Source organism: Rhipicephalus sanguineus, chromosome 2, assembly GCF_013339695.2.
Source record: "Rhipicephalus sanguineus isolate Rsan-2018 chromosome 2, BIME_Rsan_1.4, whole genome shotgun sequence".
Classification (NCBI taxonomy): domain Eukaryota; kingdom Metazoa; phylum Arthropoda; class Arachnida; order Ixodida; family Ixodidae; genus Rhipicephalus; species Rhipicephalus sanguineus.
Genome location: NC_051177.1, coordinates 120,574,949 through 120,647,037, shown reverse-complemented (window position 1 = coordinate 120,647,037; position 72,089 = coordinate 120,574,949). Strand labels below are relative to the sequence as shown.

Sequence of the window (72,089 nt, the reverse complement as noted above, 5' to 3'; positions counted from 1 at the left end):
TTTACTCCATTCCCATGTCCTGTGGGAAAATGTACATCGGTCAGTCCGAAAGATGCGCCAATGATCGACTTAGGGAGCAGGCACTAAGTGCAAAACGAAAAAGGACAAGTATGCGCATCTGGTCGCGCACATTTCTGCATGTGGGCGAGAATTTTCCGTGGTACTAGGATACTAGGCAGAAGCAAGAGCAGTTCATCTCGGCTCGTTTTAGAAGCGTTTTTTAGATGCGAAGCATCTTATGGCGGAGTTCAATCGGTGGTCGTGGTGTGCGGCGTGACCACCCTTACCGCGCATGCGCAGACCCTCTCCACACACCTCTCCACTCCCTCCCCCCTCTCGCGAGCCTCGTTCTCTCCTGCGCAACGCCGCGATGAGCGCCAGCGCATGCGCGTCCCCTCCCCCTTTCTGTCCTCTCCTACGCTCCCCCCTCTCGCGCGCCTGTCGACCGCGTTCCCCGCTCGCCCTGTGAGAATTAACGGCCAGGCTACGGGGAAGACAAGAAGCGCGTAGCGTTCCTCTTCGCGTTCCACGACGCGAGGGCGGTAGCATGCCCAACGAACGCCAACGGAACGCGATCGTGCAAGTGCTCCGGCTTCGCATCGCCTCATGGTCCCCTTTAGCGGGAGACGGTGTATTTGTTTATCAAAAAGAGCGTTGGGTCAACGCCTCCTCTAGAAAGATGCCTGCCGCGTGAGCCAAGAACCTCCTGCTCTACCCTTTCCCTCCTTTACCGATTATAATGAGGGCAGTAGCTGGCGATCCTTGCGGTGGCCGCTTGCAACACACATTTGCGCATGCGCGCATTACCCCCCTCGACGTCACACCACGCCAACCCCATTGAATAGAATAGGGGAGAACGTGGCGCCATCTCTCGACAATCTACCACAACTCAAGGCAGGACGGCTACAGTGGTACCTAACAATGGGATAGCCAGCGACTCCGCAGGCATCTTTCTAGAGGAGGCGTTGGTTGGGTGCATGTATAAATGAGGCTTCGGTATCCTTGCATGCTTCTGAATTTGAATTTCTGGAAGGCTCCTTTTGACGTGCGCAGCTGTCACGTGAGCTTGTTATACGGCAGGTGTCATCGCATATTCGTTTTCCGTATTATATTTGATTTTTTTTTCTTTGTGTTGCCAATGCAATGTTGCGCAGGCGCGACACCATGAATATATGTGCTTAAACTCGGTGGGTGTGACTAAAATAAACAGTTGTTGGTAGCGCCAGTCCATTGTCTGCTCTCCTTTGTGCTCGTCGATTTTTAGCGCTTATTCTATTGGTGTTAATACTCTCATATTGCAATAGTGTTGAAACAAGGAGGTTTAAAAAAAAAATTCTGGAGTGGAAGCTCTCGCAGCGCCTTACCAGAACAAGTGAAGCCAGCTTTTGCCCACCAAAGAACTCGGAAACATGCTCTTTTCTGGTGGTGCCTACTAAGAGATTAAATGGCTTTGATCTGTTAGTATAAGTACTACGTTAATTATAAAATAAAAGATAGTTGTTGCTGACAAAAGTAACCCGTCGAGTGGAGTATTGGCGACTGATCTTCAATAAAATTTGCCATGACTTTGAGGCTTACTGATGAAAACTAGTAACACAAAGACACGCTTGGAGCAGTATCTGACCCGTAAAAGTTGCTATATTAAACTCGTCTGGCGTGCGTGGAAAACGCTCGCTTTCCTTCGCCAAACGCCGATGACTTATCGTGCCCCTACTAAGATGGCGGCCGCAGCCGCCATTTTGTGGTGGGCACGGCTTCACTCTTGCGGAATAATCGCCGCTCCAGCAATTTTTTTTAACCTCCTTGTGTTGAAATACTATTATCAGAAGCTCCTCAATGTGCTTCAGAGAGTGGGGAGCAGCGATCCAGGCCAACTGCCGATGGAGTCGACTGAAACCTGGTATACCTAGCTGAAGTCCTACTGAAAAGCCCCCGTGCTCGATCCGGTTACATTGCATAGTTCGGCTGCCTATCCAAATAGCTTTACTTGTAACCTACAGAATAAGAAGTACTGCAAAAAGGCAATCAACTTTCCGTAGTATCCTTTAAGCAAACGACTACAAGATAAAGAAACTGCTTGGGATGGTGCCGTTTAAGTGTCTGCGACGAATTCCTAACCAAGAAAGGGGAACGTTCAATCAAAAGAAATACTGATTGCCACAGCAATGAATGAATGAATGAATGAATGAATGAATGAATGAATGGTGGCCGAACAATATGTTACGTGCGCCCCAGTGACACGGGCCGACCATTCGAGGCCAAAATATGCTGCGTCTCCATACAGTTCGGATAGCGCGTGAGTATGTAGCCTACATTATCCAACACTAGCCGACAATATACGTCATCCAGCCGACACAAGCCAATGTTAGTTATCATTTTGCAAACAGTAGCCAGGTTTAGCAATCATTTATGCTACACTTTAGCATCTATGCTATGGTTACTAGTAGCGGCAACTCTACAGACCTGCTTCTCTTCTCTAGTAATGTGTCATTGTTATATAATACCCAACGTTAGGACCCCATGCAGCCTGACGGCAGTGCGTTACCTTGCGGACGCACGGAGCACGCATCTGCAACGCCGCGAGCGCCTCCGCGCCATCTAGGGATCTTTCTGAGAACTAGAGGTGGCTACGACGGCGCCATCTAGTGAACACTCCAAGAACTAGAGGCGCCTACCTACTACTACATACTACAGAGGAGAGACAGACCCAGACCCTAAGGAGCTTCGCCCCTAAAAAAAATCCATGGGGCCGCAACATTCATATGGGGACGGATTACCAGCGAAGCCGTATTTGCGTTTCTGCTGTAGACGTCCGTCCGCTCGCTTCTCTGGCGTGGGCGACTGCGGATGGTAGCGTTCTTCCTCGGACTCAGGGTCTTTGGCCACGTTCTCCGCATGTGCACGGTCTCGCTTTCGCTGTCTGTATTCGCGTTGCTGCTGTCGACGCCTCCCCACTTGTTCCTCCGGCATGAGCGCGCTGTGCCATCTCGCTGTCTCCGGTTTCTCGCAGCGCTGTACGGATGGACGGATGGATGCTATGAGCGCCCCTTTTAGGGGCGAAGCTCCTTAGGGTGAGGGTCGTTCCCTCCTCTCTAGTAGTAGTAGTAGTAGTATGTAGCCACCTCTAGTTTATGAATTGCTCAATAGATGGCGCTGTGAGTATACTAGTTTATGAATGTTACATAGATGGCGCAGTGAGTATACGAGTAAAATTGCATATAACAACACTAGATGGCGGTATGGTTTTCTTGTAGTTGATGATGAAAGATGCGAGATGGCGCTGTCAGAAGCGCGTCTAAATATTGAAAAAAAAAGGACATTCTGCCGTAAAGGGCAGAGAACGGAGCTGAAAACTTCAGTTCTTTTTTTCTGGAGTAAGATAGTTTAATTGAAGTAATGACATTAGGCCAACACTAAGAAAAAGAAGAGCAAAGGTTGTTTTTTTTTTTGTCGAGCCTGGTGGCACACTTGTCACCGCCCCGTTATAAAGGGGACGCTCATCGCATCCATCCATCCATCCATCCATCCATCCATCCATCCATCCATCCATCCATCCTGAAGCTGCGCGACGCCGCCGCCAAGATCCTGCCGTACGAGAGCGTGAGGCCGAAGCGTGTCGTATGGCTGCGCGACGACGCCGCCAAGATCCCAGCGTTCGACAACGAGAGGCCCAAGGGGCACGGCAACGGCGCGAGGACCCTGCCGTACGAGAGCGCAAGGCCGAGGCGGCACGAGAACGGTGGCAAAAGGAATATGTACGTACTAGAGCACTGCACGGGCTCGGGCCTACCCGAAAACCCGAGCCCGGCCCGGCCCGTGGGCCGGGCCGGGCCGGGTAAAGTAGCTTTCACGGCGGGCCCGGGCCGGGCTCGGGCCTGAAGCTCCGGGCTTAGGGCCGGGCCCGGGTTTGAGGTGGCGGGCTCGTGTCGGGCCGGGCTTGGACTTTGCTCCGTTCTTAAAGGGTCACTAAAGTGAAACACTGAATTGGTTTAGACCGGTAAAGTGTACTCTGAGAACCCGAACGTCATTCATTTCACCATCAATGAGTTTATTAATAAAGGAGAAAATCAAGGTCAAAGTTCCATTTTTAAATTTCGCGCTGAAATCTCCGCACGTGACGTCACGGATTTCAAACTGTATTCGTCGTATTTTGGGGACACTGGCTCAACGAAATTTCCAGAAACTTGGTATGTTAAGTCTGTGACCCCCTCAGAGGTCAATGTACTTCATTTTTACCCATTATAAACTACGTAGGGCCCAGTAAATGCCGTCAGAATCTATGACGTTACGGAGTTTGCTGCGTTAATTTCAAGTTGGCGTCGTTACCTGCATTTTCATGCGAGTTTTGTCTCTTACCAAGAGTCTTGTTGCGGCGAGCGTGGTGCTTTTGGAATGGTAAAAGAGTAATTTACTGATAATAGAAAAATCGTTGTTCTCTTTAATATGCCTTCTTCCGCATACGCTGTGCATGCATATATGTCCCACATCTTATCTCGAAAAAAAAAACGCTTTTTTATGTGGGGTAAGCTATTTGGAGAAGTTTTATGAGGGATAAGTACTGAACTGATTTGCTTCTTGCATATGAGCTACTAGATTTACCTGAAACGGGCGAGCTAAAAGTAAATAGACCAGGCACGTATATGTAACATCTCGCTATTCCGTGCTTTATTTCCTTACGTTATCATTTTGTATCCCAAATGTTACTCTGTAATCGCAGTAATAAATGTAATGTGTAATGCACTGTGACCGCTGTTGCGATCACAGTGATAACCCAAAGCAGGCAAACGTTGCTGAAATTTAGAGCCCCCCTCTAAAACGGAAGGACTGCACGGAGTCTTGATACATAGAATCCCTATAAAGGCACATTCTTTTTCTGTGACTCTGTGACGGCTTCCAGTGGTCATGTGGCGCGAGATGGACATGCACAGCCTGCTTTGTATGCCCGCATTGTTAACGTCTGAGCTTTCGTCTTGCTCCGCCATACCAGGGGTCTCAAACTCACCTCAGCTAACGGGCCGCATTCACAAAAATTTACTCCCGCAAGGGCTAGGGCAATGACGAAGGTAGGAGCGTGGGACGGGCGAACAGGTTTTAAAACTACCGTTATTTCACAGCAGACCTTCCCCATATTTCATATACGGGATCATTTCTGAGGGGGATTTGGCGGCAGGATTCCAACAACATATCGTTGCAAAATAGTGCGAAACGGAGCAACTTGGAGCGCGCCAGGGGTGTTCTCTGGCCAGACTCTATCGAAGAACAGGAAACCGATGGTCATCGAGGGCACGTGCACATGCACGTGGCCGGCGCAGCAGTTCGCCTTTAGTATTGCCATTAACGGACGTCTCTCTTTCACGTCTGGGTAACCAGTCATTTCGTATCACCCATAGTGACTGAAATCTGGACGCCGATTCTGAAATATAGCTTTTGTTTCACGGTTATGTATCAACATACGGTGACCGCAGGGGGTGCCTCAAGAAAAATATGTTTTCGATCTGTCATGCCTGTGTATCTCAAGAACATACTTATAAAAAAATGGGATGAAGACAGTCATGTGCGGGCGGGGAGCCGCTAGCGAGAGGTCCGCGAGCCGCGTGTTTGAGGCCAGTGCGCTATATAGTGCGAGAGCTACATGATACTGCTACAGCAGCGTTGGAATGTGCAGGAATAGAACAGGTCCATTAAACAAGGCGTAGGGTGAAGTATATTCACTTGACGAAATATCTGGCTTGAAAAAGGATAATGACAGATTCCGTGCCGGGTGATATCCCCTTACCTCGAACCGTATGCATCCAGTTAGTAAGCTTCGAGAAGCTTATAATCGCGCATTTATTACCAAACTCGAACGAACCCCGAAAATATATCGAAATTGCTTCGTCCTACTCCTGCCAGTCCTAACCGCGTAGTCCAATGGCCACCTTCTACCGATACAACATCGCTGGGAAGGCATAAACCATTATAATATGAATAAAACGAGCACGGTGGAAACCGTGCATAACATACACTGCTGAGAACTACAAGAAGCCCTCAAAGAGCAGTTTTATAGACGACATTGAAGAGTGGCACGACGTTCGGGAACGAGAGAAGTGAAGGGATGAGCTGGACAGCTATGGTCATTCTGCAGAGGTCCACAAAGACATCCTAGATTTGCTCCAGTGGTGGAAGCTAAGAGCAACGACTGCCGACGCCTTCGCAATTGGCAAGGCAGATGTGGTGCGCCCGTCCGGCCAGCGCGAGCAGTGCAAGAAGCTTTAGTGCGGCAGGATATGTGATGCAACAGCGCATGGCGTGCTTAAATCGGGAATCTCTTGATACTTTGATTTTTCGCTCAATAACATGTGAATAAGTAAACTTACAGTCTGTGAAGACAGACTGTAACATGCGAAGAAGAAATTACAGTCTGTATATACAAGCAGTGGTATGGTGTATGAAAATAGTGCTATGACAAATAGTTTTTTTCTTCCTTTCGGCTGATGATACGCATACACGTGGTGCACGCGGTTCCATACCTTTATCTAGATTAGTGTGTTTACAACAAAGGTCACAAATTTGTTTTTTCCCCTGTTTCTCTTGCTCTGGCAAGGTGCTACAATGGTGAAGACGGGTACTACATATCGAGAAGGGTGCATGGTTGGCTTTGTGGTTAGAGCATGCTATAAATTTTAATAGGTTATAAAGTGCAATAAAAACAAAGTGAAGTGAGCGTTTTGTTCTCTGCCAAGCCAATCTAGAACACATGCTCTGGTGGTGCTCCGTGTTACGCGGCGGTGAAGCGATCACGCTGTCCAAATGGGAGGCTGCTATTATAGCTCCGCGCTAGAGGAACAGCTATATGGACAGGCCAACGGGCCCGCGAAGCAGCAGAGAGACTTGGTCTTTCTGTTCCGATGTCGGAGCGGCCCGCAACGTGCTAGAGTGCGTTCCGATGGGCCATAATAAAGTTTATCTGTCCATCAATCCATCCTTTGTTGTTATTGCGCTCCCTATCGAAACTGAACTCGTGCTGCAAATCACTTTTCTTGCTACAATGTCTGCTACAAATTACCCTTCATGATCCTCAGTGTATTTGCAGAAAAAATAGGTACACTATACCACTGCCGAACAAACATTCATTGTATTCGGTATGTCCGCTCAACTGTTTGCACCGTGAGCCCCTTTTTACAAGACATTACCGTAACTATGTTAAAGTATAATTGTTAGCAAAACATGCGCCCACAAAGCGTAGATATTTGCCACTTAAAACACCCTGCTGTCGATTCCATGTTCGGGCATCACCACCTAAATTACTGGGTCGGGCCTCAGTCGGGCCTGATCTGTGGTCGGGCCGGGCCGGGCCGGGTAGGCGAAATTTTTTCTCGGGTTCGGGCCGGGCCCGGGTCTCATTTTGAGTCACCGGGCCGGGTTCGGGCGGGTAAATTTAAACGAGGTCCGGGCCCGGGCCGGGCCCGGGACGAAAATTACGGCCCGTGCAGTGCTCTAGTACGTACACGCTTTATGTGCAGTAAACGCCGTGCATTGTTCGCGAAGCCGGAGCACTTGCACGATCGCGTTCCGTAGGCTTTTGTTGGGCATGCTACCGACCTCGCGTCGTGGAGCGCGACGAGGAGCGCTAGCGCGTCGTGTCTTTCCTCTAGCCTTGCCGTTAATTCTCACAGGGCGAGCGGGGAACGCGGTCGCTCTTGGCGCGCTTTCTGTTTCGCTCGGAGTCGCGCTCGCTCTTGGCGCGCTTTCTCTTTCGCTCGGGGAGCGGACACTTTCCCTGCGTTTAACCGATCACAGAGCGGTGATAATGAAGGGACCACGTAAACCAACAATACAATAAACGTTTGATGTTTAATATATACACGGTGTTTCACACTCCTTATATAATGTACTGGGCGAATTTCACGGAAGAGTTTCACGGTTTGCCGATGATTCCCTCCGGAGCTTCGCCCAACTCGTCATCATTCACACACCGTGGATATGCTGTGATTGTTTTTTAAAGTCGACCTAATGCCTTGTTTACTGCAGTTAAATCGACCTTACTACGGGAAAAAAAAATTAAAGCCAGTTCTACGCCTGTGAAATCTGAGAAAGCAGCGGAGCTGGCAAACAAGCGCCACCTCCTCGGCGAACGCAGATATAGTTTTGTCTTTCTTTATCTCTTTCTACATCTTCTTCTTTCTTGCACCGTTCTATGGTCGCATTTCGATGGAGGCAAAATGGCAGAAGCCCGTGTACTATGCGATGTGAGTGCACGTCAAAGAACACCAGATGGTCAAAATTTCCGAAGCCCTCTACTACGGCGTCCCTCATAATCACATTGTGGTTTTGGGACGCAAACTCCCACATATTTATATTATCATCTTTCTATATCGCCCTCTCTCCTCATTTGCCTCCTCTTAGCTCTCACATCACTCCTCCTCATCCTCACTTCGCATTCCCATCCCCTTGCTAACTTACACTATAGGCTTCCAACGCAACGTCGAGCGGTGCCACTGCTCTTATCGCAATTGGGGGCATCCACGGCCACAACACTGCTGCCCCCGCATCCCCGCATGCGCACAGCTCCCGGATTGCATCCGTGGTGCGTCACAATATAACTATTGCTGAGTAGCAGTGCTCTGGGCCGAATGAGGAGCGCATGCACGCACGTGTTTTTGCCGCCGCCGCTGGCAAATCCGGCGACAAAACGCATTCGCGGGCAGCACCTGACATAGCTCAGCCGCGCGAGCGTCGCTCTCAAACTTGAGCTTTACCCTCTCCCTTCCTGTCATTGTCAATAAAATTCAGTTGGAAGTCAGCGCGTGTCCTTTGTGTCTGCTTTTCGTTGCCGTGCTTTTAAATGCGAAGCATTTCTTAGCGAATTAGCGAAACCAAGTTACTTTGATTGTCGTTATCAACGTGTCTATCTATCTATCTATCTATCTATCTATCTATCTATCTATCTATCTATCTATCTATCTATCTATCTATCTATCTATCTATCTATCTATCTATCTATCTATCTATCTATCTATCTATCTATCTATCTATCTATCTATCTATCTATCTATCTATCTATCTATCTATCTATCTACACCGCGGGCCGCACGTTTCACTTTCGTGCGTTAACCATCTGTACGAAGCGCTTGAGCGGTGATTTTTTAAATGCGAAGCATTTCTTAGCGAACCTCAGGCACTTTGGCCGTATCTATCTATCTATCTATCTATCTATCTATCTATCTATCTATCTATCTATCTATCTATCTATCTATCTATCTATCTATCTATCTATCTATCTATCTATCTATCTATCTATCTATCTATCTATCTATCTATCTATCTATCTATCCATCCATCCATACATCCATCCATACATCCATCCATCCATCCATCCATCTATCTATCTATCTATCTATCTATCTATCTATCTATCTATCTATCTATCTATCTATATCTATCTATCTATCTATCTATCTATCTATCTATCTATCTATCTATCTATCTATCTATCTATCTATCTATCTATCTATCTATCTATCTATCTATCTAGCCGCCTACGTCTGGGTGATCAACTCCTTAGCTTGGTGTAGACCAAAATTGTCAGGAGAGGGTAAGAGGGTTTGACGAATATGACTGTCTGGTGATGGCATGAATAACGTGAAAATCCTGTCGCGCACGTCGCCAAACCCTTTCCTCCAGAGGCGTGAGGCACATACCCGTATACCACGGGCCGTGGTTTTTTTTTTTTATTGATATGATATATAAGGAGATGTTGGCGCACAATTATGGCGCCGGCTACTCCTTAGCCCTTGAGTGAAACTTGAACACATATCTTCAAGTAAAACATACAAGGCAGTTCATGTAAAATAGAACACTCGGGCACACATATGCAAAAACTCACTTATAGGCACATATCACAACAAAATGATAAAGAAATGTTCCAAAGACAGCGAATGAAGTCTCTGATAATGTCCGTCGTTAATATTGGGTCCGACCAGCACAAAACAGCAGAGCACACGTGTGGTCTTTAAGAGGATGTATTCGCTCGTGAGTACATAACAGTCGATACGTTATTCACTTCAGCACACACCTATGATGGGTGTCATATGAGACTGCGCATAATAAGTACGACATGTGTTATACAAATGAAAGTTCGGTATTTATTAGTACTTGTTAGCAATGCCGCTGTCTTGTAAGAAACGTGTTAACGCTTTTAAAGCTTGCGCCTGTAAAACTCTAGTTGGCCACGGGCCCAGAAGTTTCCTCAAGCTAAACGGTCTGCGGTCTAATGCCAACAGTTCCGATTTAAGACGGCGTCGCGGCGTGTCATGATGTGGACAGTCTATGAGAAGGTGACATACGTCTTCATCTATAAATCCACATTCGCATTCGGGAGTTTCAGCTCTACCAATTCTGTGCAAAAAATGTTTTGTGTATGCGGTGCCTAGCCTCAATCGGTGAATAAGAGTTTCCATACTTCTATCTAATGCTATCGTAATTTTGAATTCAATGAATGGATCGATGTGATATAAATCAGAGCTCTTTGTACTTTGGTCAAACCAAGCAGTTTTGCTCATTCTGAAAGTTGTAGCCTTTATAAAACCACGCAATTCATTTTTCGAAATTGGTAAAGGAATAATAACATCTTTACGATGTGCTTGTCGTGCCGCTTCATCGGCAGCTGTGTTTCCAGGAATGTTGCAATGGCCAGGTATCCATTGGAATTTGATTTCATGTTGTGCCTTGCTTGCTTTGGTGAGCTCTTTCAGCGTTTCGTATGTCATGCTATCACTAATTACTGTCGTGTTTGTACTCGAGAGTGATCTTAATGCGGCCTGTGAGTCGCTGAAAAGTACCCATTTTCTCGCGTCTGCTGCCGAGTTTATAAACCTTATAGCATACAGAATAGCGAAAAGCTCTGCTGTAGTAGATGACGTCGTAAGACATAATTTAAATGATTCCTGAATATTGAGCTGTGGTATGATAAATGCCGATGTTGAAGACGTTGTGATACTTGAGCCATCTGTGTAAACCTGTATGTACCCTGGATACCGCATGTGTATCTGATAAAGCGCTAGTTGTTGAGCAGCTTGGATGAACATGTCTCTCTTTCTGATAATGCCATCTACTGAGAATTCAATACTTGGTATTGCAAGTAGCCATGGAGGATAGTCCATTTCAGAGCTCCAAATTTCATTTCTTGGTAATATATGTACATTACTCTGTATTTCTGCATGAGCATTGCTTTTATCCCTTCGTAAAATCTCCAGTGCCAATGGGTGGTCCTTGTGTTGCGTCTGTAAGCGAAAAAAATGGCGGCATGTTTCGATTGTTCTCATGACTGGAAAGGGTGCTTGTCGAGTCTCAGCTATGACAAGGCTGCTGGAAGTCGCTCGCGGAACACCTAGGCAGACGCGCAGTCCCCTAGCTAATAGTCATTGAAGTCGCTCCTCTGAAGTGCGGGAAAGGCCGTGTAAGACTGCTGCAGAATATGCAACTTTTTGTCGTATTAACGCATTGTGAACAGCGAGCATGGATGATACAGATCCGCCCCATGATGTCCCAGCAATTCTGCGGAGTATATTCACTAGCATATTCACCTCGTTTTCGAGTTTCTTTATGTGAGGTGCCCATGATAGCTGCCTATCAAGTACTACTCCAAGAAATCGATGCTGTGTCACAGTCATTAGTGGTTCGCCTTCTAAATTGAGATTGAAGTTTTTTAACTTCTTACGGGTGAAGGGCAATACAGCTGTCTTTGCGTGCGACAGAACCATTCCTCTTTCTTTTAAAAAGTTGTTAACAATATTTATGCCGTCTTGCAATGCAATCTGAATCAACCGTACATCCGTGCCAGATGCCCAAATGCACACATCATCTGCATATAAAGAGTATTTCAACCTAGAAGGCAGTCTTTTAGCTAAGTCAGCCATAACACAGTTGAAAAGAAAAGGGCTGAGTACGCTTCCTTGTGGCACTCCCTGTCTGACATCGTGTTCTGCACTCTTTCCTTCGCTCGTCTGAATGAATATTTTGCGACCTGATAAAAATTTAGATATCCACCGCAAAGACCTGCCGGACAGTCCGAGTTCTATGGGTATGTGTCACAGGTTGATTGACTATAGTCGGTGACAAGCTAAGAATAAAAAGTAAACTCTACCGCTGTCCATTTGTGTTATGCGCGTCCAACTACGGCCGCTCTTTACCATGACGCAACGGTTAAGACGAGCCAATGAAAAATGCAACATGGCGCCGTTCGCGACGAGAGGCGAGGTACCGCTGCACCGATACCGAGAACTGTCAATTCGAATTTCCTGAGGTGTTTGTTTCTTCCAGAAGAAGCTGTTTCCTACTGTTATTCGTACGTACCCAGCATCATCCTCGCCGGTCGTCATCCGATGCAGTAGAAGCTTGTGACTGCCGCGTTTGGAGATCACCGAAGCGGCAGCAGCTCGGAGTGTTTTACAACGCTTTAGCGCGTTCCGTCGTTTCGGCAGCTTCAAGTTGCAACACGGCGTGCGTTCCCTCCATCGCTCGGATACACCAAGCATATCACCAGAGGGTCACCACATCGACGATTGTCGTCGCGTTCATTCGTGTGCAGTGAGGTGAAAGTGAAGTCGGAATGTGCGCGTCTGTGTACGATTTACCGCCCGCAAAAGCCATGGCGTTAGCGTTGCCACAAGTGCGTGTGCGTGTGTGTGTGTATTACTTGGAGCTCGCAACGTTGAAATCTTGGTGATCTATTGTGATATGCGCCGTGCCGTGCTCCTATATAAACGACGTATGTACGGACGAAGCGTGAGAGAAAGAAAGCCACCAACGTAGCCCGTTAGCGCAACACATTGCGAAAGTAAACAAACCAGGTGTGGAGAATATGCAGTGGTGTGTGCATTATAAGAAGAGAATTGTGGTCATCTGGTGCGTGTGTGATTTTGTGACGTGTGCCTATTGGCGCAGTTGCGTCGTCTTAACGGAATTCAGTTCCACCGGCTCAGAATGATGTGCTAGGTTGAAGTGCGCGTCGCGCAAGTCTCACGCTCGATGCACGAAGGCCTTGCAATGAGAAACGCCGTGCGAGGTAATCGTTGTCTGCAAACCGTGAAATAATGCGCTTGCTGTGGCACATCGATTGCATGGATCGTGATCGTAACTGAAGTAACGCCGCTAAAACTATTATTGAGTGAAAAAAAAAAAAGCTTTTGTTTTTAATGGCGTTGCATCATACTTCACGATATCATATTTGGAATTCTTGTTTTTGTCTAACGTGAGTTTTTTTTTTGCATTTCGCGTGTATTGTGTGCATTTATCACGCAGAGATAATTTGTTTATATTAAACTCGTGAAGCTCATAGTGCATAGACCCTTTTGTTTAAGCGCTTATCCCTTCTTCTGAAGCCTCACTCCCTCACTATGCTTCACGAACAAATGAAGAGGGGGGAGCCGGAGAGGTGGGGCTTGACAATGCACGAAACGAATGTACTTACTGATTGTGTCCACCGATATTATCTATATAGACATCTATATGTTTTCCTTTTTTTTCTTCGAAGATGCGCGTGTTTTCTCTATGTCCGAGTGTGTATGTGTGGTCTTTTGGCTACTGATTTTTTTCATTTCTACATTTTTTATTGTTTATTTTTTTCCTCGCTCTACCTGCACGGAGGACGATGCTATAAAAGCGCATCGAAGCCTCGTAAATTTTGCCTTGATATCAAAACGTTGACAAATAAACTGTCTTTTGAGAAGCGTATATACTTTTCCTATTTGTCGTATGGCAACCGATCGCAGCCTCAGTGTATATATATATATATATATATATATATATATATATATATATATATATATATATATATATATATGGCAGGGGGGGGGGGCTCTTCCAGTAAACGTGTGCCCCTCTGCTGTCTGGGGCGACAACTGGTATGTAATAAATAAATAGTATAAATAGTGAATTCATTAAAAACTTGAACGTTCAAAGTCTTAAGGGGTAATGGCAGTGCCAGTGCAAGTTGTCGAGGCGAGAAACAATCCCACGTAAAGCTTTTAGTCAACTCCAATTTAGCCGCGTACATCTCCTTGGCGTGAAAGTAACGGTAACGCATGCAATGACCCCCACAATTAAACGCGATGTGTGCTACACGCTTTTATTTCGTTGAAACAAGACGTCAAATGAAGCCTTGGCGTTTAGCTCAAACACGATGACAAGCACGGCGACTAGAGACGCAAATGCGGTATTAACGGCAACACAAGAGTCGTAATTCACGAAGGCAATCTCAGATCACTCCGCCATACTTCCCTTTGAGTCACAGTTGCCATAGTTACAGCAGACAGTGAAGAAAACTGGCGGCGAAAGTTTCGCAAAAAAAAAAATTAGAAACGACCTTGTTAAATGCGATTAATGTCTGTGTTTCTTTCTTTGAAACCATAAAATAACGATTCCTTTATTTTAAGTTTTATGTTAAATCTGGCATTTTTTGTTTTAATACCAAAATAGGTGCTGCTCAGAAACATCACCTTTGAGATGTACGTTACTTCTTCGTATAGACTCCGAGATGACCGTGGCGGGGGGTGCGATTTAAATAACAGCTATATTGTTATGCTGACGCTGAACTCCGTGCCTTCACAGTTTATTTTATCTAGCTTTGCTTTCTTTATTTCAGTATCAGTGCAGTATTGCAAAATAAGGTTTATATGCGTGAAAATTATTGCCATTGTTTAGGAACTACTTCGTTTGTAGCGCGGAGGCATGCAAAATATGAGCAATGCGGCCTCGTGGGCGGAGCTTATATTTATTCTTAGGCTGTCACCGACTATAGTTGGGTCGCATATGCATGTATGTCGTGATCGAGTCTAGCTACACGGATACGAAGCCTGCGGTTGTGACGGTGTCTTTTCCAGCGTTTTAATAGCGATTCCTTCGCTTCCCACATGTGGAATAGTTTGGCATCAACTGTTCGGAACGGGGTATCAAATGGCATAGTTCTTGTGTGTTTGTCAACGTCTGCTTGGAGTTGGAAGTTTTGTTCTGTCAGGCGAGCGGACCTTAACCACATTATGTGGCAATGCAAATGTCACTCCCCTCCCCAGAGCCTTCGTAAACAATTAAGTAGTCAGGAGCTGTGGGAGGCTGCCATGCGCAGCTACAACCCCGCATTTCAGGAGGCTATCCTGAGGTGGGCTGAGGTGGTAGAGGAGGCCTACCGCGAGTAGGATCCCTCGCCTTCATCTCGCAGCCCCTTTCCCTTAAGATGGGATAAATAAAGTTATTTCTCTCTCTCTCACAGGTGATTGAAAGTTGTTATCTTCCCAGGAACGGCAAGAACAGACATTGGTAATGTAAAAGCGATAGCGTAAAAAAAAAAAAAAAACCGACATCGGCAGCGTTGACCCGACGAATGCAAAGAATAAAAATTAGAATCCCAGCAGGAGTCGAACCAAGTATTCTGCTTGGCAGTCAGGTATTCTACCACAGAGCCACGCCACGTCTTGAAAATGCTTAAGAAAAAGACCCTATGCAGGTGTAATGTCGGTGCAGCGTCAATTGTGGTTGAGGCGCTGGCTATCTAATTTTATAACAAAGCAATTAACATTACATATATACTCCCATGATACAGGCGTAATGCCGGGTTAACGTCAATTGTGGTTCCAGTCTTGGTTGCGCTTTCGTAGAAGTCTAATAAACATTACATTTGAATTCCTATGATTGAGAATGTTACGTATGATATTCACATCACCGCACCGTAAAGTGTATTTCGTTTCGATAATAGCCACGTCTGTGCTCTAAAGTTAGTGCCTACGCTACGTGAGGCCACAAGTTACCCTTTCAACGACGTGCCTGGTAAGGTCACCATGTGCTCACAACTACTACGCTTACAAAAACACGTCGATCCACCTCGTAATGATTGGATCAAAGCCAAAAAAAAAAAACGCAGCATAGACAATCACAGAAATGCAGCATAGCTGATTGCTTTGCATGAAACCGACTTCCCACAAAAGCGTGGTATCTGCCGAATTTTTTGCGCTGTGTACCTTCAGTATGAATAACCAACTAACCCAGTCAGCTACTTTAACAAACTATACAAGGCCATGCCATTCTTTATCGTCTCCCCTCCGCCTTTCCTTCCTCCTCATTCTCACCTCCCTGTGCCAGCCCCTAGCTATACTATACCCTGCATGGCTAAGCTATGCTAGGAGCTGCTTCTCACATACCCGCCTTTTGTGGAGCATACCCGCCAAGTTTTGCGCGGACGACACACGGCGCTACTCCAAGAGCTCCGCTGTTCACAACTCAACTCTCTGCCCTTACGGCACAGAAACCTTTTCTTTGCCACTATTTATTTTTGTTCTTTCTCTCTGCTATTCCGCCACCAATCTTCTAAACCGTCGCTTTCTACTATCGAGGACGTGTTTACCTTTCAATTGTTTTTCCTAAAACCCAAGCCTGCAGGTAGGCTCGTGCCAAAACATACACCCGGGTGGATGTCTCCACATCATAGATCGACAGAAAAAGTGGAGTCCGACTCACTCAAGTAGATCTCGCGCTTAGGGCTCGCTCAGACTCAGATTCACTAAAATTTTGCACAACCGGAACCAGACTCGCTAAAATTTTACTCAACCGGACTCAAACTCTCCAAAATATTACTCACCGCCACTCACTCAGACTCACGGCTCGATGACAGTCGTCGACGAGTACTTCGACTCATGAGTTAGTTTGCCGACCTGTGCTCCATCAGTTAGAGCACGTTCCGTCGTTTCTTTAGCTTGCTTGCTTGATCCTTTAATTTTGGCTCCTACCCACCATGGGGTTAGGCTAGGTCTAACTGTCCCCACGTGGGAGCGGCCCGCGGTGTCACCCTAAGGGGTGGCACTTCTACGGATCTTTAAATAAAGTTCTCCGTACCGTATACCCATCCTGGGGGATTGGCCACAAAACCGGAAATTATAAGGGAGGGGGGGGGGCATTTAGAATTTAGGCGAAGGAAAAGGAATTCATCGGTCGTCTAGGGTACATAGAAAATTGAAGAAGGATTATTTTATGTTCCAATAAAAATAATAATAGAACAATATGGAATTCAATCACTGAGAAGCCCGAAGTACAAAATTTTGAGTTGGAATAAATTAACAAGTGTCACGAAGAAATTCGCAGACGGCGCAGAAATTCGCAGAGGACTCGGAAGGAAAAGCTGATGTGAGAGATCTACATACGGACAGCGAATCTTAACTGCAACAACTGCCGAATCATTTACTGAAAGTTTTCGAAGGGCTAAAAGAATTGCTAAGAGCTCTGCATCGAATATGGGAGTATAATCCTGGAGATTCAATGAGAATGACCGAGATAAAGCCTCTGAGAAAATGCCTACTCCCGCTTTCTCTTCCCTCATGGATGCATCAACAGCAATTACGTTAACGATTCCCACCTGAAGTAAATGGTCCTCTAACAAGCCTATTAGATATCTAGAAGGTAGAAGTTTTGCGTTAGATGGGAATATATCATCAAATTCAATTTTTGTTTTGGCCAATGAGTTATCATTTGAAACGATGTCGCGTATGAACCCTAGCCGATCTTGCACAAACAGAACTTGAGGCTTATGTACCCGAGACCAAGGCTCATTAAATCATGTTCTCGATTCAGAAATTAATACAAACTGTAATCGTCTAAGATGTGTAAATTTTTAAATATATTTTGACGGTAAGAATGCGGAATCTGAAAGCTAGAATAGGGTTTCGGGCTTCTTGAAATAAAACACTGTTCGTAGTAAATTTCGGTACCCCTAGACAACTACGAAGAGCGTTTAGCTCTAAAGGAATCAGGGGATTAATTTTGTATGCTGCCCCCCCCCCCCCTCGAGAATAAAACGCAACCAAATTCGAGAATCGGATGAACATACATACGGTAAATCATAATTAGATTGTCCCTGCGTAGGCCAGTAGGGTGTCGACCAAGTTTACGAATCACTCCAACAACGCGAGTTGCCTTATATTTAATATGCTCAGTGTGGTTTCGCTAGCTGTTTCTCATCATAAAACAGACCTAAATATTTAAAGCAGTCAGTTTGAGGAATTACTTCTTGTAGATACCGAGGTGAAATGGTAGTTGGAGCATTCAAAGGAAAAACAATCACGGAACTTTTGCTAACGCTTAGGGTCATTCGAATATGTTCAAACCATTATTCTAAAATTACTAAATATATGATTGTTTCCACACAGCATGTACATTTTCCTTCTTCTTTACTGAATGTCGCTTTATAACTACGCGTTCTAAGGCAACCCGACCTCGATTCAACAGTAAAGCGCTTCTCGTTGAATTGTCATAAGGTGCCTCCCTCCTTATTTCGTCTTTGCCGTTTCGGTACTTACTCAGGGTCATTTTTTTCTATCGCTGCTATCCAATAAATCCTCTCCGCCTCACTGACTTTTCGCTTAACGTCCTTTTTTGAATATCGCTTACACTGACAGCCGTATACCTGTTGGCGAGTCTCCTAGTTCTTTTCATCGACTGTGAGTCAAAGAATTCCCATACAAATACTGGAACACCTTTTCTGCCAATCTACTGTTCTTTATATTCCTTAGCCTCTCTTCGAACCTAATTGTGCTCTAATCTTCTCTCATCACAAAATTTGTACACCCCATATCGCCCTTTACAGCCTCATTTGTTGTCTTCCTGTGAATGCCCAACGCGACGAGTCCCACAGCTCCTTTGATTCACGTCCAGTCCTGATTGCAGCTCTGCCCTCATGCACACCACTGCGTTCCCAAAAGTAAGCCCCGGAACCATTACACCTTTCCACAGGCCTCGAAGCACCTCGTACTAGAGCACTGCACGGGCCCGGGCTTGAGGCTGCGGGCCGGGCCGGACTCGGACCCGCTCATTAAAAGGCGTAAGTCGGGCTTTCGAGCACACGCGAACGTTATGCACTGCGTGGTCTAAGGTATACTGTGCCAAGCTGAAGTGACACGTGCAAAGAGCTGGCTCTTAGTAAAGCTTAGCAATAAAAATAGAAAAACAGTTGAAGTGCTATTTTTTTAGGGGCGAAGCTCCTTAAGGCGGCACCAGTTCGTCCCTCGTAGTCGTAGTAGTCGTAGTGCATAACCAGTCTTACGCTTTGACCTCCAAGGTGGTGCCGGTGGGAGATTTTTCCTATGCGTTGTTGAACAATAAAAAATTCGCAGCGTGCGCGTTAACTAAAAGCCAAATTCTTCTGTCTCTCATTCCCCATTAGCAGCCATTGGCATGTTCCAGTAGGAAACGTTAGTAGAAGTAGAAGTGTAAGTGTTAGCTAAAAGCCGACTTCTTCTGTCTCTCATTCCCATTAGGAGCCATTGTTTACCTCCAAGGTAGTGCCTGGTGAGATTTCTCCTGTGCGTGATTAAACAATAAAAATTTTGTTCAAAACGCTGTTGATTGATGAAATAAACCAACGAAAGACGCCAGATGTTTTCTAAAAGCAAAACGAAAGAACGCCAGATGTTTCTAAAGCAAAACGAAAAGACGCCAGCTGCTTAACGAAAGACGCCAGATGTTTTCTAAAGCAATGGTTTTCTAAACAATGAAAATTCACAGCGTACATGTAAAATTAAAGTGAGCTGCAAGTCGTCATAACTCATCGACCCTTTAGTATAAACGCGCCCGATCTCACGTCGGTGATGATGTACTGGGCAGAATTCACGGAAGATTCACGGTTTACCGATGAACCTCCGCAGCTTCGCCCACTCATCATCATTCACTCCGTGGATATGCTGTGATTTTTTTCACCAGTATAGATATAGATTGGCACTGTATATTTTCACTAACGTTTCGTCTGCGGGACCAGACTTTGTCAAAATAACAAGTACATCGTGGTGGGTTTCCTTATAAACACGCCAGATATATATATATATATATATATATATATATATATATATATATATATATATATATATATATATATATATATATATATATATATATATTAACAGCACTAACAATGGGCCAGATCACGGTTGTTCCCATGGGAGGAATAAAGATTTAGGTCTTTTATTCGAGGTTGACACATACGGTACATTTCATTTATATTCCTTGGTATTACGTGCCAAAACCACGATATGATTACGAGGCACGTCGTAGTGGCACCGGATCAATTTCGACCACCTCGAGTTCTCTAACGTGCACCTAAAGGTAAGTATATACACGGGTGTTCTTGCATTTCGCCCCCATCAAATTGCGGCCGCCGTGGCCGCGGGAATCGCACCCGTGTCCTAGGACTTAACAGCGAAACAGCTTAAGCGCTGAGCTACCACCGCGGGCAAAGCAACATTTCGGTGCATGTACACACCATATTTTCCGTGCGATCGCCCGCTACAAAGCGCACGGCATCATTAATAATCATCATCAACAACTAATATCCTCTAGCGGGCCCGGGTCGGACCTGGTCATGAACAAGCGCGCCCTGGATTAGTTTAGTAATGAACGCCGGGCCCAGGCCGGGCCCGGGCCGGGCCCGGGCGTGGAACGACGGGCGCGGGCCGGGCTTAGAACCAATAGAGTCACTGTATATGCTACCTTTAGGTAGCAGAGTAGCGCATAGGTCCGGCTAGCAACCACAGCTATGCGGTGAAGTCGCACTCCATTTTTGCAGGCGACATGCCTACCGCGTCGCCGATAAACATGTCTGGCGTGTCGAAGGCAGGCGATAAACATTGGCTGTCGATGACTAGAGTTAATTGTGTGAGCTGCAGCGGCGGCGTCGAGAAATACAAAAATTGGCCCGAGCGTCAGCTTCTCCGCTATGCATGGTTGCTAGCGGCGTTGGAAAACAGATGCGCAACTCTGCTACCTAAAGGTAGCGTATACAGTAACTCTAAGAACCAAGGGTCCGGGCCGGGCTCGGGCTGGGTTCGGTCATGTACGCCCGGGCGGGGCCGGGCCCGCGCTTGGAACCACGGGCCCGGGCTGGGCTCGGGCTTCATAAAGCGGGCCCGGGCCGTAAAATCCGGCCCGTGCAATGCTCTACGGCTCGTACCTATTGTATCCCCACAACACTCTGTGCTTCATTATTGCAGCATTCCGCTTTCCTTTTGCTGCCATGGCTTTTTCCTGTACCTCCATGTGTCTATCCCACTCATTTATCCATACTCCACTCTAAGACAAAATCGAGTATTTGGGGAGTATTTCTGCCACACAACAATAACCGTCATCTGGCTTGCTCGCGTTTCCTTTCTTGAAAACCCAGCTCTCGTCACTTTCCTGTCAAGAATGCGATGTCACGCTGATAACGCGCGCGCCGTTCGTGACCGGGAAGTGCCGCGACCGCGGTGACAATGCGAGGAAAGCACGCGAGGTGGATGACGATTGTTGTTGTGTGGCAGAAACACTCCCAAAATACTCGATTTTGTCATACCCTCGGTATTTCCTGGCCCCGTACTGACACCGCTTGCTCATTGGGATCATTGAATACCACCAATCAGTGATGCTACCGAGGACTTCTGATTTGGAGCAATTTTTGGAGCAACAAAATTTTCATTTTCGAGCACTTTGGAGCAGCAAGAATTTCCATCTTGGAGCACTTTGGAGCAGGTAATTTTGCATCTGGGAGCACTCTGGAGCAGCTAATTTCACATCCTGGAGTACGATGGAGAGGCAAGTTGTATTTACATTCAAGCACCTGAATAATTATTATGGGGCTTTTATGAAGAGCTAGAAATATTTCAATTCATTGCAAATTCGATATTGTTCCATATACCTATTCTTAGCGTTCCCAGATTTCATTTCGCGATGTCCAACAGAAGTTGCAGGCATTTTAGCGGCACGGTACACGTGTAGTTATTACTGAGCATTCCTTTATTTACGTGCCATGCGACGCTTGAAACGAGCTACCAGCAGCGTTTCTAGAACAGACGATGTCCGCCGATGAATCACCGCCACACTTTCTCGCTACCGATTGGCCTAGACGTCACGAGCCTCTGCGGACAGCGCGTTTTGCCGTCGAGCTGACTAGCACAACAGAAGCTGCGTCGGCACCGTGCATGGCATCGTGGCTTACTCGGGACGCACGCGCGAGCGCTTTTTATTCAGTGGAACAATTTTTGGCCCGTGGTTAATGAGAACTAACAGAAAATTTTCTTGGCATTATTGTGTTTGTTCCCATTATATTGTTTCTAACAAAGAAAAACGAGCCCTTAAATGTCATATTCTTTCCTTGGTCCGTGGTTGTGACTTTAGGCGGCCCCAAGATCAAGCTGCACATGTTTTGACGCGCCGGCGTTGTGACTACCGGTGATAGACGACCCCAAGCCCGATACTCTGGCGCAGTTTGGCGCAATTTCCGTCGATATGATCAGAATGGCACAGTAAATCCATTTTGGAGCACTTTGGCGCAGGAGTGGAATCACTGACCAATGCACATTTTATTACACTAAATCCTAGCCCTCGAGCTTCACATTCCCTTCCGCATATATCCGGCAGTCCGCAAACAAGGATACCGTAAGCATAAAATAAGCTTGAAAGCTGCTGCTCTATCATCATGACCCCCCCCCCCCCCCCAATCCCTCCCCCCAATCATCCGAGGCGGGTGCCAAGTATGCCCCATACCTTTACTCAGCCGGACCTGTTATTAATGCTTAGTGTTATGGCGACGCAGGTTCTTGACCATAATGGCTGCTGAGGACACCTGAAGTTGCATTCCAAGAACTGTTTACTTTCCACCCTAACTCCGCAAAGCGAGATGACCGTAGGTAGGTGTTGTGAGAAGTACGTCGTAGCTTCATTTTGATTTCTGCATTTATTGCGAAGCTCGTTTTCTTTCGGACTACCAACGTGGGAGAGGGGGGGGAAGGGGCGCTGCGGTGAAACTCTGCCCTCCCCCCTAACCCCCCGATGGACAACAGTGAGTCCGTCTATGTACACCACAGCAATACTCTTCGTTCGACGATTTTTCGTCACTTCGTATTCCTGTTGTGTTTGGCTTTACATTATATGCCGACATCAGGGGCGTAGCCAGAAATTACCGGAGGTTCGAACCCCACCCCTGGCTACACCAGTGGCTGAGATGACATTCAACAAAGTAAATTATAATTATAAATATTTTCGGTGTCCTTAGCTGCGCTTAAAGGGGCCCTGCAACACTTTTCCAAGTAGCGATGGAATTGCTTCAGGAAAGGAACTTATTGCCTCACGAATCGAACGCCGCAAAAATTTTTACGATCCGTCCAGTACGAGCGGAGTTAAAGATTTGTCGCACGCTGTAATTGCTTCTTCTCTTCTCTCGCCCCGACGAAAGCACTGGAAGCTAAGCAAGGGGGGGGGGGGGTGGTACGGGGGATGGTACGGGGGAAGGTACGTCACGCGCGCCCCCTGACCTTGAGCATATTTTTCTTTTTTCATCTTCGAACGCGTGGCTAGGGTGGCGTGGCGCATAGAGTTTCCTACAATACTTACTAGAGGGAACTCTGGTGCTAGTGTCTATGGGAGCTGCAACGCATGACGCTTCAGCCAGCATGGGAATGATGGGTAGTGCACAAATTTGTCTAAAACTTCGTACTTTCGGCTCCGTTTGGCTCCGCGTCGGCTGCATCCGCTTTGTCGCAAAACGAAGTTCAGCAAAAGTCAGCAGTTTCACTTAGCCACTTTAACTTCTTTAGGCTTAGCGATTCAAACCTGGTCACGAAGTTCGCAACGGTCTATTCTTTTATCCGAAACAAACGCCAAAACACAGCAATAAACAAAGCCACAAGTACGTTTGAAGCCGCAAGCACGAAGACTAGACAAATTTGTGTACTACCCATCATTCCCATGGTAGCTGAACGATCGCAGCGCCAGAGTACCCTCTAGTTAATTTTTAGGAAACTCTATGGCGTGGCGTACTTTCAGTGCGATCACTCGCGCGCGCGCAGGCGAGTGGCGGCCGCAGTAACTACCGAGCGCGCCATGTTTAAATCAGCCAATGACGTGGAACCTGCCTGTGGCGCCGTAAGCGTCATTTTTTTTTGTCGAGAGAAGAGGAAGCGCTATTTAGCTGACTTCGAGAATTTATTGTAAATCCCAGCCCACGTGCTACGCTATATAATGTCTGGCTCGCGTCTTATCGGGAGCCTCGACTACCGATCGGCAGCGTTTTCTGACCATGCTGAAAAAGTGTTGCAGGGCCCATTTAGGAGACGTAATGCCGATATCTGGGTTAACTTCCTGTGGTGGCAGCAGCTCTGCGAGGAATGTACAGTTTCGGTTAACTTTGAGGACCGTTTGTGTAAACTTATGGACTGTGTGAACGTGCACAGTCCACTGGGACCTGGATGTTGACCGTTGTCCACCTCCATTGCATGCGAACGGAACGACGGTAAGCGCGAACACTTCTCTCTTCTACGGGATTCGGCCAGGCGACCGGGCGTCAGCACAAGCGAGCGCCGAACGAGGAGGAAGTATAGGAGGGCATGATGACAGCGCTGTCAACAGAGCGGATAAGATAAAGAAGTGCATGCTACGCGCGGGCGCAGCGAGTGTCATCACTCTTTCCCTTATCCTCAACTGAGACGAAGGGTGGAGTACACTACTGCAGCAGCTATGAACTCCTCTGAGACGAGACCCATAAAATCTAATCACTAAAACGACCCAAGAACACAAGCACACACGAAGCATAAATATATTTTAAGTAACACAAGAAAGAAATTGGTCAGTAAGTGGTGTAAACGTGGGTAATTTTTTTTTTACATAAATAATATATGTACATGTGCTTTCAATATACAACGTAATAAAAACCACCGATAACGGTATTGCACTTCTGTACAACTCTGTACAACTACAAAATATAAAAATCTGAGCATTTCGTTAGGGTTAGAGGTGTAAACGAATGTAACATGCGCGACTGTACAACGCGAACAGTATATAGATATAGTATATGTATATAAACTGTATTCCTAATGAACGCCCATCCAGAGAACCAGTGGAGCACAGACTTCAAGGCGTCGAGGCTGCGGCAGTCGATGCGTAGAAGGCGCTGCCACCGTGGGACAAAGATGAGGAGGACGCGGCATTGGAAGAAATGCACTGGTCGTTGACGGCCAGCTCGGCGTCATCCAGACAGGGAACCATAGGGCAGTTAGTGCCACTGCCGCTGGTCGTCGTGGTGTTGGTGGTGCTGGTCTGCACGCCCATGTCTTGCTTGGCCTGCTGCTGTTGTTGATGCTGATGCTGCTGCAACTGTTGCACGTGGTCGAGGGCTGCGGAACGGAAGAAACGAAATCATGTCGCCGTTGTCTTGATCTTGGTTACCTATAAAGAGCTTTGGTCTCTCTCGTCACTACGCCAATAACGCCTTAACTGCAGACAACAGTTACCGCGCCCCTTCCTTACGAGAGGAGGACGAAAGGAAGGAAAGCCAGGGAGGTCGACCAGATGCGCATCCGGTTCACTACCCTACACTGGGGGGTGATTAAGTGATAAAAAAAGAAGAGGCAAGAAATTACTATGGTGTCCATGTGCGCCTGTTCATTACACGCCAAATCATTCAGGATAACACACACATACACACAGGCGACTGTAGACCAACACATATCCGGGTAAAAAACACACATGCCGTGTATCCTCCACACTGACTACCGATGAAAAGTTTGCGCATCACCTTGTACTATTTGTCATTATTGTTATTAACATAAAAACATAGACATAAACACGTATACAAAGGACAAAGAGGAAACATGCATGTTGGACGACAACTGCCGCCGAGAGGGGTAATATATCCATACCGAGCACTCTCAGAATACATCATGTACCCTACCGATGCTAGCGTTGCACGTCACCTTGTACAATAAGCCATTATTATTATTATTATTATTATTATTATTATTATTATTATTATTACAAAGCTCTGTATGGCTAGGCGGAACCAAAATTCGTCCGCCCAATGTAACGCAAAAGTTCATAGCGCTATGTGGCACATAAATTAAGCAAGCCATGGACGCTATACTCACCACTGGTCCACTAAAAATGAAGGGAACAACCGGGCGGTAAACACTGATTAGGATTTCTGGAAACACGTAAGCAATAATTGAGAAACACTGAGGGATTCGTCGGGATAAACCCTGGGATAAACACCGCGGGCCGCACGTTTCACTTTCGTGCGTTAACCATCTGTACGAAGCGCTTGAGCGGTGATTTTTTAAATGCGAAGCATTTCTTAGCGAACCTCAGGCACTTTGGCCGTATCTATCTATCTATCTATCTATCTATCTATCTATCTATCTATCTATCTATCTATCTATCTATCTATCTATCTATCTATCTATCTATCTATCTATCTATCTATCTATCTATCTATCTATCTATCTATCTATCTATCTATCTATCTATCTATCTATCTATCTATCTATCTATCTATCTATCTATCTATCTATCTATCTATCTATCTATCTATCTATCTATCTATCTATCTATCTATCTATCTATCTATCTATCTATCTATCTATCTATCTATCTATCTATCTATCTATCTATCTATCTATCTATCTATCTATCTATCTATCTATCTATCTATCTATCTATCTATCTATCTATCTATCTATCTATCTATCTATCTATCTATCTATCTATCTATCTATCTATCTATCTATCTATCTATCTATCTATCTATCTATCTATCTATCTATCTATCTATCTATCTATCTATCTATCTATCTATCTATCTATCTATCTATCTATCTATCTCTATCTATCTATCTATCTATCTATCTATCTATCTATCTATCTATCTATCTATCTATCTATCTATCTATCTATCTATCTATCTATCTATCTATCTATCTATCTATCTATCTATCTATCTATCTATCTATCTATCTATCTATCTATCTATCTATCTATCTATCTATCTAGCCGCCTACGTCTGGGCGCTCTCCAGGTCGTCTCCCTAACTTGTAATATACCAAAATTTGCACAGCAGGGGATCAGTGTATGACGAACACGATTCACTGATCATGACATGAATAACGCAAAATACCTGTCGAGTTCGTCATGAAACCCTTTCTCTCAGTCACGTGTGGCACATACCCGTAAACCAGAGTTATTGTTACGCGGGTATGTGCCACAGGTGATACAGAGTACAACACAGTAACCGCGAACACACACTTTGACACGCAAGGAATGTGATAATCATACGATATCATATGAGAGACGCCGTAGCGAAGAGTTCCGGAAATTTTGACCATCGGGTATTTTTTAACGTGTACCGAGATCGCACAGAACACGGGCATCTAGCATTTTGCCTTCATCGAAATGCGACCGCCGCGGCAGGGATCGAACCCGCGACCTTCGGGTCTGCAGCCGAGCACCTTAACCGCTACACCACCGTGGCGGACGCAAGGAAAGTGAAGAAACTGAAGACAGAACACCCCTGGAAGACGCTCAACTACCATCCACTCGTCCACGTAGTCCACAACGTGGACCACGTGGATTACGCATAAACCGGCGTCAATGCTTCTTACAATAAATCTGCTGAGAGAACCAGGCCTCTCATCACTACCGGTGACTTCAATATTGATTTATCAAGACCCAACAACGCTCTGTCCTTATACTACGTGAAAGACGGATTGGATGTGGAGAGGGCATCAAAAGACCTCGCTGCCACGTCCACGACAAGAGGCATCATAGATCATTTCATCGTAGAGGCATCCAGGATTTCCACCAGCTGCACTATACCTCGCCCTTCACTACACTAGCTTAGACTCCTCATAGCCGTGATCACGAAAGTACCGATTAACAGGTCCGGTCCAGCTGGTGGTGCTCACTGGTCATGGTGATGATGATCTTGTTCAAGAACTGTCAAGAAACCCTTCTACACATACACACGGGTTAGTGAAGCGTGCCTGCATTCTCCGTCAGAACGGACAAGTATAAGCATTAAAACTGTAACTGACTGTAACCATAGGCGTGAGCACAGAAGGAGCAGGGGGGCGGTCGCCCCCCCCCCTAATCACCCATGGGGGGGGGGCGCAAAATCTGCCTCGTACATTGACTTAGTAAGGGGGGGCACTGCGATGAACCTTCGCCCCCCCCCCCCCTGATGGGAAACGCTGCGCACGCCTATGACTAACGTACGTGCAGTGCGCCTGCGTGTGCCACTCGGCGGAGTATATATCTAGGGAAACTTTCCTGAATGCAGCTTAGTTGCGAGTAGTAACGCCTGTTCTGTGCATCTGTGTTCCTTCTCTGTCCTGTTCGGATTCGCGCTATCCAGTATTGAAGAATATAACACTACATATCATGAAAGTACTAGGAAGCTCTTCTAAACTACATATCAGCTTACCGCGTCTGGCGTTGGTAACACCCATGTTGCTGTTGCCATCGTTACGCTACTGTAAACAACTGGTTATATAATAGATATGCGACCCTTCAGCATATGAGTGTGCTTATAGAACTTCCATATTTCTCTAGCGCCATTCCGTAACGTTTCGCTCAACGTGAAAAATTACGCCACAGTCACCATCCCGCGCATGCTTCGCATAATATCGATTCCCATGGTACGTGGGATCTGCCAAATTTTTTCGTATGCAAACATACGCACATAAACATATATACAGACGGCAAAGAGGAAACACAGAGGGAGCAGGCTGACAACTGCCACCGAGAAGGGTACATTGCATGCTTGCTCTTCAGAGGAGCAGGGAATGGTAAAAAAAATATGGAGTATATACAGGGAGCCAGACGTTTCCTTCTTTGCTTAACCTGTAAAATGCAATCACTCGAGTTCTCCAAAGATACCCGAAAGGGGCCCGCAGCATTTTTGAAGACAGAAGACGTTGCCGATCCACAGTCAAGGCTCTCGCAAACACGCAAGTAAAAAATTAAGGTCTGTACTGCGCTCAGCGAGGAGTAATAATAATAATTGATCGGCTTTTACATGCCAAAACCACCACTGATCATGAGACACACCGTAGTGGAGGGCTACAGAAATTTCGGCCACATGGGGTTCTTTAACAAGCACCTAAATCTAAGCACACGGGTGTTCCTTGCTTTGTGTCAAAATCGGACACACAATCACTTGCTCTCTCCACTGCAATGCCGTCCCAACTGCTCAGCAAGCGGAATACCTTGGATGCTCCTTGTCGCGTCATGTATAGGTACCGCGGCAGCCCAAGGGGTGCTTGCACGTGCTGGCGCCGCGCAAGTAGTCTTCTACTGACAACCAAAACCATTACTACAATAATAATAATATCTGGGGTTTAACGTCCCAAAACCACGATATGATTATGAGAGACGCCGTAGTGGAGGGCTCCGGAAATTTCGACCACCTGGGGTTCTTTAACAACCATTACTACAGGCACCACTACTAATACTACAATTTATCACTCCCGGATAAACAGGTTGACTAAGCGAACCGGCAACCTTGACGGCCCTGTGACAAAAGCGAACACAGAAGCTAACGGACATCTCCGCTAGAGTGAGTGAAATGTCTTATAGGGGCGATGGAAGGGTCAGGTACCCAGCAAATTTCACAAAATTGATCCCACACTCACATTCGATGACGTGCACAACTAAAGCAAGCGCTAGCGGCCCACTACACGAAAACAGGGACTGACGCCACACACAGTCGGACGAGACACGACATGGCACCACGTACAACACGCAATACGTTCGTTGTTTTACGGAACAAACAGATGGAAGAAGCTCACTGCGTTTTAGCGCTGAGAGCTAACAGGCGTACACGACACGGAGCACCTGATCAAACAGCTACACTGGTCTAGTATTACGACTAGTCATAATAGTCTAGTGTAAAACAGCGCACGTATACGACCAGGACACAGAAAGGGGACACACGAGAGCACTGACTTCACCAACAAGAACAAGTTTGCACTACTGGTCTAGTATGTCTCCCGCACTAAACACGTACTATAGAAAAGGTTACCGGAAGAGGCGACGGGCTGCGGCCTGACCACGCTGTTCCTGGCGAGAGCTAGCCAGTGCAGGCAGCCGGAGGGCAGTAGATCGTAGTTGAGGCGGAACAGAGGGGGCGCCGCACTCGGCGCACCGCCGCGGGACCAGCACTCTTGTAAGGCGTGCGCTGCGGCAGCCGCCGAAGACGTGGAAGAAGCCCCGAACGGCGGCAACGAGGGACGAGGCTCCGGGGCGAGCAAGCCGCCTCGACCTCCGGAGAAGTCGGACATCGGAGGCCTGGGCTGGGAGACGCTGCTCTGATGGACCAGCGACGAGAAGGTCTGACAACGTAGAAGAGCGATGTGTGGTCAGGCATCTCATCTCCAATCAGATGGTGACATGATGGGGATAACGACCAGATGATGATGACCGCCGATTGATGATGATGTTTGTTGAGGACCATGATCGGCTGATGATGAATACGCGCTTGCTCACGATCAATAATTACAGAAATCGCCGGGGTTTTACGTCCCAAAACAACGCTATGTTAATGAGGGACGCCGTAGTGGAGGGTTCCAGAAATTTCGACCTGGGGTTCTTTAACGTGCGCTTAAATCCAGGCACACGGGTCTCATCGAAATGCGGCCACCGCGGCCAGGATTTGATCCCGCGACCTCCGTGTCAGCAGTGAAGCGCCATAACCACTAGTGCACCGCAGCGGATCGACCGGATGATGATGACTGCCCAGTGATGATTATGGTGGTGATTGATGATCATACGGGATGATGACTACGCGCTTTTTAACGACCAATAATAAACTTCATCGCGTCCCAGCAAAAGTGTTCTAATAATGCCGTAACAGCTGGAAAGAAGGCCTTCATATGTTTTGTCCCGGAAATGCACAATACGGTAAACACATACGTCGCAAGCGCAAAGCTCATGAAATCGTTCAGAAAATCGCCGAGCGATGAAGAATGGGACCGTCGACCGAAATGCTAATCCGCATTCATCAACGCGTAGCTACACCGATAAACGGGCGGACGTTCACGCACCTCCCTGTTCTGGTGCAGCAGGGCTTCGAGATGCGCGCCCGGCGCCAAGCAGCTGTGCGGTTGCCGGGCCGACGAGTGCCACGAGCCGACCGGAGGTTGCTGCTGCTGCGGCGTGGGTTGGTGGTGGCTCGGCTGCGGCTGAGGCGGCAGGGACTTCCACACGCCGCCGGTGAAGTGGTCGTGCATCACGGACTTGGCGGACGCGTACACGGGCCGCATCGAGGAGGGCGCATTGCCTCCGCCCACCGATAGAGGGTCCGAGACGGAAGGCAGGGCCTGCGGATTGGTTCGCGTCGACGGACGTGGATGAGAAGAAGTCGAGCCGCGAGGCTTGTCAGCCATCAGTAGTCAATATGCTAGTAGCGTGAGAATAATGAGGGTAGTTGGCCAGTATATTAGTTATCGGACATCGTACCGTTACAGAAAGTAAGTGGAAGGTGCCCTGGAAGATGCTGTCTTCAATAAAGGCGGAATAGCTTCCGATATACACATATGAACAGACATATCATTGAACCATTGTCGTAGTCAGCCTGTTTTATGCCCACTGCAGGAAGAAAGCCTATCCCAATGATGCCCAATTCGTCCTATCCTACGCGAGCTTGCTCCCTTTCGTCGCAACCATTGTAAAATGAAGCATATGCGGTATTTTTCTCTCTTGCGCTGCCGATAAGCAGCTCGGGCTGTATGAAGGCCTAGAACACACGACGCTCGAACAAGAGTGCTCCGTGACGCATGTGCGCCTCGTCCCACTCTTCCCTATCCCCCGGGCTGCATATACCCCCAGAATGTCAAATGGCGCAGCGGCACAGGTTCGCGAAGAAGGCGGTGCGGCGGAAGGCAGCGCAGGCGCAGCCTTTGGCTTTCTTGCAAGAAAGGACGTTTTCTTAACATAGGACCACATTTGGCGAATAGAGGTGCGAGATGCGCGTTGAAATAAACGCGCTACTTTGCTCCCCAAGGGGGACACATCGTAAATATAGACACGGCAGCCGCCAGTACTGTGACTGGCGATTACGAGTTAACCCCGTCCCCACCCACACACACACACCCACACACACAGCGCGATCGGTTGGGACCCCGAGATTACCAAGCTCGAAGAGAGAAAGTCTGGTTTCCTGCCTTTCCTCGCGTGTACGTTCAAATCGCGCGATCAGAATTCGAAACGCAGATTTCCGACGACACATGCAGTCCGTTCAGCTAACTTCCTCAGTATACACACTAGAGGTGTGCACGGGCTCCGGGTAGCCCGAAAGCCCGAGCCCGACCCGGCCCGCGGGCCGGGTTCGGGCGGGCCGACGTATTTTCACCTCGGGCCCGGGCCGGGCTTGGACTACTTGGAGTTTTATCAGGCCGGGCTTGGGCCCGGCGCAAAGCCCGACTCAAGACCGAAATATGGAGAATGAGCGGGAATTGTTTTCCAGCACGCATACAGCGCCATTTCCGCGACCGCCCTTTACCGCTTTTCCTTTCCATTCGCTACTTTAAACAAAAGGGTAGCAGGTAAAACACTGCCTCTGTTGCACTCCGACAAACAGAGAAGTAGCACCACCTGTGCTAGTGAGGGCGCCACGCGACTGTTCGCGTTAGATTTAAGGCCAAATCCCATATGAGTGAAAATGCACGCGACAGCGACGAGCGACCCGACGTAGATCGCCTTCGTGCAAGCTGACGCTTGCATGGGCATACCCCATACACGTGACGGCTTTGGCGAGCGAACTCCATTGTTGCTGGCATAAGGCCGTCTACTTTTAATTTATAATCTGTGTAATAGAGACTGTTCGTCGTGTGTCATTTGATCATATTTGATATGCTCAATAAAATGTCAAATTACCGGAAAACGATGTTTTGTTTTCGCAGCAAACCTTCAAAAAGCCGGGCCGGGCCGGGCGGGCTCGCAGCCCTTTGCCGCCGGGCTCGGGCGGGCCTTCGACAAAGTCAGCGGGCTCGGAAATACGGCCCGTGCACAGCTCTAATACACACTAACAAAAGGAAAGAGCGCATCGATTCGAACATCCTGCCTTCGTCTTGTCGACACTCCGCCAATGGCGGCCCTCTGCATGAATTTACACGATGGCGTCTGAGGATGACCGCTGGCGAACAGTCCATAATCATAGTACCTCTATAGAAAGAAGTCCTCACTTCGCTCTGGTTCACAGTTGCACGCTTCGCGAGCGATTACAAGACTTGGCAGAGATGTTCAAGGTCGAGTCTTTCTATCTGCAGAATGTATTTTCTGCATCAAGCCCGCGAGGGGTAGTTTGGCGGTGGTCCCACACGTGCACGATCGCAGGCGGCTCACCTGCAAGCCGTGGGGCGGGGGTCCCGCGCGCATCAGCCTACTCGCCGCGGCTGCCGCTACAGCTGCGGCCGCGGCCTGGTGGCTCCCCACGCGGAGCTCGAGCAGTCGGCGCCAGTCGGACTGCGGCGTCGTGGGGGTCATGGGTGCCGGCTCGAGGAAGCTTCGCGCCGTCGGACTGGTGCGACAGCACTCCTGCTGCTGCGGTGGCGGTAACTGCGGTTGCTGCTGCTGCTGTTGTGCGGGGAAGCGGCTCCTGATGACAGTCCCCGGAATGAAAGAAGAGAGACCAAACACAGGCTGAGTGACCAGTTTTTTTTATTGGTTGCCAAAAAATTGAAAAAAAAAAAAACGACGGCGAAGAAGCCTATATATAAAGCGGGCGCATCATTATCAGTCCCGTTACTCCGGATGCTGCCAAGTGATAAGGAAAAAGTGGACTGCGCCTTCATCATTCTATAGTTTCGTTTTAACGGTGAAAGAAAAGTTCGTGCTAGTACATTAGTATATAAATCGCTACGCCACGAATGAGTCAAGTCATGACGGAATCCTGTCGAGTCATGACTTAACATAATGAAAGATATGATGACAAACGCCAACTACGAGTTATAGCTTAAGTAACGTTAGCGCTTCAACGACAACACGGGAGGCTTGTCCACATTGACTAAACAATACGGTCTTGTAGAAACAAACGTCGTCATCATGAAATCTTTAGTCGTCTGTTTTCGTCACTGATCCTTCACCATCCCCGAAACGCCATTTCTGGGGCCAATGTTGCCTTCGCAAGCGCGCGTCAATTTTCAACTGAGCACGGCGGTAAGACGCGATAAGCGGTAGCACCGCCTAGGGACGTATTACTATAGCAACGGGTACGACTGATCGACAACTGTTATTTATAGTAACTTCAGCATTTCGGCGTCGCGCCCCTTCCCCCGCCTTATTGAATATTTAGAACCCCTGCGTGTGGTGTGCTCTAGCTGACAGCCGTGACATATCAGATGATGCGGAGTAAATAAAAAAAAATTCAAGGGCCAGAGGACGTCTCGAGTGCGTTGCAGTACGGACACCAGTGCAGGTCCCGTGGAAAGAGCCCTAGTGGGTCGCTGAAACAGGGAATAGCACGCACTTACAACAACGAAACGAAGACGACAAACAAAACATGCAGTTATATAACCTCATCGAGGCAGGTAAAGATTTTAGCATGCACGAAGGAGAGAAAGAGGAGCGTGACGTCACGAAAACATCCTTCACAAGCGATAGCTCTCAGCGCCCTTGTCATTTTCTCTGCCGTGTCTCGAAGAGAAGGCTAAACGCGTGACCCCCTCACTCAGAGGGCTTTACTTGGTGTGTTTGGATCCCGGTAGGTTTTGTAAACTGTGCGCACATGTTCGCGTGTTCTGCCAAGCACTGCGCGCACAAAAAGCTTCCCTCTGTATGGCCGAATAAAAACGTGTCTTTTTCTATCGCTTATACGAGCGCTCCCAATCCGCCTTTTTCATTTTCCTGCGTTGCCCTCTACCGTTTAGGTAGGGGCCGGGACAGCCGGTGTAACCAGAACAACAGCCTCCGAGATCAAGAGGCGTTTCGCAACTTTACCGCTAGGGGAAGGACGCATGCGTCGTGGCATCGTGGGAAAAAAAAAGCCGGATCGCTGACTGCACAAGCTGAGCCTCTCGACACCGCTAGGCAACTGCCAACTATTCGTAGCAGTCCATACGATGCGAGTGGGTAGAATCATTGCCTTAGATGTGCAACGGAGGATTGTGGGCATGGCGAACAGAGGTGAAGAAAAAACCGGCTTCCGTTCTCTCCAAGCGACGAAAATAATAGTGCATCAAGTTAATATTTTAGTCATATTCTGGATACGGTCACGGGGTTAAAATGTTAGGAACATCGGAGCAAGAGGCAAGCAACGAATAACAAAGAAAGACGCGTACTTAGCGAAGGCAAAGGGGGACGCGCGCGTGCACACACACACACACACACACACACACACACACACACACACACACACACACACACACACACACACACACACACACACACACGGTAATCTCTCCTGGCGACAAAAACGCGCATTCAGTTTGCTATGAATACACTGGTTACATTTGTAACTACGCTCGCTGAGATGAAGAAATCAGCGCTTAGTTTATTTAGCTCACCTGGACATTTCAGATTTCCGTACCAGTAGAAACTCACTGGCCAGTGCCGTTCTGTTCATGCGGACCTGGGAAGAACAACGGATGCCAGATGTTCGGTATACGCCACGTGGATAGATCGCACTGAAATTCCTCTATGTACGTATTAGTGCATCAAAGTTTGTTGGTTTTTTTCCTTCTGCATTCTTATTTTAAAGCACCCTAAACAAACTAGAATGGCCCAATGGGATCAATCTCTTGTAAAGATATTTACAAGAAAGTGGACAGAAAAGGCCATCTTGCACACACACACACCTCCGAGCGCCAGGTAGGGGTATACCTCCAGCTCCTGTTTAGAAATTAAAACCGATGGTTGCTCTGTGGGATTACGGATCAAACCCAGTACTCCTGTATGTCGTAATTGCCTCTAAAGAAAGCCACACAACGCAGGAAAGATACACAAACACGAAGACAATTAAGGGTGCCACTTCCATGTTCGTGTTTCCTGCGCTGTGTGTTTTTTATCCCAAACTCACAAGGCGACAGGCGAGGGACTGGCGCCTTTTGAGTTTGGGATGAAAAATACAAACACTTACCCACACTTACGTAAACTTCATAAGACATTTTCCGAAAAACACAGCGACAAATGTCCGTGGTGCGGACATTTGTCGCTGTGTTTCCGAAACACCATAACCTACAACTCGAACACATAACCTACAAGTGCACACAGCATCCGGAAGACGCGGTCTCGCCGCTTAAGTACATACTCGTAAAGTGGTCGTGGGAGGCGCGAATTCAGAAAGCGGTCCTGAAAAGCCAATTGGCGACCCTTTTGACCAGGCACGGCGAGCCGCAATAGCCAGTGGGACCCTGGATGCAGACCGCCACCCTCAGTAACCAAGCTGTTCCTATCTTTAATAATATAATAATTGTTGGGGTTTAACGTCCCAAACCCACGATATGATTATGAGAGACGCCGTAGTGGAGGACTCCGGAAATTACGACCAGCTGGGGTTCTTTAACGCGCACCTAAATCTAAGCACACGGACCTCAAACATTTTCGCCTCCATCGAAAATGCGGCCGCCGCGGCCGGGATTCGATCCCGCGACCTGCTGGTCAGCAGTCGAGCACCATAACCACTAGACCGTCGTGGCGGGTCATAGCGGCAATCATGCCAGAGTAAGTACCCAGTGGGCCGTTCTCCCGAAGCGCGCTTCAGGACCGCTGCGGTTGTTCCTACATGCTCGTAAGAGATATCCCTTAATAGATCATATCTCTCCCGATATGTGTCACACGACATTTCTTTGTACATGTACAAAACGGCAATGCACGTGGGAAGAATAAACTGACCTCGCTGCTGAGCGAGACGACGAGGAAGGCGGTGCCCCGCAGCGGGAATCGAACCGCCGAGCTGCCCGACGGCCACTGGTCATCCCGGAGCTCCATTAGCCGCAGCGTCGGCTCGTACTCGCCGCCTACCTTCAGCGTCGCCTGTGCCGATGGAAGAGACATGTGTCACACACTGCGCGACAACTGCCGTCCGCAGGTAGAGAGATGGCAAATGAGTACTGCGGAATCCCGCAAGGTGGCGGAAAGGTTACGAAAGGGATAACTGACAACCATCCGTTTGTAAGACGAAGCCACAAGGAAATTCATACGGATTCCTCAGAAACTAACGCTTTTTAGTTGAAGAAAAATTCGTCCTGGTCCGGGGATCAAACCCGGGACCAACGCCTGTCCGGGGCGTTGTTCCCGGATTCCCCTTCGTAATCCTTCCCTCATAACTATCTCTTTCATAACGCTTCCGTCATTTGCTATATTCTGTGTCCATGTGCTTTGAGTCATTGACTAATACGTCCTCGCGCTGCCAATTGCTAGCACCCTGTTTAGCTCAAGTGGTAGAGCGACCACACCGGAAAAGCGTTGGTGCCGGGTTCGATACCCGGACCAGGACGAATTTTTCTTCAACTGAAGCTTTCCTTTCTGAGATATCCGTATGGGTTTCCTTGTGGTTTCGTGCTACAAACGGGCGGTTGTCAATTATCCCTTTCAGGTAGAGACATCATGCTAAACGTGACGTCACGAACGTAGCACTTCTCGGTGCGCTACAGTACTCAAACATGGCGGCAATGGTGGCGTCATTACACAATATCATTACGCGTAAATCGCCTTTGAGCTTGACGGTGAAGGTTTCTGAGCGAATCCTATCACGCACTGTTATGATTGGTCGTTTGGCAGAAAGTACACTTGTGCCATCTCGTTTCTCGCTTACGCAGATTCTCCAAGATGGCGCGGACACAATGACGTCGATGCTAAGTGTCCATTTCGCTTTGTGTATACATTTAGGCTTTTCTACTCTTTCGTATAGAATGTACTCTTCCATAACCTCAATTTACAGTTCTTTGTTTCTATGTTGCAGGTACCATTTCGCTCAAGCAAACAATTCGCATAAGGTCGAGAATTCTGTGAGAAGTTTCTTCGTTTGCATGTGCATATAGTGACACGCACACACACACACGCATGCATTTCTTTTTATTGCGATAGCAATTATATGGACAGTCTCGGCTGGAAAATGTCCGTCCCCGTCGCCGTCATTCACCGTATATGTATAGGTATGTATATATATAGAAAGGCCACAAAGAAAATAAGTAAGAAATTCTTTCCGACGCGCGGAATCGAACGGGCGACCTCTCGCTTTGCAGCCCGCCGCGTTAGACGTCAGGCCACGACAGCACCGTCTCTCAGCCTGCTAACGGCGAGCTATTTATATACACCATGTAATTCAGCATGCTTTCTTAGTGGCCACATAGATGGCGCGACGTGCGCGCGTGTTGCGCGCTTTAAAGATCGTCGCCCCGCCCCTGCGAACGCCATTGCTGTTCGCTCTACAGGGCGTCGTCGCTTTCGTGCGCTTATCTCAAGGAAAGAAGGGGCGGCCGGTAGGGTGCTTCGCTTCGCTCGCTGCAGCTAGAGTCACTGGAAAATCAGAGTACCACAAAGGTAGGCTGCACGTGGGCAACATTGGGTGGCGGCGGCCATGTCCCTTCCAGACTGTCCGGCGCGTTGCTAGCGTGTGTTGAGAAGTGACCGATCTTTTAGCCTCAGTGCCGTGTTACGCTCGGCAGAACGGCATTATGTGTGTGTGTTTCTTCAAGAGGATATTAGAAGGGATTTCGAGCTATCGACAGGTATGGATCGACTGCGCAGTTAGCGGTGTAACTAATGAAACGTACGGCGAATATTGCCATGTGCTCGCGAACTCTCTTCATGGCTTCATCGGTCTCTTTTCGTGTCACGCCCGGGCGTGTTCGCTAGGTCCGGAGCTGTAAACATAGTTGCATTAGCGCAGTGACATCGTGCGAGATGCCATTTACTTCGACATTTGGTGAATCTTGACTCTTTGCGCTAGCTTTGCAGTCGGTGTTCAGGTTCACTGCACTCGAGAATGTTGTCGAGCAACATCGAGAACATTCAGCATTGCGCAATTCGACTGATCGCTGACGCATAGCTTGTTTGCACACCGTGCTTGCTGTTCAACTGGTTGATATGTGTAATAGAAGTTGTGTGTGTACGGTAATTGGAAGTTGCGCGCGACGGCTTGATTCGGAACGCCAGCAGCCGAACGCACGGGCGAATCGGCGTGCGGTAGGTAAGGTGCATCTTATCTTGCGATACGTAGAAAATAGTGACGACTAAAACAGCGCTAAAAACACAAAGACAAAAGCGAGGAAAACAGGACTAAAAAAATAGGCCATCAAAAATGATAGAAAATAGGCCATCAAAACTGATTGGCATCACTACCTAATTGTTTCATTTCCTATTTCTTGTCTCCTTAATATTCCCAACGTTGCAATGAATTTGCAGATATTCTGCTGTGTTCCGACAAACAGTTCTTTTTTTGGCGTTGCCAGCGCGTAAACGGCTGGGGTTCGGTTTCTGCACTGCTGCACTTTTTTTTTCATAATGCACTCTTATCAAAACTTCCTTGGCACGGTGCTTTATGTTCTTTTGATCAGAAATAGCACATCCTGGAATTTTTAAAGCGCATGCTACTGCAACACAGTATGTATATAGACCAAGGGCTTGCATAAAATCGACTCCATCAATGCGTGGGATCTGCATTTCTTTTTTTTTTTTTTGCTGTGACCATTTCTCACCAACTATACAGTATTTTAAGGGTACGGTCGGCGCAATGCAGCATTAGCAGCATTCTTTTTGCAACAAATTTAAAAATACGCTTGATAACATTGCCTTATACCAAGTATATCAACAGAGTTCCACGCTTCTGTTTTGTGCAATGCCAAATGATGCCGTCAAGGTATACCAGTAAACAGTTATTATTTTAATAAATCTTCGATTTCGCTCTCGTGCATGACACGCTTATAACTCGGATAGCATGCGTAATCTGTTCAACAGATCGAGATATAAACAGCCGAGCAAATAGAAAGGTATGTAGTTTTCAATATCGCTGACCATAGCGAACCGAAAATGTGAAGTATCCCGACGCATAAGATCTTTTCCAGCAACGTTAGTGTAGCTCACTGCAGGAAGGAGTGTTATTCGAGGGGGGCGAATTTGTTCAGGCCAACTATGCAGCCACGTAGAACGGCGCTCTTTGACATTAATTTTTCGCACACGGCAAACGAGATTCCCAGAGTAGCTCACCACTAACGTTCGATTGATGGTGAGCTACTCTCTTCTGGCATCTGCATGAAGTGGCGTAGCCAGGGGGTGGCACACCGGCCCCGTGCCCCCTCCCCCCCCAGAAATTTTTTTCACGTGGCATACATAGCACGAAATGGCACTCGATCACATATCCTGCCTGCCAGGCCCCCGCTTCAGATCAAGGAGGTGCCCCCCCCCCCCCCCGAAAAAAATGTCTGCTTACGCCCCTGTCTGCATGACGCGTTTAAAAATGCGACGTAGTACTTCTAGGGACCGTGGAACTGCTAAATGTCCGGCCACGCTCTGCATTGAACGCGCCTGCACCCAAAGCGCTCGGAAGGGATATGGCGGCGAAAGGTCACGTGATGCGAGTAAGCCAATCGCGGCGGCGGCGGCGCGCGGAAAACAGATGCGATACTCTGAAATTTTTCCAGTGACTCTAGCTGCAGCGGCCGCGTTTGCGAAAGGAGCGCGCTGTTCAAACAGAAATAAGTAAAAACTGTGACAATTAGTTCGCGCTCGTCTTGTGTGTACCTGTTCGTTTGTTTCGTGCGTCCTGCTTTATATTTGAGCAGTGCGCTTCAAGTGTCGAGCTGTGACGCATTAGTTCGCGCTCGTCCTGTGTGCGTTCTTTTCGTGCGTCCTTTGGGCTCGAGCGACGCGCTGGCAATTTCGAGCTGATTTCCGTTCTTCGCGTTACATTACAATTTATTGCTATCGCAATCATTGCTTCGCCGTTACGGCGAAACTGACTTTTTTATGAAACGTAAAGGAATTGCACACATGCAATTGAACTGCTACGCCAAACCTCAACAATAATCTTGACGCGCTTCTTAAGGGGACACTAAAGGCAAATATTAAGTCGACGTTGATTGTTGAAATAGCGGTCCAGAAATCTCGTCGTGCTACTTTTATGCCAAGGAAGTGCCCATTTTTAAATAAAATCACGTTTTAGTGGTCCGCATTGCGTTAGCGCACTTCAAGTCACCCGCCTGAAAGCGGTATTTCGCACGTCACTGTTGCCGTGCCCAACGTTGCCCGCCTTTACTGCGCGGCGGCGTGCACTGGCGGCGTGCGACATTCGGGCTTCCGGCAACATCACGTGCATGTGGCATTTTGTCGAACTTTCTGTAAGAGCGACTTTCACGAGCGTGCAAAACACACGCGGCAGTACGCAATACCGAAACAACCACTGAGACGCGACCGTGTGAGCGAAGCAGGGCGGCGGGCGAAGCGCAGTTCGGCGAAAACGGAACTTTTGAACCACGTGCACCGTTCCACATGGCAACGCCAAAGAGGTTCTTTTTTCCATGAATCAAACAGAAACGAACAAGCAGCATTTTATTACGCCTCTTGATGCACGGAAGGTTCTTTTTTATTGCAGCTAGTTTGATTACTAGTGATTAATTGTATTCAGACTCTCGTGACGTCATCGGGATCACTTCCAAAATGTCCCACTCGTGGCGCTCATCGTGTGATACATTTAGCTTAATTTCTGGGTAAGTAGGGCACTGCTGTTGATAATACTGCCGTTTTAGACGTTGTCATACATTGAGCTTTCACTCTAGCATAAATTGCTATTTGCCTTTACTGTCCCTTTAATGACTGTAGAAAACTGCGCGTTCGTAAAATATAGTACTTACACCGCCTTCCTGCAGCCCACCATTGGCGATGGAGTTGAGGTTGAAGTAGAGCACGCTGCCCATCCACTGCAAGCCAGGCAGGTTGTTTGGCCTCGGCGTGTAGTAGGGCTCTGAAACACAGAGACTAGGCATGCTGAAACAAGATGTTAACAATTACTCGAAAATCTAAGAAGCGCAGCTGTAGGGTCTTAAATGAGCGGCTACTGACAAAATTTTCGTTGCATTTCTATTGTTTGATTGGACAGCCGTCGGCCCGGTAATTACGCAATGGAGCAACAGTTCTCAGATAGAGCAATAAATAATTACGTCACCATTTAATGGGTACAGTTCAGCTTCGGACATCAAAAAAAAAAAAAAAAGATGCAAGAGAAAAGAAGAAGGAAAGAAAAATGAGGAGAACTTGTTGCTCCACCGGAACCCGTCTGTAGAATATACTATTGGCGCGCGCAAACACACACACACACACACACACACACACACACACACACACACACACACACACACACACACACACACACACTGAACACGAAAGTCGGTACTAAATTTGACATCGTTCAACCGAAAAACAAGTCATTAGCAAGAAACAAAAACTTGTTCTCCTTGGCATAGGCCGAAATCTAAGGTATACATAGACACTCATTAAGTTGCGTTTTATGAAATGTTAATTCACATTTGATTCGTCGTTGCACTAATTATCACTGCTAATCACATGACAGGCCCTTACTGATTTGTCAACAGCTGCCTACACACACACACACACACACACACACACACACACACACACACACACACACACACACACACACACACACACACACACACACACACACACACACACACTTCGTTTTCTGCGAGCTCGTACCGGTGTAGCAGTAGAGGAGAGTTCCGTCGCCCCCGCTAACTTCGACAAAGTCCAGGGCAAGGAAGTAGCGTCGGTTGTGGCGGAGCCCAGTCAAGCCGATATGCAGGCAGGGAAACCTACGGGGGAGATCCCAATGAGAGGCATACACTATCACATCACCGAACGACGCAGTTAATTGTTCAGCTGACAGGCGGACTTGCAAGCGGCAAATTGCAGGCGGTAGCGAATTTCGAACCTACGAACCCACGCTCATCAGCCGAACGTGTTACCCAGTGCGCTAAACCAACGCCTTCTAAAGGCTAGAGATGCAGGCCATTGCACTCTGCTTTATGACGTCACGCTATTTGGACCAGAAATTTCGACGTCACCGCTTTCGTCAGGCCGGGCTTGGCAATGGAAATTTCGGTCCAAGTAGCATGATGTGATCAGACAAGAGTGCACAGGCCTGTTATCTACTGGAGGCGTAATACGCAGTCCCCATTTCCTTCTCTCTCACAGCTAAGCTGCTGGGCCTTCCTGCCGCCTTTCGTAAGATGCGGCGTTGGCACCGCAAGCTGCTGCTGCTGCTGCTTGATGATCTGGAATTTCGATTAGACAATAATGATTTCGCATTCACAACTAACAAATGCCAAGTGTCCCCGTATTTTCTCGGCAGTCTCCACAAGAACATCAAGAACATTTTATAGCGGAGCTGTTAAGCTTTTCCTTACGCAGTGTGGCGACACTGGAAACACTATCACCATCGCGAACGGACACGCGCTCTCTTCGTCCTCTTCTTCATCACCTGCTTCGCTCCCAGAACACGTGCACCGATTTGTCCGGCGTGGGATGCAATAACAGTGATGGGCGAGAGAGACTACAGAGAAAGAAAGAAGAACGAACAGGAGTATGGGCCAGCTCTGGTTCCCCGGTGTTCTGGCTCGCTGATCTGTTACGGGGTGTCGGTCGCGGTTCGGGCGGTAGTGTTTTTGTGATTTTTCTTTCGACTTCCAACCTTTTCTGATCTTATTGTACTGAGAGTACCTGATGTCTCTCTCTTCTCCAGGTCAGAGGACTTTCCTCTGGACGGCCTCTCTTCCCACTAATGACATGCCTATAGAGGCTTTTTTGCGCAGTGGTATCCACAGCGTTCCTGTTGCTCTAGTGCCGACCAATGGGGGATTAATCCGAGTGAAGAATCCGAAGGTCATTCAGGAGGAACTGCGGAAAGCAACCTCACACTACCAGAGTATCACCGATGTTCGACAGTTTGGCAGGGGTGGTATTCTGTGTTGCTCGCCGGACCAAGCCTGTGTATCCGACCTGTTAAAGTGCACATCGTTTGCATCCCATCCGGTGAGCCCATTTATTCCTGCTCATCTCGCTTGCGTTAAAGGCTTAGTTCGTGGAGTTGACTCGAGCCTGTGCGCTTCAGAGGTCTTGGAAATGTTTTCTGCTGCCGGGGCCATATCAGTGTATCGATGTTCAAGAGTATCTGACAATCAAAGAGTCCCCACAGAATCAGTCATTGTGACATTTGCCGGCATAAATAGGCCCACAGAGATTAAGGCGTGGCCCTTAATATATAGAGTTGAGGCACTTGCTCCCCGTCCACTGCAATGCGTTCAGTGTTGGCGATATGGTCACTCCATTAAGGGATGCCGATCATCTCCTCGATGCCGGATATGCGGAGAAGACCATGACACTAAAACATGTGCTTCTCAGAGCGAAAGATGCTGTCTGTGTCAAGGTTCCCACCCAGCCGATCATTCAAACTGCCTAGCGAGAGCTCAAGAGCTTCAAATTTTAGAAATTATAGAAAGGAAGCGATGCTCACGCCGCGAAGCTCGAGCTATAGTATTAGAGAGATCCTGCGGATATGCTGAAGCTGCTGCTCGTCATTCGCAAGCCATGGATACAACTATAGGCGAGGTTGTAGCCGCTGCGGTTGAGAAGGCAATGTCGAAAGTACTGAGCGCACTTTTTGAAAATCTTTCAGAGACAATTGGACAAGTTATGACAGATCATATGACACAAATCTTGAAAGTTGCAGGGCGCACTGCACTTCATACAGGCGTCATGCCCAACCATGAGGAACTAACAGAGGATCCTGTGATAGAAGCCGTATCTGGCGCTTCTGATGACAATGAGACTACAACATCTCGTTTCGAACAGGAGGGTGGTAGTATCTCGGAGACCACGTCCGAAAGCTTAGAAAGTATGGATTTGGACATTAGAGCCACTAAGCGTCGAGCTGCCCCTTACTCCCCGAAATCCGTTCTCTTACATAGACTGAAAACAAAAAAAATGTCAAGATCACAGTCCATCGAAGAAGGAAGATTTCTTAAAAGACAGCATTCTCCAGAAAGCTGTTGAAACTGCTGGTTTACAGTCAACATAGGTTCATTAAAAGTACTACAGTGGAATTGCCGATCAATTTTTTCCGCAGCAACTGATTTGTTACACCTTTGTGCAGAACTTTCTCCAGATTTAGTTCTATTGCAAGAAACCTGGCTTTCTACAGAAAAAAGTTTCAATCTAAATAACTACCATTGCTTTCGTTTGGATCGCCCTTCTTGTCGAGGGGGCTTAGCGTGTTTTATCTCTAAAAACATCTGTCATAAAGCGAAGATTACCCACCATTCCATATCTACAGAAAGTGAAATATTGGCAGTAGACGTAAATATTCCTGGCTGGACACCGTTTTCCATAGTCAATGTATATTTTCCTGCAGGCGTTACGAGTACTAATTATCTGGATTCCGCACTAGCAGCATGCAGAAAGAACATAATAATAGCAGGAGATTTTAACTCTCACCACATATCGTGGGGTTACCGATCCGATGCCGGTGGTAAACGGCTGCTAGAATGGTCAAGCTTGAATGGTCTTCAGTGTGTGAATTCCAGAACCCCTACTTATGTATCTGGCCTATCACGTTCTGTCATAGACCTGACCTTTTCAAGCTCCGGTTGCATCATTTCGTCTTGGTCTGCCATCACTTCGGCCACAAACAGCGATCACCAACCAATATTTTTTGAAATAGCGTGCCCACTTACGTCATTAAGCAAATGTGTTCGCAATTATGTCAATTACAACAAATTTAAAGATTCATTACGGTCACTCTTAAACAAGCAAACAGGACTAAGTGACCAAGTAAAGGCACTTAATTTCTGTCAACTATTAGGAGATAGTATGAAAAAAGCTCAATTCAGTGTGCAGTCAACTAAAGGCGGCGCTCATGCGCCATGGTGGAATCCTGACTGTGATCGCGACTACAGGCGACGTAAAGCAGCTTGGAAAAAATTACTTTACAACCAGTGTCCACGTAACTGGAAAGATTATAAATATGCTGCTGCTACATTTAAACAGACTATTAGCAAAGCCAAAGAAGATTATAACTCCAAACGATACAGGTATATGTCAGAGACAAAAAATAAGAAAGCATTATTTAGGTTTCTGAGACACAAAAAGATTGTTCCCCCACCAATAAATTTAGAATCAGCTTGTTTATCAGCCGTAGAATTGGTTCAGTCACTGGAAACAGTTGCGAAAGGATTGGAGTGTCGCTTCACATCGGTGTTACCCTATCATTTATCTGTTACAGAAAAAGCCAACGAATATAAGGCAGCGACCTTAGAAGAAATAACGGAAGTAGTAAAGTCACTGCCAGGCTCAGCACCGGGCCCAGATAATATAACTGCAGCCATGATAAAAATTATGTTTGATTTATCTCCCATCGATCTCTGTAACTTTCTAAATTTTTCTATAGAAAATGCCTGGATTCACCCAGAGTGGAAAGTTGCCAAAGTAGTACCGCTGCTTAAAAAACAGGGCGCTGGTTATGCAATAGATAACATTCGGCCTATTTCCCTCACGTCGAACCTCGTAAAACTAATAGAGCGATTGTTATATAGGCATCTTGAAGAATGGATTGAAGCAAAACATATACTGAATGAATCGCAAATTGGATTCCGCCCTGGACGCTCTATTTGGTGTGCCCATGTTGATTTGGAAAGTAGAATTAAACTTGCTCGGCACAAAAAACAGTATGCCGCCCTAGTGACCTTAGATATTGCGAAGGCATATGACAGCGTAGAACACGCCATCTTGATTAGTAAACTCCGAAGTGTAAATGTTCCCGAATATATAATTGCATGGATACAAAATTTTCTAAGTGGACGCACATTTTATTGCTCGCAGAATGGGTTATCTTCTCAAAAATACAAACAAACAAGGGGAGTTCCTCAAGGGTCAGTTCTCTCGCCCATTTTATTCAACATATTACTAAGTTCGATTCCGTCGCGTAACGACGTGCAAGTGTATGTATACGCGGATGATATTGCATTCTTTGCATCCTCCAGTGATATACATTCGCTGTACAACATTCTACAGTCATATTTGAATGAGATCGAAATATGGCTTAATGACCTGAATTTGTCTCTGAATGTTAACAAAAGTGCTCTTCTTGCTTTTCCATTGACTTTCCCCGTGCATATCGCACTTATGTATGGCCAGGCCTTTATTCCGCAGGTCGATTCATTAAAATATTTGGGCATAATATACACGCCTAATCTTAATTGGAGCTCGCACATTGAGTACATTGCAGCTAAAGGTTTACGTGCAATTGGATTATTAAGACGAATCAGCAGCACTCGTTTTGGAATGCGTAGAAAAACATTGTTAATGATATATTGCATGTATGTACGTCCAATATTAGAGTTTGGGTGCATTTTGTTCTGTGGGGGACCTGCTTATAAATTACGCCCTCTTCTAACTATAGAACGTGAGGCGTTACGTTTATGTCTCGGACTTCCAAAATTTGTAGCTAATAATATACTTTACCATGAAACAAACCTGCCATGTCTTCAAACTAGGTTTAGAATTTTAACAGTTCAAACATTTCTAAACATATATGCCTCCCAACACAGACGCTCCCAATATGTATTTCTTAGAGAGCCGTCCACATTTTTTGAAAGTGAATGGTCCCGACTACATCGCCCTCAAATAATTTTCGTGCAAAAGCTCCTGGAGCCATTACAAGTGACATTTAGTGAGATAATCTACCCAAACGCACTCAAACACACTGCAGTAATAGAATATGACGACATATTTCCAAAAAATGCTAAGTTATTGCCCATTAGATATTTAAATGGGTTGTTGGAAGACCACCTTAAAAACGTACGGATAAATTCAGTAATAGCCACAGATGCTTCTGTTACTGATGAGAAGGCAGGGGTGGGAATTTATTCAGCAGCACTAAATTGGTCATTTTCCCTCCGTTTGCCCGACTTCACACCAATATTCCAGGCAGAATTAATCGCAATTATTCTTGCTCTGCGGAAACTACCAGCACATATCTCTTCAGCAGTTATATTAACGGATTCCTTGTCTGTGTGTACGGCATTAACAGCGCCACAGCCATCGAGCTGCCTAACAGAATTTTACTCATATATGCCCAATCACGTACGGCACGTCCGGTTGGTTTGGGTACCAGGCCACACTGGACTGATATTAAATGAAGCGGCGGACACTCTGGCGGCAGCATCCCTTAAAGGACCGGTCATAAATGTTCTGAGGCCGTCTTCTAATAACACGATCGCACGATTCCGAAATTTTTGTCTGCAAGAGGAACGCACTAAATCTTCCGTCCTAAACAATACATATTTTCAGCACCTAAGGTTTTCGTGGAATAGCACATGGTGTAGTACAAGGCAATTGGAAGTAACGTTAACTAGACTGCGATGCAGAATACCGTCACTAAATTTTTATTTACACAGGCCTGGTTTCGTTCCTTCCCCTAACTGTAATTATTGTAATCAAGCGGAAACAATAGAGCACTACTTCACAGAATGCCGAAGATACCAAAACATAAGGCAAAGACTTCTAAAACCTCCTTTTCAAAAACTTGGCCTTGAGCTTTCCACATCAGCATTACTCTCCCTGGGGGCGTCGGCACTAGGGCAATGCAACAGGGGCATATATGATGCCATATTCATTTATATTAAAGAAACAAAGAGACTGCCATGTTAATATTATAAGTAGAAATATATCTTTTCATTCCCTTACTTAAATTTCTGTAATTGCTTATTTATTTAATTTTATTATTTAACAATTGTTTAATTAACATTTCATTAAAAAAAAAAAAGAACCAAAATTGCCCAAACATTTTTTTTTTCTTTACTATAAATTATCTTTTTCGCATATTCATTTTAACTTATTTTTTCACAAAGTCTACTGCCGCACGCTTCGTGGCCGATCCCCCGTAGTGGGTTGGGCTATTCCCCCAAGGAACCAACCAACCAACCAAAAGATAGAAAAAACAAGAGCAAGCATAGCCACGTATAGTATAGCAAAGAGTGGGAAAGGGAAGTGAGGAGGGAAATGAAGAGGTGAGAAGTGAAACACGGCATATCCTTATTTAGTATAGTATAATAAGGAGTGGAAAAGGAAAGTGAGGAGAAGGGAAAGGAGGAGGGCAACGCCACCAGCTCCGCCGCTTCCTCAGTCTTCACACCCAATAGTGTGAGGCTGCCCCATGTTGTCGGCATGTTATCTTAAAGCAGTTCGCCTAAGAGAAATAAAGCAGCCTTACGGAGTGTTCGTTCTAGACAATTACCGTAGATTTGCTGCAAATGATAACTAGAACTGCTGCAAAAACTCAAGTTGTCCAACCAGAACGAGCACGGAGGCTTTTTCAGGATACCATGCCATTGCTGTGAATAGTTGAAACTGGCTGCATTGATAATTCTTCACTTCCAGTAACCGTCTGCCATACTAAGGCTACATACCGCTATAAATCGTCGCCCATTTACCCTAAACACGCATAACACATGGTACACGAAATTGAGGGACAGCTCCATCGCTCTCCCACAGTATATATGTTACGTAGAATACTCTATCATTCCTGTTTCGAAACGCGTATTCTCGACACTGGAGTCTGAGTAAGGGAAAGCTGAATACTGCTCTCCCACAGTGGATTACACGGTACTTTGCAGAGTTCACTTGTAACGCGATAGCGTTAAAGAGCTCGTCTCGCAATAATTACGGTGACGGCGTCGGCGGCTTCGTTGGTGGTGAGCGAGAAATCGAGATATATGCAAATAAATAAATACGAACAATTTTCAGTTAGAGTGAGAATCGAACCCAGACTGCACGATACAAAAAAAATTCGGCACATCCCACGTACCATGGGAATCGATGTAACGCGAAGCACATGCGGCGGGAAGGTGACTGTGGCGCATTTTTTTTTTTACACTGAGCGAGACGTTACGAAATGACGATAAGGATAGGCGCAAATGGTATGCGCGCACACATATGTTGAAGAGTCACGCATGCGTTATATGGCCAGTTGTTTACAGCTGCGTAACGATGCTAACAGCAATATAGGTATCACCAACACCAGACGTGGTAAGCCGATATGTAGAGCTTATAGGGAACCCAAGCTCAAGTTTGCGGCGCGACGACAGCGCCGCGCCAGCCGCGCTGCGGCTCTGTCGGAAAACTCTGAACCGTCGCGCGGCCGACTCAGCCCCTTTCACGGTAGCGGTAGCGCACGTGCGCTCGCGTTCTTCTCTCGGTGCGGGTAACTGTGGGGCCGTCAGCTCGGCACGTTGAACCGAGAGGCTTGCTGTGCGAAGCTGCGCATTTCCACGATGGCAAAAGCGACCCCGCGGAAGCGCAAGCGTGGTCCGAAGTATTGCGGTTTAGTGGCCAGCCACAACAGTGCAGACAAGGCACACGATTCACGTCTTAAACTGTATCGGTTCCCGGGCGTGTCGCACGAGAAATAAAGGCGGCAAGCGTGGATAGCTGACAGCGCTGTCTCGCCTTCTATTTTGGCTGTCTGAGTTCATCGCTTTCGTTCGTTCCGACTATCTGAATCGGTAAGTAACGGGGCGCATGCACGCAGCGACTACAGTAATGATTACTCGCTGTCTTCTCGCATTGTTAAAGTCCAGTTACGGTTGTAGGTGAAGCAACTTTGTGTTTTGATTCCCCGTGCTCGTGAGACCTACCCGTCGTTGTTGAACGTTCACATTCGCGTTATACCATTAGCGTTGCGCGGTTGGTTGAATTCAACTGAACTCCGCACATTGTCAGAAGTTCGGCGCCTGCATTTCACGCGTCGGGAAGGCTGCTTTATCACGCCGGAACGGACGTCTGTGCATTTTCAGCAAGCTTTGACATCGTTCTGCAGGTTTGCTTTGTTTTTGTCACTTTATTGGGGTGATATATATTTAAGCCGCTAAATATAACTGGCACTTCATACATGCTTTGCAATTGCAACCTTGAATTAACCACCTTCTGACTTTGTGCGATTTTCTAGCCGCGTTCACGCAACAGGTTTTATACGCCTGTCAAGTCGGTATCATAAAAAGAGACTACAAGCATGACGCGAGAGCCGAAAAAACGAGGCGAGCAGTTCATCTTGCTTCACAGTGGTTGACGCTCAGCTAGCTGCCTCGCGTCTTAATCGGCGGGTGATTCTCCAGCGGCACGGAGGACTTGACTAACCTTCTCAGGAAGCAGTGCCATGGCCGTATAATCTTTTTTTCGCACGCCGCAAACGTTTGTTCACGAAAGTACACGGCTGCTACTGTAAGCATGCCATATCAAAACAACAATCATATGATTCGTAGTCCACGCCGCAGAACATCGATAGCGTGTACGGCTTCATTTCGGAGTGCATGTGGACCATTATTCATCTTTAACGTGACAGAATGAGACTTACCTCGAGGTATACGTCCTACACGGTGTAATCGCGACTTGGGAAATTCATTTCGCTTTGAGTCGGGCGTGGTTGTCGTCGATCGTCTGCTCTTCACCGTTAACGTGATTGACGAGCCTTCCTCATTTTATCAAGTTCGCTTTGCGGAAGTGCCAGTCAAGCTTGAAGATCCTTTTGAAGCCGAACTGCACGCGGTACATTGTGAGACGCCGCAAGTGCACCGCGAGAGCTCTGCACGTGCACGGAAGCGAGCGGCAACGCGGTGGCGAGAAGGGAAAGCGCTCGCTGATCACGCCCCAGTTTCTCTTTTTCTGCCAGAGATGGCGCTGCCTGTCAAGAGCAGCAGCGCCGCTAAGCGTTGCTTGGGAAGTCTATACTTGTCCGTTACGATTGAGAACGCACGCACGTTTCACGAACCCGTGTGCATGTGTGGAAGAGGTTCTTGACAGTTCTCTCGTAGATGGCGGCGAGCGCAATGTTTTTGTTACTGTAATTGGTGTGCGCAACGCAGACCTCGCCGATTCCGTGGCTTGTCTGTGTGTGTTCGGTGTCTGCAGCGGCCGGCGAAGTGGGATGCGGCATACGTTGAAGTTGCGCATCGCCGTGTTCTTAAATGTGCCCACGCCGCCGCACCTGCAATGAAGCCACTTGCTGTGGACGACACATTGGAATCCCGTGATGGCAGTGGGTTCATCGCTCCAGGTTTTAGAAAGTGCTAACACGCCAATTTCTATGAGAGCGTCTTTTTCGTGGTCGTGCACAGACTGTACGTTGGGAGCGAGCGGCGAGCGTGGGCCATGGTTGTTGTGGTTGTGGCACCGAATGAAAGTAGTAGCCCGGTCCAAGAGAATGTATAAAGGCCTGTTTGATAGCCGGGTCATGTCGTCGACAGACAGTGTCGACAGAGCCGGCGACATGTCAGAACCAGAAGTCACCTTTTGCGTTGGTGAGGTATAGGCCGTCGAGGCTGGTAGTCCTGGAAAGAGCGAGCTACGTAGACCAACTTCAGTGGATGGCGCTTATCGTATCCCAATGCTACCTGGGCGTATGCGGCCCTTTGGGACTTACATACAGTTATGGCGTTTGCTTGCGCAAGGGGAATCTGTGCCCTCTTACACGAGGTATTTTTCTGGCGTATGTCGTGGTTGTGGTGGTTCGCAGTCCCACGGGCACCCATTTCAATTCTACTGAGCGTGTGTGGTAGTGATATGCTTCGTCCTGGCTGGGACGGCAATGCCTACCGTGGACGTTGGAAATTCAAGCCACAGTCGCAAGGGGTTGCCGTGCTCGTCTCGCTCGACGTACCACAAGGTACCCATGTTTCCGTTAACGAGGCCTTCGCTTACGTCGATGTTGGCCGTGACCATGTACGGCTTGCCGATGCTCAGGTAAATTGAGGCCGGCAGGCTATGCGTTCATGTAGGCTATCTTGGTCAGGGCATCCCTGTGCACCTGCTTGTTCTTATAGCCAGTAATGTTACTGCATGCAGGATGACCTAACACGTTGTCCGCAGCGTGGAGGCAACGTGCGTTTATAGCGGTCGACGTCCGCATTGCTGTAGTATAGCCGTACGCCGTTGGGGTACTAAGCGGCGGCTTCGCGTATCACAAGCGGCTCTCAATCAATCTGACCTCATCCTCGGTCAGCACGAGGCCATCACGCAGCCTCATTGGAAATGAAGAGAACACTGCGTCATTCTGGCGGACCACGTGGACGAGTAGCATGTCCGTAGCCAGGAATTTTTCTCGGGGAGGGGGGGGGGGGCACTTGCTTAAACCTTGACTATTTGAGAAAAACACATTTTCATTATTTACCCTAGGTAGCCAGAATTTTTTTTCAGGGGCGGTCCGACCCCCTTTTATGTACGTTTGTGAGTTTGTATGTGCGCGCGTATATTACACACAAAATGTGCTAATTTCGGAGCCGGGGGCGGGGAATTGAACCACTCAAACCAACCCCTGGCTACGCCACTGTTAGTGCTGTTCGAATGAGGCACAACGCGAAAACGCACGCCATCCGGCGCGTAGGTGTAGGGTGAGACAGCGTCGTGCACGAGGCCCTTTGGCGGCCTCTATGACGTCAGTGCACGGTGTCGCCATGCGCATAACATCAGCACGCTCAATTTTGAGGCCTAAACCATCTTAGGACACCGCATAATTAGCGGCCCAAGAAAGAGCTCCCGAGCTATCAATCACGAAACCTATTCCACATTGGAATTTCGCGATCGTTCGCGTTTCATGTGTCCATTACTGTACAGTCGTCAGCACGCTAAGATAAAGAGGTCCTGAGCCACTTTGCCATGTAATCATCGAATTACCTCGGCATCGGGAGTTTATTGCTTCACAAATCGATTGCCGCAAAAATTTATCGAATCCGTCAAGAGCGAGCGAAGCTACAAGGATTTGTCGCGCGCCTTGGGCGCTTCTCTTCTCTCGGCCCTATACCAGCGCGCTGGTAGGGACGAGAGAAGGGACATGGAAGGATGGCGCGGGGGAAAGAAGTTACGCCAGCGCGCGCCATGACCTTGAGCACGCGTGATGATACGTGTGATTTCCCGCTGTGATCCGTGTGCGCGAGTGTGGCTCACTGTGTAATGTTAGCACACCATGGAACGCTGTGCCGGCACCCCGTGGCACAAAGCGCATCTGGTCCAAACGCCGCTCTTGATTTATATTGCCTATTGGCCAATAGCACGCTAGCTGCTGTTCGACGTCAAACAACAGGTGCCGGCAGCTCCGAAGAGAGTGAGTACGGGCCTCTGTATGAAAAGAGGGCGCCTGAGAAATAGCAACTTCACGCTCCGCTTCTATAGCATTTCCCTGCCGCGGACGACTGCAAGACTTGGCTGAGCTGTTTATGGCAGTATCTGCTTTCCGCAGGATGTGTTTTCTCACGAAGCCCTAGGGTTGGTTCATGACCTCTTTAACACAAACGCTTCTCTGCGTGGACTGGAACGGTTTACCTGACGCTAGCCGCAAAGTGTTGAGCGCTGTTGCCGAGTTATCTAATTATACATACCGAGGCACACATCGGCAACAGCGCCCAACACTCCGCAGCTGGCGTCAGTCAAACCGGTGTTACGCGTGCAGACGACTGTACGCAGTTTCGCTTTTTGACTGGTAACCATGTTTCATCGGTTATCACTCGGTGCAAGACGCGCCTGTCATGCTGACTAACTTTAATGCTGACACGTTTCTTGGTTACGTAGTTCCTCTACGTGCTTGTATACCTTACAACCGCAATGACGTCAATGCAAATTACCCATAGTTTCACTAAATTAGCCGTAGTCAAGTGCAGCACTTGAATTTATCAACCTAATCAACGTGGTCTGAGGAGCTAACACAATGTGGTGGCACCCAGCATAGGCGTGCGCAGGGTTCCCCATTAGGGGGGGGGGGGGCAAAGGCTCATCGCAGCGCCCCCCCGCCTTACTAAGTCAATGTAAGGGGCAGATTTGCGCCCCCGCCCCTCTTAGGTGAATAGAAGAGTCAATGTACGGGGCATATTTTGCGTCCCTTCTCTTAGGTGATTAGGGGGGGCGGCCGCCCCCCCTGCCACCCTCCCTCTGCGCACGCCTATGGCACCCAGGGCGGCTGCTCCTATGCGAATCCGTCCTTCTTGCTCTTTGTCGCGAAAAATACGCAGAGTAATTTGCTTTTACATTACAATACCATCGCAAGGTAAAAAAAAAGAAAAAAAGAGAAAAATATATAGTAACGCGGTATTATACAATTCGCTGTTGTCACAGAGCAGGGCCAAAAGCCACGCTTAAACGCACGCCAGCAAGAATGTACAGTAGAGAATACGATAACGGCCAAAATAGACTTGCAAAAGAAGTAACACATGGGTCCCTACAGAGCTCTGGGTCCCTACAGTCCCTAACTTGGCAGCCCGATTGGGGGGGGGGGGGGGTCAACTCATTCTTGTAAAATAAAATCTCAAAAACAGTCCAACAAACTTCAAGTAACTAATGAGCTCCAGAATGACACTTCTAACGCCATGGCTGGTGGCACGGACGGTGACCCAACGAATGTGCTGGCGAAATATCAGTATCGAAGACAGCGAAGACCAGTAGCCGATTGCTCTGCGTGCACGAAAGCATAAATAAATTACTAAATGTAGCGTTCGCTTTCGTGGCGATGAACAATCATGTACGATTACTGCGGATCGCACACTCCTAGCAGGACAAATTTAGACTTGACCCGGTCCCGCACGTGTAAGGGACCGGGCCAAACTTGTGACAATGTTAAACCCACGAAGAAAGGCGGAAAGTACAGCCATTACACGAGCCTACACGTTATGTCAAAATACCGCGCATAAACATTTGTTTATTCGTGCAGCACCATTACCACACACGTAAAAGGGCCCAGTGCACACACTCGTCACGAATATATACTTCAAGACAGCGGGTCAAAGGTGACAAAAACCACGCGTTTAATTTTCCTACAATGAACTAAACACATGAGCCGCACACGTATTACAAGCGAGGCGCAAACAAAGAAAAAAATATGTTTTACGCACCAAAACCGTGCTGGCGACGACGGATGAAATTTGACCAGCTGGAAGTTGTCCTAAATAATGCACGGGCGTTTGCAGCATTCCATCCCCACCAAATTGCGGCCGCCGTGGTCGGAAATCGAACCTGCGCCCTAGTACTAAACAGCGCTAAACCGTATAGCCGCTGAGCCACCCCGGCGCGGGTGACGCGAAGACCAACGGAAAACGAGCTCTCACGTAGTACTTACCTGCCTCCATTGGCCACCACGATTCCGGTCATGTCGTCCCTCTGGTTGTCCCGTACGTTGAAACCGCGGTTGTCGCCGCAGCAGCAGCTGACCGGCGACCCGCGACGCGTTACCACGACGCCGGATACCTCCGAGGCTTCGTCCGTCGAGCTGCCTCCGTCGTCGACGCTACCAACGCTACTGGCTTTAGCGCTGCCGTTGGCGAGTGCGACGTCGTCTGGCGAACCGAGACCTTCGTCCAGCGAAGAAGCCGGCGAGACGACACTCAAGACGCCTGCACCGCAGCTCTGCTTAACGTTGTGCCTTTTGGGCTCCATGACGACGTCCGTGTCCTGCATCAATTCTTCGAGCATCCTGAAGCACACGGCTTGCGAGTCCGAGTCCGTCATTTGGGCCCCTAGTTCACCTGGTCGCTTGCACGCACGAGTCTTCCCGATGGTGCAGCACGCGTCGCCGCAGCCAAGGTGCGAGCGTTTTCAACTCGTCGCGGGAAAGTCGGGCGGCGCGTTGAAATCAGCGCGGACGAGTCCAGAGGTGCCTTCCGGAATTATTCGTTTGCCGCCCATTCATGGCAAACCACGAGCAAATCGAGCAATGCCCGGTGCCGCGGCGTACGTAAAAACGCAACGGCTGCTGTCACGCCGCATGCGAACTCCGCCACTCCGAACGGACACGGCTGCCAGGACGAATAGAGGCGAGTATCCACCACGAGTAGCCGTCGCCGCATCGGCTAAACCACTCTCACCCGCTAACAGCTTGTCAATTTGTCACGGCGAGCTAGTGAGCTAGGCCGGCAGTAGCGATATAAAAGCGCTGCGATAACGGTAGTTGCGCCGATACCAGCGCCGCATGTAAACGCGCAATTTGACGGTCAGCACTGTGCGGTTAACATTCTTGGCGGCGGATTCGGCCAAAAGCCAAAAGTGCTGTCGTCGAAGTGGTCTCGAAAGACGCGTTTCCGTTCTGGCGGTAAATCAAGTGTGCCACTTTTCGTTACTGCAGAAACGGGGATTGGCCTCAGTGGTAGCATATCTGTCCAGTAGTTACCACCTCAGCACAGCTGTGCGATTAAAAATAGAGATAGAAGACTGGATATTTACAAAGTACGCGCGTCACATGCTCCTCACACGTGCGAGGAGTGGGCTCCGCAGCAGGGGCGTAGCCAGACATTTTTTTCGGGGGGGGGGGGGGGGGTTCAACCATACTTTATGTATGTTTGTGCGTGCGTTTGTATGTGTGCGTGTATATATATGCAAACAAAATTGAAAATTTCGGGGGGAGGGTTTGAACCCTCCCAACCCCCCCCCCCCTTGTAGCCCTGCTCCGCAGTGCATTAAGTAGCACATCAGGGGCGTAGCCAGGGGGGGTTCAACCCAACCCCCCCCCCCCCCGAAATTTTTCTGTTTTGCTTGCGTATATATACACGCGCACATACAAATGCATGCACGAACATACATGAAGTTTGGTTGAACCCCCCCGAAAAAAAATTTCTGGCTACGCCCCTGAGTAGCATATTCGCGAATGTTTTACTCACCTTTTTTTGTTCGTACGATGCAAGTTCCAGGAATAAATATGGCGGCATTCATATCGACTGTGGCGCCCTCCTAATTTCCGGAGGAGACTCACTTGTGACATATGCAATGACCAAGGACTTCATTTTGGTGGGAGAGGGTTACACATGCCCATGTGCATCGGTATGTGTGTAATATATGTACAGATCCAAAAGGAAAAAAAAATGGGGCAGCTACACATTAGTGATGCAAAGACTTGCCCTCACTTTCCTTTCCTACCCCTTGCTATAACATACAAGACTATGCTATACTTTACCCTCTCACCACCTCCTTTCCCTCCTCCTCACCATCACTTCCTTTTTCCACCCATTGCTATACTATACTATACATGGCTATGCTTGCTGTCTTTTCTTTTTTTTTGTGTCTGTTTCTTCCTATCTCTATTCCTTTCTCTGTCTTTCTATCTTCTTTTCTCTTTCTTTTGTGGCACATCGAATGTACAGCCAGGGTAAGCACGACCAAGCATTTTCTAGAATTTATGAGTTATTATTGGTAGGGGTGTGCTAACAGTGAAATTTCATCTCGAATCGAATAGTGCCGAATAGTGGCCAAAAATATCGAATAGTATACTTATGCGAAATGTGTACCGCCCGTTACTGCAAGACAAAGGAAAAATCAAGGACGCTACAGTGTGCTGATCGCTTCATTATGCACTTGTTCGGGAGTGGCTTTTGTTTAAGCTTTTATTGGCGTGCAAGAATTAGTTTTAGCCACCCCGCCCTAACAATGTTGCACCATTGGCCTTGTTGCGTTTTAGATACTTGTCCTGTCAAATTATTCGAAATTTTGAATACTAGCTATTCGAAAGTTGAATCAAATTATTCGATTAGGAACTATTCGATTCGAATTTGAAACTCGAATATTTGCACACCCCTAGTTATTGGTCAAATATTCATTGGCTATCAATTGGTTATCACAATGTATCGCTCATGCATTTTTTGGGTCAGGCTAAGCTCATCCAAGCATTTTCTATAATGCATTGGTTATTGATCGATTATCAACTCATTTGCTATCGATTCAGAAGGTATCGGTCATGCATTTGGGTCAGGCTATGGTCATCCATGCATTGTCTAGAATTTATTGGTTATTGATCGATTAGCTATTGATTGGCTATCACTAGGCTTTGGCTATGTATTTGTGCCTTGCCAAGCACATGCAAGCATTTTCTAGAATTTATTGATAGATTATCGATGAGCTATTAAGTGATTATCAAATGGCAATCACTAGGCATCGATGGCTATGCTAGGACCTGCTTAGCACATATCCGCTTTCAGCGGTGCATACCAGTCAAGTTTTTGCAACCGCCCGACTCGCAACCAAAAGCTTAAAGGGGTACTGACACCTTTTGTCGAAGGAGAGAGTGCTCTGCCATACAAATCTCCTGTACGCAGGGACAGCGCTGAGCAAGTGTGAAGCTCAGCAAATGCTGATAAGTTATTTTTTTTAATATTAAAGTCAATTTTTCCAGGGCGCACCTACCGACATCGACACTAGCTTGATGTCAGGCTACAGTACCAATTCTGGTGACTTCACGCAGCAGTCTGGCTAGTTGTGATGATGTTAGGTGCCAAAACTTCCAAGATGGCCACTTGTGCGTCACCAACGGAGCCACGGTGCGGAGAAGCCATGGAAGCGTCACTATATATTGTGCGAGCACGCGATGAGAAGCTCATACCATGTTGTGACGTCACGGTAGGAACTGAAACTAGCTTTTAAAAACATACTATAATTACTTTTTCAGGGTGCACTTGTGCTTCGCACCACCTTTTCTAGGCTCCTGGGGGCTTGACATTTCATTTGACGCAAAAAAACGACAACTGAAAATTTTCGTGTCAGCAGCTCTGCTATAAAAGAAAAGCTTCCGAGCACCCCCCCCCCTTCTGATCCTGACTGTGCCAATGAAAGTGACCCCCAAACACAGCCAGAAAAGGGTTCAAACCTGCATCCCGAACCACCCCTTCCCGCAATAAAATCCTGGCTTCGACCCTGCTGTGAGCCTTTAGCCGACATATATCTTACAAGTGCTTCACAAGTTGCAACTACAATATGTAGTTATGCTGTGATACAGACAATAGTACATCTGAATTTTCGCACAGTGATTTTACTTGCATGCAATCACCTGGCACCAAACCTCAAGGCATGGCATTGTCCTAGATGAAAATGGCAATAGTAAAAGAAAAAGTAAAAAAGATGGGCATGTAGCAATGAACTAAATGCACACTGCCAGCTACAGCCATTTCAAATCACTGACACCGAGTAAACTGAGAATGCAGGGTTGTTTGGGAAATGCAATTTTATTCAAGATGCTTGTTCAGGTTGCAATGTCTGAAGTGCATATGCATTCTTTAGAGACCTCTCTAGATTCATAGATAACCATCAAGGAGAACCAACACGCACACAGATATGTCATGTGAATGCAATGCACCAATAACATACAGTTGTTGTTTACAAAGTTTAATGACTCATAGCAACGCAACTCATGCTTTGAGAGATGCGAATGCTAACACACAGGATCCCAGGGAACTACACACATGGGACTACAGAATCAAATGAGCCATAGAATGCGCCACGGTGTCCCTTAATTATGCACAGCTGTCCTGTGGTTTATTCTTTCTGTGTGCCACTTCTGTCGCGCTGTTTTTAATTATGTGTCATCAGAGCTGCTGCCAATCTCTTAACAAAATTGTGCCATGTCAAGCATTAGTCCAACTGGTTTTACACCATCTGGAAGATTTTTTTTCTTGAAAATTCAGTAAATTTTAATTAGATCGGCATATATAGTGAGTGTTTGAGATAATTTCGAAAATCATAAACATGGTGTTCCTGAGGAAAAAAGTTAAATTTATTCAAAGGTAAACTGCATTGCTGTGGACATGCATAAAGGTACATAATGCAGTTCACAAATTGTAGCTGGTGAGTTAAAAAGGAAGGCCCACTTTAAAAGAATTTTTAAGTTTACACCAGTTTCGATATATATATATATATATATATATATGCGTGTATGCCTATGTGTGAACAGAGGAAAAATAGCATAAACCATCAACAAAGCACAATCACATGCTCACATACGTTCCTCGATCAGGCTCACTTCTTCTTAAAGCTCCCAAGAATCACTCTAGACAGCTCCACAGAGGACTGGTGACTTTTAGAGGCAACAATCCAAAGCAGAGATCCAAGGAAAAAACCTTCATACTAGACTGCTTCACAGAAAAGGTGCACCTCATTTACAAGTTCTGAGCGCAAACAGTAGTGAAAGTCTCGAGCACAAACTACAGACAGGAATTCTCTTATGTCCTCAGGTATTCCACCTGATGTCCCAAAGCATTTAGTGGTGTGAATTTAATAATGACGAACATGAAGACTATGACCAATGGCTCGTAGACAATCAATCAATCAGTCAATAAATAAATAAATAAATCGGACCTTTATTTCTTCTGAAAAATAAAGAGGCAAAAAAAAAAGAAAAAGCTGCACTGCGGCTTCACGAGGCTCCGGCCCCACCAGAGTTCGACATGAAGTCAGCCGTAGTACACTTCTAAATTAAAGGTGTGCTGGAAGCACTAGAAACATACAGCAGAATGAATTTCGTAAGTCATTGCTGCGGCATTTTCTTGAAGTGGGCCCTCATGCTTATGAGCAAATTCATCTCATCATTGTGCTGTGCAGCGAATCCGCAGGAGCAGTGCCGAGGGGAGGCCAGGAGGAGCAGCTACCCCTTTGTGATTTAAACCTGACCCCACGCTGTAGCCCCTTGCGCCCCCTTGATGCACCAAAGAGCTGAACTTAAAGCCCACTCCTGCAAGGGCATTCCCGTCACCCTCCCCTAAAGAAGAACCTCTCATAGCAGACCCTCCCCGGAATAATCCTGGCACCGACCGTGCCAATTGGATAAATGAAAAACATACCACTGCTTTAATCCCAACAGCATGGTGCCAATACAACGGTTATGCCATCACACATAAATGACTGAGTAGTGCTTATATGTTATCCTTAGCTGGTGCGAGGATGTCCAAACATGGCAATACTAAATCTGATGCAAGCTACGAAGAAAGGTGTGAAAAGAAAAGCGCAAGGCAAGAAGAAGCATACCTAGTCACATTTCACATGTGAGAACAAGAGCGTTGACCACAGTGACACGTGCTCTCCACGCTACGCTTGCTGCACTCGGATGCTTTGGTAGCCGATAGGGATGGTGATTGGAATTTTAAAGGAAAACAGCAAAAAAAGAAGTCACACAGCACTAGAAATCTCGCAAAAAGGTTGACATGTATGTAAGGAAATTGTACTGGCAACTGCGCTCGCCATATTTCTTACATCACCTTTGTTTGGTCACTAGGCTGTAACAAAAGCAGCAACTTTCAGCACCCTCCTGCCTCTTTGTTGCACTGAAGTGTCAAGCCTTCATCAGCTTTCCACTGACATCACATGCAGTAGATAGGCTTCCCGTGCTGTGTTAAACAGTTGAAAACCTTTTTAGGAGACGCTGATGTAAGAGACAAGTGGGTATTAGAAACAAGAGGGTGTGTATATAGAGAAACGGGTTGATCAGAAAATGAGAGCGTGGTACTCTGCTTATAACAGACACTTAAGGCACAAGACCTGCTCCCCAGTGCATGTGTCTTATATAGGGGTTCAAATGTAATGGCACTGTAAAACTACAATATGCCGATAATAGATCGTTCAACAGTAAGTGTAGACACGCAAATCCTTGGCTCGGAGACGAGACTTCATTACTGATCAATTACATTTTCTTGCAAAGCGGTTGTGTTTTCCAGATTTCGTAACAAATTTGAATGCTAGCAAGCTCGACAAACTCTCGCTTGGAGACTATATGCCAGTGTACAAAATAAACCCAAAGAGGATTACATATGAGCCAACGTTGATAAAGAGTACCTTCCTTAGTTAAAAACAAGCACAGGATCAAATCAAACTGACACAATTCATTAAAAGGTCGTAATCTTTCCAGACTGATTATGTTGAATATATTGGGTGTCTCAGCGAACACAGGGAGAGAATAAAAGCAAACTTTATGATGAGACAAACTTTATGCTGCTAGTTTCCACGTTCTCGTTCATTAATTATTTAGTGCTGATTAATAAGCAGTAATTACTATTTATTCAGCAATTATATGAGTACAAGGTTTATTGAGCAATTAGAAAACGCCACTGTCGGTTGCATCTGATGCGTTGAATTTTGCATATGTGCCTTTAGAATGATAAAGCACATCTCACAAAACACAGCTCATGAAACACTTAAAATGTTATCAATGCCTGCAGCTTGCTTGTCATAGAAGCTTTACTATAAATGTGCAAGAAGGGAGCTACGTGAAAGGTGCTGAAAACAATCTGCTCCGCAAACTGTGAATCGACAATGTGTAATTAAAGATTATAATTAAAAATGGTGATGCTTAGTTACCTTTGTGTCGTAAACACAAAGAAAGAAGCATATTTCTTCGAGAGGTTGCTAATAACGTACAGTCAGTTTCATCTGCATGTACAAAGCCTTAATTTTTTTAAAGCTTGTTCCATGTTGGTTGGGACACCTTGTATTTGTCACCAAGAGAATACGCATTAATGCTGCTTTATAACATTTTGAATATTCAGAGATACAATTTATTGTCAAATTACAAAAATCGCAGGACTGAGCTCACAAGACAGAGGATACACAGGAGCAAACAGTAACAGTTTCGAGATGCTTGGTGACAAAAAAGCAAGACTAAAAAACAGACAGAAAAAAATAGGAAATATGTGGTTTGGTGGAGGGACTGTTGCTGCACGTCTACAGTTAGTTAAATCAGGTTTTATGGCACAAACGCAACTATGGCTAGGCTGCGCCAGCCACATTCTCACCATGTACAAAATTTGCGCAGTTTTCAAAGAATAAAACGCACCAACTGAGGGCTAAGCAATGCACGTCATTTCGTTTCCACTGTCTTAAGTATGTGTCACATCAGCATAATATTGGCCTGTACACTTACAACAGAGCTAACATCAACTTCACTGGCCAGATTCATAGCGACGTGATGTGGTTATCTCGAGCAGTTGAGCGTACCAGTCGTTACACTTAATGTTCTGATGCTGCTTTTCATTCTGAAAGCACTGTAAATGCCTTGATATAGCCATTGATGCCCTATGATGACATAACAAAAAATCCCCTCGGGCTTCAGGTGATTTCAACTCTTTAAGTACTCAGTGCGAGTCCATTTCGTAGGTATGTGCACATAGGGGGGGGGGGGGGGCAGATCACCCTCCTTAACTATTTAAGAGAAGCGCCAAACCTGCCCCATACTTTTACTAGATTGCATCTGGCTCATCAATGTTTAAAGTGCAGGATATGGCCATTGCACATTTTTGATGGTAATGGTGGCCAAGGATCCCTGATGTTGCATTCAAAGAACTACTATTTTCTCCCCACCTTTACCCCTAGAAGGCCAGAGACAAAAAGGCAGACCGCTGTGTGAAGCTCGTCATCACGTCACTTCAATTTTTGCATGCATTGTGAAGCTTGCGTTTTTTCGGACTTGACCAATGCTGGGAATGCACTGCAGTGAAACTTGGCTCCCCATAAATGAGAACAGGCCTGCACACGCCTATGCTCCATTTGAACCTTAAAGGGACACTAAAGAGAAACAATGAATTGGTTTAGATTGATAAAGTGTGCTTGGAGAACTCTTGTGTAGTTTATTTCACCACCATAGGTTTATTATTAGAGGAGAAAACCAAGTTCAAAGTTCCATCTTTAAATTTCGCGCCGAACTTTGTAATTCGTGACGTAAAAGACTTCAAAGAGCATTCAACGTATTTTGGCGCCACTGGCTCGACGAAATTTCCACAAACTCGTTATGTCAAGTCTCTGGCCCCCTCAGAGGACAATGTACTTCGATTGAACTGATTAGGAACTACGTAGGCCCAAGCAGGCGCCGTCAAAAATATGTGACGTCACGGCAAATGGTGCGGGAATTCAAAGGTGGCGTCGCCACCTGTATTTTCTTTTTGCGCGTTTTCTCGCTTATTAAGCGTCTTCGCGCAGCAAGCGTGGTGTTTTTGGTATCGTGGAAGACTACTTTACTAATGCGAGAAAAATCGTTTTGCTCTTTAGTGTCCCTTTAATGAACTCAGCAGGGCTGCATGCAACTACTCTGATAAAGGCATCCCCCGTAGGATGTGTTGCATTCCAGCAGCAGTGGTTAACAGGTAGCTTTTTCTCTTTCTCGTAATGCCTGAAGCTGATAATTAACTTCAATATGGTGGTTAAGCGGGCTTGTTGGTACATGCACATAGGACACCGAGAATAGACCGCACAACACAGGCTCTGTGTTGTGTCGTCTATTCTCGTTGTCCTGCTTCTGTGCTGTTTGAAAAATTATCTAGCCGATAATTAACTCATGCACACAGTTTTAGCCGTTCATTAGACCTTGAAAGAAAAAAATGATATATGTATGACTGCAATAAATTAGTATATTTAATTATGCAAAAGCATTATGCTACCAACTTGACTATCTTTCAACAGAGTATGCATGCAGCGTCACAAGAAAAAATTATGTAACTGACACACTTATTAACAGTCCATCAAAAATTCTTGCGTGAGTGGAATATATTTTTGTATTCACTACATTAGCGCATTCCATGTTGGTATGCTGCCTTCCACGTTGGAAGGCAGCATGCCAGCCCGCACCATTTCACGCAAGAAACAAAGGATTGAAGAAGCATTCTCACAAAAACACCGCTTGGGCATAGGGAGCTGAATGGCCGGACAATTGCTATAACTTTTCTACCATTTGAGGAGCTCAACATGCTGAATAAAAACTGAAAATGTGACTGTGCTTCTAAGTACACATCCTGAAAACAGTTTTTGCACACAAGAAAGAAATGTTCAGATTGCTTAAGGTACATATTATATTCTTAATGTCCATATATAGGGTGTTTTTAACATCACTGAAAATTTTAGAAATCCCTTGTGACGTGTAGCAGAATTCGACTCCTTGAGCTCGAGTTCTCAAGCAGGTAAACTTTGTCTGCATGGGAAATTACCATAATCTGGCTAATTCACTTTAACCTATTTACTTTCTTAGCGCATATTGCAATTTATGAATTGCAGCTAGTGAGTTAACTAGGCATACCCACTTGGAACAAATTGTGATGATGACAACAGTCTTGAGATACTATGTGTCCCCAAATTGTGCAAAAAAAATTGTGCCCACAGTGGCTCAACAAAATTTCCTGAGACTTGGCATAGTAGTATGCATTTCATTCTGCAAGCACTGGCACTGTTAGAGGGCAAAGCACTTCATTATGGAGGCCCAAATATATACCATCAAAGTGTATGATGTCACGGCGATTGATGCGGAAACTTCAGGGTGGCATCGCCACCTGCATTTTCTTTTTGCGTGTTTTTCCACTTACCAAGCGTCTTCTTTTCCAACAACGCACTGTTGTCACTTCCATCTAGTGTATTCGGAATGTTGTACTTTCAGAATGCTCCCATTATCAGCTTGGCTGGAATTCCATCCCATGCGTTCGTGATTAAGTTAACCTGATTATGTGAAATGGGCACCCCAAAGTCTTGTCAGATTAGACATGCACATAAATTCACTTCAAGTGGCACCTTGAATGTTTGTCACCTCCCTCACCTTCCATCTCTGTGATCTATCTCTGCCAACAGAACTTAAAGAAAATCTCACTTGTCTTTTGTGTTCTGATAAAATCAACATTGTTTTCCATCTTGCAGTATTGACCGCATTTTCTATTTGACAGTCCCTAGTGTTCGTGGCCAGACAGTTTCCTTGAATCTAAATCAATCTCTGACTCTCGTGCATCATGAACAAACAAACAAACAAACAAACAAACAAACAAACAAACAAGCAAACAAACAAACAAACAAACAAACAAACAAACAAAAGTTGGCCTAGATTTGAGTAATTTTGGCAAAACTCCCAGGTACTGCTCACCATGGCCTCTGCTGCTTTGAGGAAGACACCTGGGCGAGTTGGTACACATCAATAACAGAAACAGAAACATTAATAATGGAAACAGAAGCATTAATAACGAGAACCAAAGCTTCACTTACACCAATTCTCATAGTTTAAGAGATCTGCGTGACTGATCATGTTATTTAATGTGATTTGATCCAAGTGGCAGGGTTCAGTGTTTCAAAGCAATACGGGAATATGAGAACTGCCTTAGGTGTGCTCTGCAGATCAACTCTTCTCATACATGGACTCAAGAGATGTTAGTATATGTGCAAGTGGGAATCAGACACATGAGCCAGTGCTGAGTTGGAGGACGTGGCAACCAGTGAACCAGCATCGCAGATGCCTCCTTTTTAAAAGTGAATATATACTTGCACTTAGCACTTCGTGTAGCATACAGTCGAAATGCTGCATCAAAAATTAATGAAGCCTTAGTGAGAACTTGAAATACGAGTGCGTAACTTAAACAGGGACTTAGGAAAACAAGAACATGTGCTTGTCCTTGTCTTCCTATAAAGTTATGCGCTCATATTTCAAGTATCATGAATCACCAACTCACCCAATCAGCCATTTTGCTTGATGACAAGAGGGGCCCGCTATTTGTTGGTGGTAAGTCCAACATCGCATTTAATAAATGAGTTAACTTACACCAAACTGCTCATGAGCCCACCTCTTATCAGGTCAGGAAGAGTAACAAGAACAGAGGGATTAGATTTTAAGTAACCATACGATGTGCACGAAAAGCAAAATCAAGGGACGTGCAGAGGAAATGGACTGTTTCTCTAATTAAACTATGTGACTAAACATAAAGGTTAAATTTTATATACTATAAGCTTCATATTCATTAAAAGAAAAGAGGAATGTGACGGTGACAGAAGAGACAACTCTACCATCATCGTGAACCAAACTCATTGCATCTGCATAATGCCAGAAATGCTCTACCAGTTCAGCTAGTACAACAATGATCGTCCCCATACATAAATACTATAGGTGTGCAAACGTGCAACAATTTTGAATATTAGATATTAAACGGTCTTGAATTACTAAAGTTGGACTCAGTAATTCACGATTCTACATTGAAAATGTTCATTTCTGTTCTTATATAAACAATAACAACACTTATTCGAGCATGGCAAAACGAGGCCAAGGAAAGTGAAAGTGAGAACTCTGCCACGTGATTTTACTGCAGGAGAGTTATGATTTAGTTAAGCAAAGGCACACTTTTAAGAGTGAAGGCACTAGGCAGGTGGATTCTGCTTAATAATTACTGGTCAGTCAATAAAAGTGCCTCACCTGCAGGCATAGGTGTGCGCACAGGGGGGGTGGCCACCCCCTCCTAATCACCTAAGAGGGGGGCCTCAAAATCTGCCCCGTACATAGACCCTTCTAGCCACGCAAGAGGGGGAGGGGACACAAAATCTGCCGCATACATTGACTTAGTAGGGTGGGGGGGCGCTGCGATGAACCTTTGCCCCCCCCTGATGGGGAACCCTGCGCACGCCTATGCCTGCAGGTAACCTGTATACAAGTTTGTTGACTTGGGAGTTATGCAAAGCAATTTCCTGTTTGGCCTGTCTTGCCACGTTTCCACCTGTTAAAAAAACTGCGTAGTGCTCTAGTATGAAACATCTCCGCTTTACGTTCCCGTTGCCTTTTGTTTTTTAGTAGATATGGTGTTTGGAACCACTCGTGGCACTTTTTGTTCACCGTAAGGTGCCCTTCCCACCACAAAGAGCACATAGGATCACATTGGTAGCCCTCGGTTGGATTAAATATTTTGCAACATGTACAGTTCTTAGTACTGGGTGCAGGACAGATGTTCGCTCGGTGTCCTAAGTGACCACACGCAGTACACGGGTCGCATTTCTTTCGGTACAATACACAGCGGTATTCCACGCCTCCATAGTAGGTGCCTGTAGTGTGGCACAAAAGTGCCTTTGAACACTATCCCCACCGAGTCAGTTCGTCCCATGCATCTCGCGTGGAGAACTGTCAGATTTCTTCAATTAACAAGTCTTCTCTCTGTCTTCTACTGCGTGATAGTCCAGGATTTCCCTTATAACACCTTTGGAAACGTTTTCAAGTGCTGTGGTATACAATGCCACTTGAAAGACACTTGTTCCAATCCAGATCTCACATAGTTGGCTGTAACGCTTAGCGTTTTCTAGCTTTGGTATGCTTATGATGAAAGTATTTCGCTTTTTTATTTATTTTTTTTATTTACTCATACTGTTGGCCCGTCGGCCGTTACAGGGTGGGTGAATAGCAGCACTTTTGCATGTTGTACATAAAAAAATAGAACTAAAAAACACTTGAGAAGAGAAAAAATACATAAGAAACCACACTACATAAGAAAAAAAACAAAAAAACAAGCGTACATATAAGAAACCATACTACATAAGAAACCGTGCATAAAATACTACAGAAGAAACCATATGCGTACATAAGCCAAATAGTTCGTATATACGATCAAACAACACCAATTATACAATTATACAACACCATAACACAATTATACAACAACATAAATACACAGTTAACGAGCGATGTAAGAAAATATAACCGATCATTGCCATACAAAAACACAGCCGTTCATAAGCAAAATAATCTGCACATACACCGATCAAACAATATAAAGCTAACAGCACAATACTAACAAATGAACTCACACAAACACAAAATAAAAATCATGCGTAAATGCGTGCGTCTTTATTGGCCTGCTAGGTTATTTTCAAAATGATCTGCACTGATACTTTCTCGCGTTATTAGTGGCAACTGATTCCATTCTTTAATGGTTCTTGGGAAGAAGGAAAACGCGTAACTGTTAATATGCATCTGAGGTATTTCGAAAGTACCATCTTTGCTTTTTCGCAATGCTCTACCTTGTCGTGCTATCAAGTACTGACTGCTATTGATGTTAAATTTGTTTTTAGTGAGAAGGTAAAAAAACTTTAATCTTGCTATGCGCCTGCGTTCAGCAAGCGTGGGCAAGTTTAGCAAACTGAGCATTTCGGTGACGGAATCTTTACGAGAGTATCGCGCTAGAATAAACCTTGCTGCTCGACGTTGAACTCTTTCCAGTCTCTGAATTAACGCTGACTGATGAGGGTCCCAGATTATACTGGCATACTCTAGCGTGGGCCGAACGTAGGTCAGATAAGCTGTTAGTTTTACTGACTGTGAAGCTAAACGCAGTTTCCTTCGCAAGAACCAGAGCTTCTTTTCCGCAGTTTCGCATATTTTGCCAACATGGTAAGACCAGCTTAAATTCGTGGATATATTTACGCCTAAGTATTTCAGCACGTCAACTGTAGAAAGCACCGAGGAATTTGCTGTGTAATTAAAGTAGAAGATGTTATTTACTTTATTTGTTACGCGCAATAGGACAGTTTTATTCTCATTTATTTTCATTTTCCATTTGTCGCACCATTCTTCTACTGTCCTAAGAGCGTCACTGAGCAACTCCTAATCTTCCGGGCTATCAATTTCTTTGTACAGTAGACAATCATCGGCGAAAAGCCGTACTAGTTCACCGTACTAGTTCACCTTCTAGTTCACCTGGACAATATCTCGAAAACAAGAGACAACAGAGCCATATAGGGCCTGGATCTAGCACAAACCTTTGATGACGTTACGCATGGAGCTGTTTTAAAAAACCTCCAGGGACTAGGAGTGGGCAAACGAGCCTACGAAAACATTAGAGACTTCCTATAAAAAAGAAAGGCCCAAATTACGATCGAACAGATAAAATCTGACCAAATAAAACTGCGGAGCCAAGGAAAACCACAGGGATCGGTCCCCCCCCCCCTTCTGTTGCAACGTGGCCATGATAAGCCTCCCAGAGAAGCTGAAAACAGTGGAAGGGCTATATAATAGCTCATACGCTGACGGTATCACACTGTAAGTCACAGGGGACAGTGATGGCTACATCGAGGCTACCCTAAGTCGCAACTTTTGATTTACCGCCCACCGAGAAGCAGTCGTATAGACGACGCACCCCAAATATGACTAAGCAAGGGGGACCACCAAACACTGGCAGTTGAAAGTATTTGGGCACTAGGCATGAGGATACAAGCAAACAGGCAGAATAATGAAATAATAAAATCTTTAGAAAGAGGGACGTAAGAAACAATGCTCCTGGTCACTATAACTGCAACCTGACAAAGCAGGATGAAGGAGGCCTACCTTATTAGGTTAGTACAGGCTTTCGCCATTAGATGAATAGAATACTATGCGACTCCTTATCTCTACCTCCCCATAGCAATAAAAGCAGAAATTTAAGCCTTGTTAAGGAAAGTAAGCAAACAAGCACTTGGAATAACAATCAATACAATACACCCATGGAAAGACTGCTTGCATCAGGTGTACACAACATCCTGGTGGATTAATACAAGGGCAGAAAACGGCCTAATACGAAAGACTAGCACAGACTTTTACGGGCAGGATGACGCTCGATTGCCTCTATATAGGCTATCCAACTAAGCAAGGAATCGAGGTGGATATATAGTAGCGCGAAATATATGCGACAGGATAAATGTTCTGCAGATTCCCAAAAATATGCACCTGGAGACTGATGGCAAAAAACGTACGGAAAAAGTAAAGGCCCTCAAAACTAAATACGAAAACATTGAGGACGAGGTCTACATAGATGACACGAAATATTTAATTGCACGAAAAAAAAATGGCTGCTGTAATTATAGATGGAGAAGGTAAGACAAAAGCCAGCAGCTCACTACGAATGCACAGTGCAGAAACGGCAGAGGAACAGGTGATTGCATTGGCAATAGCTTCAATGTTGGCCAAACACATATTTAGTGTCAATAATAGTGGTTGAAATTTTTGAAGAGAGCTAGTCTTGACCTAAAATCTTTAACAGTTTGAAAGACCACAGACATGTACAAATCTTCTGGACACCTGCGCATGCCTCCCTCTCTGGAAACGAGGTGGCTCACACAGTGGCTCGAGCCAGAGAGAAGCCTCGCCCAGAGGTGAGAGCGGAGCGCATGGTTATGTATCTGAAATCGCTAATTTCTATTTAATGGCAAGGGCTCAGTATCCCCCTGCCCATCCGACACTTAATAAGCAACAAATACTAGTGGTGGGCTGCAAACCAGCACTAATCTGAATCTAGCGGCTTATTTACTCGGACCAATATGACAACAAATGAACGGCCAGGTCTGAGACACATCCTGTGGGCTTGCCCTCAGACGACTCGACAGGGCAGCGAAATAGTAAATGAGGAGCAGTGGGAGGCTGTATTGCTCAGCTCAGACCCGAAGTCTAACACTGGGCCATCCAGACGACGGCACAGGGTAGACTAAGACAGCTTCGTTCTAAATACGGTCTGCCTTGACTACCTTGCACTGTTTCTTAGTAATTGATGCTTTGATATGTTTTCTTCTTTTTCAACTCCCAATATGCAAATGCACATTTTTGCTCTTCGTCAGAACTTGAGATTGACAAAACCACATCGGAAAAGCTCAATAAACAGGGACTTCACGCGGCAAAATTTTCACGGCAGCAGCGGCACGACATGCAATTACAGGACTATCTTCAGAGACAAGGCACAATTTATTATTGAGCAGTTCTCAAACCACCAAAACGATACAGTATTCACATGAAGCCCTGTAGAGGTCAT

The 72,089-nt window shown here is 46.5% G+C and overlaps 1 protein-coding gene across 2 annotated transcripts; it reads right to left on the bottom strand.

Annotated features, from left to right (window-relative positions):
* Positions 1-24,756: 24,756 nt before the first annotated feature.
* On the bottom strand, positions 24,757-56,689 carry LOC119383593 (uncharacterized). Of its 2 annotated transcripts, none has more exons than XM_037651837.2 (9): positions 55,913-56,689; positions 42,460-42,575; positions 41,598-41,707; positions 36,640-36,780; positions 35,313-35,377; positions 33,154-33,406; positions 30,855-31,130; positions 29,819-30,143; positions 24,757-25,154 (listed from the first exon to the last, which is right to left on the bottom strand). In XM_037651837.2, the coding sequence occupies exons 1-9, from the start codon at positions 56,299-56,301 to the stop codon at positions 24,892-24,894; spliced, it is 1,938 nt and encodes a 645-aa protein (XP_037507765.1). In that variant the 5' UTR covers positions 56,302-56,689; the 3' UTR covers positions 24,757-24,891. The 2 variants fall into 2 exon arrangements, with proteins under 2 accessions (XP_037507765.1, XP_037507766.1); XM_037651838.2 differs by having other exon boundaries at positions 29,834-30,143; positions 55,913-56,688.
* Positions 56,690-72,089: the final 15,400 nt, after the last annotated feature.

What these genes read in the sequence shown, in the direction of transcription:
- LOC119383593 (XM_037651837.2), bottom strand. Translation starts at nt 56,301, where the DNA reads ATGACGGACTCGGACTCGCAAGCCGTGTGCTTCAGGATGCTCGAAGAA. An exon ending in CCCCGCCCCACGGCTTGCAG is followed by an intron (nt 31,131 to 33,153) that starts GTGAGCCGCCTG and finishes ACCAATCCGCAG; the next exon opens with GCCCTGCCTTCCGTCTCGGA. An exon ending in TTCCGGTAACCTTTTCTATA is followed by an intron (nt 25,155 to 29,818) that starts GTACGTGTTTAG and finishes TCCGTTCCGCAG; the next exon opens with CCCTCGACCACGTGCAACAG.